Source organism: Musa acuminata, chromosome BXJ3-2 (assembly GCF_036884655.1).
Source record: "Musa acuminata AAA Group cultivar baxijiao chromosome BXJ3-2, Cavendish_Baxijiao_AAA, whole genome shotgun sequence".
In the NCBI taxonomy this organism is placed as follows: Eukaryota; Viridiplantae; Streptophyta; class Magnoliopsida; order Zingiberales; family Musaceae; genus Musa; species Musa acuminata.
This window is the reverse complement of record NC_088350.1, coordinates 19382229-19454317: the sequence shown is the minus strand read 5'-3', so window position 1 is coordinate 19454317 and position 72089 is coordinate 19382229. Positions and strand designations below refer to the sequence as shown.

Sequence of the window (72089 nt, the reverse complement as noted above, 5' to 3'; positions counted from 1 at the left end):
TGCGCCGGAGTCAAGTTCATAATCACATTGGAAGTTCGAGAGTTCGACGGAAGTTCGGACGGTCGTCGGAGGTTCTACGAGAACAGATCCGAGAAGTCCAGAAGACTTGCCAAGTGAAGCTCGTCGGAACTTGCCAAGTGGATCGTCGCAAAGTCCAGGAGTTTGCCGGAAGTCCGCAGGAGCATCACCGAGGGTTCATCGGATGATCGACGAAAGTTCGCCGGAAACTCGCCGGAAGAAGCGATTGACGCACCGAAGCAAAGCTGCAGAAATTGTCTTAGATTTAATCATAGTTAGCACGTTGATTAAGTTGGAAAATGGGAGGTGATCCCATTGGCTTAATCTTGGGGCAATTGGGCCCCTGAAAGACTGAAATTGGGCCGAATGGAACTAACCATTCGGACCCTGATTGCACCAGGAGGTGCAACCGCCTAGGCCAGGAGGTGGCACCGCCTGGGCTAAGCCTCCCAGCGAGACTGGGCGGTGCAACCTCCCCAGCCGGGAGGTGGCACCGCCTGAGCTCAGTCTTCGAGCTAGACTGGGTGGTGCAACCTCCCTGACAGAGAGGTGGCACCGCCTGAGCTCAGTCTTCGAGCAAGACTGGGCGGTGCAACCTCCCTGGCAGAGAGGTGGCACTGCCTGAGCTCGGTCTTCGAGCTCTGCCAAGCGGTGCAACCTCTCCAGTCAAGAGGTGCAACCGCCTGATCCCGGAATTCCGGGATTTGATCGTTTTGAGCTCGAAATTTGAATTGGGTTGGGGCCTATAAATACCCCACCCATTCAGCACTGAAAGGACACAGACCTACACCGAAATCTTGATCTTTTCTGTGATTCTAAGAGCTCAAAAGTGTTGTAAAGCCTTTAAGTCTCCTCCTTCTGTTCTTCAAGTTCTTGAGCTGTAAAGTGAGGAGAGAAAGGTCTGTAAAGGTTGTCTCCTGAGCCTGTCAAAAGGAGAGAAACTGTAAGAGGGCAGTTGGCCTTCGCCTATTGAAGGAAGGCCTCTAGTTGACGTCGGTGACCTCGTCGGTGGAGGAAGCCAAAAGTGGAGTAGGTCAAGACTGACCGAACCACTCTAAATCTCTGGTTTGCGTTTATTTTGAGCACTTTATCATTACTGCAAACCTCCTTCATAACTACTGCTTTCTGCGCTTCTACGAACAAGTTCTAAGTGCTGTTCTTTCAGAATCTGCATTCAGACGTAAATCGGTGTTTTCGTACATTACAGTTTACGTTTACGTTTTGATTCTGCAAAACTGTCTTCTGCGTCTTCTCGAACAAGTTTCTAAGTGCTGATCTTTCCAAATCTGTTTTCAGACGTAAAGCAGTGTTTTCGTGCAATATTTACATTGCAGTTTACGTTTACGCCTTGATTCTGCAAAACTGTCTTCTACGCTTTTACGAACGAGTTTCTAAGTTCAGATCCCTTTGAAACTGCGTCTAGACGTAAAATTATGTTTAGACGTAAAACTGTCCAAACTGTGTTTAGACGTTTTAGACGTAATCTGAGTTTAGACGTAAATCTGCGTTTAGACGTAAATCTGCGTTTAGACGTAAAACTACGTTTTAGACGTAAACTGAGTTTGGACGTAAATCTGCGTTGAGACGTAAATCTGCGTTTAAACGTAAATCTGCGTTTAGACGTAAAACTGCGTTTAGACGCAAACTACATTTAAACGTAAATTGTGTTTAGACGTAAACTACGTTTAGACGTAAACTGCACTTAATCTTAAGTTATCTCAGAATCGGCTTTTGCTTCAAAACTGATTTTTATCGAACGAACGCAGCTTTTGTTTTTAATCGCTAAAAGATTTCCGTTGCACTAATTCACCCCCCCTCTTAGTGCTCTCGATCCTAACAATAGGCCCCAACCCAGTTTGAATTTGGAGCTCAAAACTATCAATTCCCGGAATTCCGGGATCTAGCGGTTGCACCTCCTGGCTGGAGCGGTTGCACCGCCTGGCAGAGCTCGAAGACTGAGCCTCTAGGCGGTGCCACCTCCTGTCAGGGGCGGTTGCACCTCCTGCTAGAGCTTGAAGACTGAGCTCAGGCGGTGCCACCTCCTGACTGAGGCGGTTGCACCGCTCAGCCAGAGCTCGGAGACCGAGCCCAAGCGATGCCACCTCTGTCAAGGGAGGTTGCACCGCCCAGTCTCGCTCGGAGACTGAGCCCAGGCGATGCCACCTCCTGGCTGGGGCGGTTGCACCGCCCAGTCTCGCTCGAAGACTTAGCCCAGGCGGTGCCACCTCCTGGCTTGGGTGGTTCAACTGCGTGACAAAAATCAGGGTCCGAATGAGTTGATCCATTCGGCCCAATTTGGGTTTTTCAAGGGCCCAATTGCCCCAAGATTAAGTTAATGAGATCACCTCCTATTTTCAACTTAATCATTGTGCTAACTACGATTTTTCCTAAGATATTTACTGCAACATGCTCCGGTGCGTCAATCGCATCTTCCGGCGAGCTTCCGGCGAACTTCCGTCGATCATCCGATGAACCCTCGGTGATGCTCATGCGGACTTCTAGAAAATTCCTGGACTTGCGACGATCCACTTGGCGAGTTCCGACGAGCTTCTTTGGCAAGCTCATGGACTTCTCGGATTTGTTCCCGCAGAACCTCCGACAACTGTCCGAACTTCCGTCGAACTCTCGAACTCCCAACGTGATCATTGTCTTGACTCCGGCGCAACTCCTGTTGCATATCTTATTTTCATTGTAGTTAATCCTGCACACTTATCTCAACATATAGATTAGATAACAAATGACAATTGACTTCATCATCAAAATCCGAGATTCAACAATCTCCCCCTTTTTGATGATGACAATCAATTGATAATGGAGTTAACCTTAACTCCCCCTGTCTATATGTCATACTTGAGATAAGTCATTCTTGAATTCAAAACCTTTGAATTCAAGAGACATATTGATAAGTTAAAATCATTTAAACTTATCAATACTCCCATCATGATTCCCATCATGATATTTCTCTCTGAAGATGATGTCAAGGCTTGACATTCATTTTCAAATTTTACATAACAGGTTTGAATGATGGTAATAGTAGCAATTCATCATATTGTAAGATATCAACATGTAAAACTGCGAAGTAAGATTTTGATATTATTACATAATACAAACAAGGCATAATGCAAATTATAGCAATCATAGCATCAATTCATATATCTCTTGGTGATGTAAGCATGACATTAATACTCATATATTTCTCGGTAATGCAAGCATGGCATTAATACTCATATATTTCTCCCCCTTTGTCATCAACAAAAAGCATGGTAATTGTGATAGCAGGAGAACAATAAGCGAATTTTGAGCATAAGTGTTATAGTTGTTCATGCCTTTACATTTTATTTTCCAAGCATATAAAGGAAAGCATGATACATAGATTGCTTTGAATACTTCTTCCTTTTTATTTGTTATAATCTTTTTGCATGAAGGAGGAAGGCTATTTGTGATTTTACTTTGAGTGAAGTTAAAATCGATGAGAGATTAAATCATGCTTCATTTTTACAAGGATCAAGATATGTATGTGAAACAAGTCTTTACAAGTAAAAACACTATCATCCATATTTCAAGATGGAATTTATAAGCAGGAATCATTTCATCAAATCCATTTCAGAAAAATATTTTTCATAAGTGTATGAGAAAATCCGATTGTTAGGATACCAATTGTTAAGCGAATCCGAAAATAAAATTAATACTTTCATGCATTCGGACAAGACTATGCTATTGATTTTCAAATACAATCATGAAGACAAAACATGCACATAATTTCCAACATGTTATTTAGGCATGTAATGGCAATCAAGTGATTTGATTATTCAATAAAGTCTGAAAGATAATTTTAACTAGTTTATGTATTCGGACACATCAACATTCCTAATTCTCTTCTTATAAAATCAAATTGTTCTTCACTTAGAGGTTTTATAGAAATATCAACTAGTTGATGTTTAATATTATGGCAATATGACACATCAACTGCATTGGTATATCATTTTCTCAAATCATATTTATCATGGAAACCAAAACATTTAATTTCAATGTAATGTAAAATCCGACAGTGAGTAACGAGATTAAACAATGAGTGATGTTCGTAACTCTGCTCACAAACAAATACATCAGGTAACCATATCAAAGATCAAGGCACAGGGCATTGTGATGAGTAACATAAGGAGTTTACAATAACAATAGGTGATTATGTTCACATACAAGCTCATTCAGGGGGTGGAAAATTAAAGTGCCTAAATAAAGAGTCAAATTGTCGATGAATTTGCTGCAGCTCAGATAGGATTTGATCTTGTCGATGTTCAAGTCGTTCTTGTATTTGTTCAAATCGGTCCATCTGAATCCCAATATCTTCGACAGATGATGCAGTAGCTTGCTCAAATGAATGTGTTTCCTCAAAGGGACAGATCGGAGGAGATTGAGTACCCCTAAAGACTGGTGTTTCCAGTTCTGGTTCAGGTTGAGGGGGATCAGTTTTTTTAGGCATTCTAACCCAGTTACCATTTCTATAAACGCATCTTAATCGGTAAAGTAGATTTTTGTTTATTATGCTAAACCTATCTACTTTTATTACTTCTTCTTCCTGTGGTATTGGAATATCGTAGGCTTTCAGTATTCTAGTGATTATACCACCATATGGAAGCATCATGTCTTTCTTAGATAGTTCTAACATGTTTTGCTGGATAAGATAACCAAGACAGATGTCATGTCCTTTCATGATCCAATACATAGTTCCTAATTCTAATTGGCTTACTTCATTATGATGGTATTGTTTAGGGAGAATAATGCTAGTTAGGATATGATGAAGTACCTTAGTGTTTAGTGGCAGTAGATGTTCACAACTTTTAGGAACAAATGCTAAGTTAGGATTGACGAAAATTATTCCTAAAGCTTCAACATATGTTGTCCCAACAGTTTCATCATCCCATGATCCTCTAAAGTAAAGTCCTCTATTTTTTATGAGAATACCTATCATGTTGCAAATGAATTTATCCGTAATAGAGATGTGTTGTCCTAGGAGATAGGTAGACATTCTTTCTTCTTCATCTACTTATATATTGTTGTAAAACAATCTAACAAGTCTTGGATAGATGGGTTCACTAATTTGTAAAATAGGGAGTAGATCTAAGTTTGCAAACCATTGGATTGTCTCTAAGTCTCTTAGTTCATTTAAATCTACATGTTTTCCCTTATTGACACTCCTAAGTTCGAAAGAGGAAAACTTTTCAGCATGATATTTTGAATCGAAAAGGGTAAGATCAAAATCTTTCACTAATCTCCTCTTCCCTTTGCCCCTTGAGGATCTTCTAGACCCCATAACTACTGCTATTTAAGAGGATAGTAATGAGCAAGAGTAAATGAATCAAAAACATAATTTAAGGGGTTCTTAGAGAATACCTTAGTGAGATCTTCAATAGAAGGAGAGATTGTTGATCTTTTGCTTCAAAATGAGGAGTATTTGGGATGCTATGAGGGGTGAAATGGAGGTGGTGAAGCTTTGGAAGAGTAAAGAGGAGAAGGGAGTGAGTTGGGGTCGGTTCTACCGCCGGCCCTAGCTCGGGTTAAAAAGAGGCAGAATTGCGGGCGGTTGCACCGCTGGCTGGGGCGGTGCCACCGCCTGCAAGCGGTGAGCACTTGTTCTGACCGCAGTGTGATCTGATTTGAATGTTTTTGACTTGAGAAGAATTTTCATTTAGAGCAATCAACTTTACTTACATAATTACGTAAGAATTTTCATTGTAAGATAAGAAATTTTACATGATCAAGATAGATTTTGTGACGTACATACTCTAAATGTCGTGTACATGTTTGTGACAGATTGTTCAGGTTGGTAAGCCTTGCAAGTTTATGACAAACTTAGTAAGTTCATGATATAGTTGGATTTGAAAGTAACGAACGGATGAAATTAATGAGTTTGAAACTCTAGAGGATATGTGAAGTGAGAATCATGGGTTTCCAATTCTAAGAGATCAAATAGGATTGTATCTATATCACATTTGTAATTTTAACCTTCTAATCCTCTTCTGTTATTTAGGCTAGAGAGCAACACGAGTTCTTTTTGGATCTCGGGTCATGAATATCGAGAATCCAAAGAGCAGGATATTATTTCTTTCTCCCAGCTTAAAATGTTTTATGTCTTTACAAGAAAGGATGATCTTTAGGTACCCATTTGCTTTTGGGTGCCTCAAAAATAGATCTACATTGTTTATCATGTTGCATAGAATTTATCATGGTTCCTTTAGGAACCCAAATTAATTTGTTTGGACTAATTTTCTTGAATGGACAATAATGTGTTTTGTGTCCAAGTTTGCAACAAAAGTTGCATTTGTCTTGGTGTCGAACATGTAAGATGGGGCCTTTTATGAAGATGGTTGGATTTTGGTGAGGACTTCTCACAAATCCGATTTCACTTCTTTTGGGAACGTGACCCTTGTTTGCAAGGATCATATTCAAGGACTTGCTACCAACCTCGAATTTCTTCAAGGTATCCTTAAGTAGCAAGTTTTCCTTTTAGAGAGTTTCTAGATCATGGCATTTTATGCATGAACCTAAACTATCATGATATTCAACTTTTAACTTATCGAAATTACAAGTAAGACTATCATGCTCCTTTTTTAGCAATTTGTATTTTCTACTAATAATCTTGCATTCATCAAATAAGTCATGGAAGGCATTTAATAATTCATCAAATGATAAATTTGTATCTATTAAATTCGTTACCTCCTCTCCGATGGCCATTAAGGCGTAATGAGCAACTTGCTCGGTGTTGGACTCCTCTTCTTCGGACGCGCTCGAGTCATCCCATGTTGCTTTGAGCGCCTTCTTCTTTGATGTTCTCTTTTTGACTTAGGGACAATCACTCTTGTAGTGTCCCGACTTTTTGCACTCATAGCAAATAACTTGGTCCTTCTTGGGTTCAAGTTTATTTTTTGTGTCATTCTTAAACTTGTTTCTTTTAATGAATTTTTTAAATTTTCTTGTTAGAAGTGTCAAGTCATCGTCACAGTCCTCATCACTTGAGTTTTCTCTCAAGTGGTCTTCTGAAGTTCTAAGTGTCATATCCTTTCTGTTCTTTGGAATGATGTCTTCTTGCTATTCATGAGCTTTGCAAGTCATCTTGTAGGTCATTAATGACCCAATTAGTTCTTCAAGAGAGAAGTTGTTTAGATCTTTCGCTTCTTGAATAGTAGTGACTTTAGGATCCCAACTCTTAGGAAGGGATCTTAGAATCTTATTTACGAGCTCAAAATCCGAAAAAAAATTTTCGAGTCCTTTTAGACCATTGACGACATCCGTGAAACGGGTAAACATGTTGTCAATAGTCTCACTCGGTTTCATCCGGAAAAGTTCGAAAGAATGTAACAAAAGATTGATTTTTGACTCTTTCACTCTACTTGTGCCTTCGTGAGTCACTTCGAGTGTGTGCCAAATATCAAATGTGGTTTCACAAACCGAAACACGGTTGAACTCGTTTTTATCAAGCGCACAAAATAAGGCATTCATAGCCTTTCCATTAAGAGCGAAAGCCTTCTTCTCCAATTCATTCCAATCGATCATTGGAAGAGAAGACTTCAAAAATCCATTTTCGATAAGATTCCAAAGTTCAAAATCCAGAGAAATAAGAAAGATCCTCATTCGGGTCTTCCAATAGGTGTAGTCCGTCCCATTGAACATGGGTGGACGTGTAATAGAATGACCCTCTTGGTTTCCAGCGTATGTCATCTCTCTTGGGTTTTAATCTGTTTGAGAGTTAACCCCGCTCTGATACTAATTGTTAGGATCAAGAGCACTAAGAGGGGGGGGGGTGAATTAGTGCAGCGGAAAACCTTCTACGAAAAATAAAAACTGCATTCGTTCGTTAAAAGTGATTTTGGTAAGAAACCGATTCGTAAATCACTTTAACTTTTGTTTAAGCAAGATGTAGCAAAGATTTAAATGCAGTTTGCAGTTATGATTCTAATCAGATAGTAGGCGCAAACTGAAATATAATATTCATAGGAAAAAAACTGATTTATGTCTAAATGCTGATTCGTAAATCACTTATTAAGCGAGATGCAGTTTAAGAAAGGATATAAAGGCAGTTTGCAGTTATGATAGAAATCAAAACGTAAATGCAAACAGAAATATGATGATCGTATGATGAAACCGTTTTACGTCTAAAACGCCGATTCGGAAAGTGCAAAGCTTGAAACCCGATCGTATATGTGCAGAAAGCAGTAAGCTTTAGAGGAGGTTTGCAGTAAAGATAATATGCTCAAAGTAAATGCAAACCGAGATTTAGAGTGGTTCGGTCAATCTTGACCTACTCCACTTTTGACTTCCTCCACCGACTTCAATAGGCGAAGGCCAACCACCCTTTTACAGTTTCACTCCTTTTGTCGGGCTTAGGAGACAACCCTTACAGAATTTTCTCTCCTCTATTTAAATCTCAGAACTTGGAAGAAAATAGGGAGAAGAACTTTTGGCCTTTACAATAATTTTGAGCTCTAAAAATCACAGAACAAGACCAGGATTTTGGTGTATATTCAGTGCCCTTTCAGTGCTGAATGGGTGGGGTATTTATAGGCCCTAACCCAGTTTGAATTTGGAGCTCAAAACTATCAATTCCCGGAATTCTGGGATCTGGCAGTTGCACCTCCTGACTGGAGCGGTTGCACCTCCTGATTGGAGCGGTTGCACCACCTGGCAGAGCTCGAAGACTGAGCCTCTGGGCGGTGCCACCTCTTGTCAGGGGCGGTTGCACCTCCTGCCAGAGCTCGAAGACCGAGCTCAGGTGGTGCCACCTCCTGACTGAGGCGGTTGCACCGCTCAGCTAGAGCTCAAAGACCGAGCCCAGGCGGTGCCACCTCTGTCAGGGGAGGTTGCACCGCCCAGTCTCGCTCGGAGACTGAGCCCAGGCGGTGCCACCTCCTGGCTGGGGCGGTTGCACCACCCAGTCTCGCTCGAAGACTTAGCCCAGGCGGTGCCACCTCCTGGCTTGGGCGGTTCAACCGCTTGGCAGAAATCAGGGTCCGAATGGGTTGATCCATTCGGCCTAATTTGGGTTTTTCAAGGGCCCAATTGCCCCAAGATTAAGTTAATGGGATCACCTCCCATTTCCAACTTAATCATTGTGCTAACTATGATTTTTCCTAAGATATTTACTGCAACTTGCTCCGGTGCGTCAATCGCTTCTTCCGGTGAGCTTCCGGCGAACTTCCGTCGATCATCTGATGAACCCTCGGTGATGCTCCTGCGGACTTCCGAAAAACTCCTGGACTTGCGACGATCCACTTGGTGAGTTCCGACGAGCTTCTTTGGCAAGCTCATGAACTTCTCGGATTTATTCCCGTAGAATCTCCGATGACTGTCCGAACTTCCGTCGAACTCTCGAACTCCCAACGTGATCATTGTCTTGACTCCGGCGCAACTCCTGTTGCATATCTTATTTTCATTGTAGTTAATCCTACACACTTATCTCAATATATAGATTAGATAACAAATGACAATTGACTTCATCATCAAAATCCGAGATTCAACACGGGGCTCTGCCGTTTGCTTGGCTTGCCCCTAAGTTGCCGCGTTAGGCCTTCATTTATGGTGGGACGTCCTTTGGCCTCCCTGACGTGACATGGCGGGCAGGAGAATACGTGAGTGGGCTATCGCCCACTTTCGGGAGGCAAAGAGATGCTGGTTTCGGCGGGATCTCTCCTTTAAATAGGGTGCGTCCGACTTCGTTCCCATCTCTCGCTGCTGAGTCTTTTTCTTCGGGTCTCGCCATCCCCTTTCCAGTCATTCTCCTCGCCTCCAGCGTCGCCTCCCTTCCCCAAGTAGCCCCTTCATGTTTCCTGTTAAGGTCAGTAAGGATGACCTCCTCTTCTTCTTCCTCCTCTTCATCCTCCAATAGAGCTAGGGAGAGACCCCTTCCGTCGTCCCCCGTCCAGTCCTCCGATGGGGAAGCGGCACGGGCCCTTGAGGCCTTAATGTGGCCGCACGACCTCGACTCCACCATGAGCGGGTCATCGCTGAGGAGATTCCGGGAACGCTATAGTATCCCGGAGCATTATATCCTTAGCGCCCCCCAACCGGGGCAACGGGCCTACGACCCGATTCCGAAGGGTTTTGCGCTAACCCTAGACGCCCTGGAGGCGGGACTGCGCCTTCCCCTTCACCCCCTCATTATCTCTTGTATCTCTCTATGGTGAATCTTGCCATCCTAGGTGGCGTCGAACTCTTGGCGCTACCTAGTGGCGTTCTTGGGGGAATGCCACTACGCCAGTATTACCCCCACCCTCAACATTTTCCTTTCCTGCTATCATCTTTCTAAGGGGTTGGGGGGTTATTTCTTGTCATCCCAAGCGGGTTTTCGAGTCGGGGGCGCCCCTTTTAGTAACAAAGGATGGAAGGGGAGGTTTTTTTACATCAGCTGTGTGAGAGATTGGGGTTTTGGGGTCCGGTGGTCTGCAAGAGTGATCGATAACACCGCCCCGAGCCTGAGCGATGAAGAGCGCCGAAATCTGGGGAGGCTCTGGGAGGTTCTCCTTGGCTCCCAGACCATCCGAAACATGACCGAGCCTCAGTCCGACGCCTCGGGGTATGTTAATAGGGGTATGTTAATAGTGCTTGGTCCGGGTATTCCGTGGCTTGCCCTTAGTCCTAACTCTTGCCCGACTTCTTGCATAAATGATGAACCTCCGATCCCTTCTAGGCAGTCGGGCGTCACCAGCTTCTTCTCCGCACCCATCAGCTGACCCGAAGCCTGGCTCGAAGGATGCCCCGTTGGAGATTGAGGCCGGGCGTCCTCGGAAGAAGGCAAAGATCACTGCCTCCAAGGGAGCTGAGGCGGCCCTGGGACGGGTGGACCGAGCAGAGGTGGGACCTCTTCGAGACGCGGCGGGACCTAGTCTTTCATGGACTTAGCTGGTTTTTCCTAAGTCGTGCGGCTCCCTTACTTGTCCGTCTACAAAGGTCAGCCTCCCCGAAGCCTCCCATTGTCCCTTAGGACCAACAAAAGAGAAAACGAGTTAGAGTTCTCTCATAGGTTTGGTCGCCTCTGGGATTGTACCGTCTTCTCCATCAACCCTGCCGCCTACTCCACTAAGTAGCAAAGGTACAACACCGCGTACTGCCTGCTTCATTCCTTGGTTATGCACTCTTGCATGACCCGAAGTCCTTCACTTTAGGCTATCTTGATGAGAAGCTCATTGACACCGACCGATCTTACGAAGTTCCTCGGTCTCTGCCCTTCAGCCTTGTCTTGGTACTTGGAGATTGCCTCTACATGCTCCACCTCCTCGGCCCCTTACACGACCAAGCGCTCTCCCTCCATGAGAGCAAGGGATCAATGACTTTCACGGAAGTCCCGCCTCTGTGGTACCATGGCGCTGCCATGCCCATGGCCCTACTATCCGTCGCCTCGCATCTGCATCCCTTTTCTTCATGATCAGTAGATATGTCTCCGTGGCACTCCTCTAAGTCCACCTCCATTCTAACTAATGCTTGATTTTGGGTAGCTAAGTCCCTTTGGACTCGTCGTTGCTTCCTCGCCCCTTTCGACCCCCTGCTTCAACACCTCTGGTCGATGGAAAGACAGACTGTAACTCCCATGCATGGCCTCTACCATCACGTTGTAGGGTTTGCACCGATTCTGTTCTCCTTAGCTTCCTTGGTAGCAACGTTCGCTTGCTCGACCTTATCCTCTGACTTGCCGGGCTCCCTTAAGCGAATATGAGCTCTGGAGCAGTCCAACTCTCCAGCTGCTTTGATCATACCTCTGTATGATCAAGTCCCTCCCATGGGACTCACTGGTACTTGCATTCGAACTTTTCCCTTGGTGGAACCCAGCCCCCATATGCTGATGACCAAGGTTTTCCTCCGATGTAAAATTCGATGCTCGCACGAAAGACCATGGCCTTCACTCCTTGAATCCATAGCCCTTCTTGCCATCGTGTTGTTCACCGAAGTGGAGCTTCCAGTAGCTCCCGATCATACCTCCATATGATCTAGTCCCTCACGGGACTATGTCGTGTGTATCGCATTGCCACGAACTGTTCCACCACGATCCGCTGCACCATGTCGCCTCCTGGTGACATCTCCATTGCATTCTGATCCTTGTGGGATGAACTCGAATTGTGGTCCCTCCAAGTGTGGCCTTTGCCAATACCTCGCATGGTCTCTTCCACCTTTGATTTTGTTTGCTCCTTTGGCAATCGACCTTCATCCACCCACTCTTGGGTCACACCTAGATGAAGCACCACTCTAGGACAGTCCATCGCCTAGTAGCTCCCAAAGTCCCCCGACTTCGCTGCAATTAGTGCACCATTGTCTAGATCCTGGGCCTTTGCCCCTACCAGCACAATCTCCGCTACGCACCGCTTCTTGCCCAGCAACTTTGATTTGCAACACTGTGGCATATTCTTCAAGAGTACCCGCCTTTGCGTCCTCTTGCCCCCTACTAAGGCCTTCTGAACCCAACTTCACCTCCGCAAATTGAGTTACCTTAGTTCCTCCATCAAATGCTTTTCCGAGATAAGGTGCATGTGCCCAGAAGCTCCCTTCGTCTTTGGCACCATGCAAGATGAGTCCACTCCGTTAAAATGAAGGACCCATGGAACAACATGATCCTACTCTTGCCTCCGCAAGAGTTCATGTCCTTGACCTCTGTCTAAGGAAAGCACTGTGCCTCTGCTCCATGTTCCAACTTCTATGCTGGCTCCCTTTATGCAGCTTGGGTACTTCACCAAGTTACACCCAAGTTGCTCCGCTCATCGTATTTGCATTGAGTCAATGGTGGCTCTCGCGCCCACCATTCCCCTAAACGGTCGCGCGTGTGCTGACTGCCCTCAACGCAGCCCCGCTAGGTCCCCCACATTTGCATGCTAAGTGTTTCTATGAGTGCTTGTCCCGCTCTAATACCATCTATCACGGACTTAACTGGTTTTGCCTAAGTCGTGCGGCACCCTTGCGTGTCCGTCCGCAAAGGTCAACCTCCCCGAAGCCTCCCATTGTTCCTTAGGACTAACAAAAGAGAGAACGGGTTAGAGAGAATGCCTCAATTAGGATCCACAAGCAAACATCTCTGAAAAATACTTCATAGATAATACAAATTACAAACTAACTTTACAAGCACAATAAAGGGTAAAATGGTCCATTATAGGCCGAAAATCTCTCGCACATGTCCACATGACACAACCTTTATTTATAAGCCTAAAGTGGCCACCAACCCAACTAAAATGGGACTTTTAAGCCTTCAGTCGTCCCTCTATATGCTGTACAAGGCATGAACATACCAAAAGACACGAACATACATAAGCATTACATCAAATATCCTGTTTAGAAGTTTGTCCGTGACAAGTCAGGAGGCGATAGGGAAGGACCTGCGCCTTCCCTCCGTGCATGACCTGTGCCGACTACCCGCGGGCGACGACGAGCCGTTTCTGTCATGGGTGATGGGTGAGATCCCGACGGGAGAGGCAAGCGACCCCCTGGTTGCCCGTTGGGGGGGCCTGTCCCGTGGGGACAGAGTGTGGGCCCGAGGGGATTCCTCCGCCGCATTCCTCCGGGGTGCGCTTCATCCTGACATGGCTCGAGATATATATACCTTGCCCTCGGAGGCTCTACTTGGCAAGTTAGCCAAGTCCCTGACATTGGTAAGTATTGCGCCTACTATATCTAATTATACATCCGACGGTGTTCCTCCTGACCTCTCCTCTTTCTTACAGGGCCTTCACTACGCGATAGCCCTGATGGATCAGGTGCGTGACGTTGGCCGGATCATCGGGGGCCTCAGCGGGCGCAACGCCGAGCTGCGCCACCAAGTGGAGGAGGTCCGAGCCGGGGTGGGCCCGGAAGCCGTGGCGGCTGCTGAGAAGCACGCGGCAGATTCGGAGGCGGAGGTGGCTCACCTCAAATCGAAGTTCTAAACATCCGAAAGTTCGAATAAGGAGCTCCAGAAAACTTTGCGGATAGAGCGGACCGAGCTCCGTTTGATAAAGATGGAGGTGAGCACCCTCAGCAAAAAGTTGGAGGAGGTGAAGGTAGAGGCAAGAGCAGCTTCTGAGGCGCTTGCCGAGGAGGCTCACCTCCGATGTGACAAGGATAAGGAGCTGATCGAGACATATAAAAAGTCCGAGGGGTTCAAATTCGGGCTGATGCGGACGGGGCAGGTATCTTTCAAATATGGATACCGGATCGCTCTGGCCCGCTTCCGTTTCGCCACCCTGGCCTCGAGGTAGAGGAGGATCCCTTCACTTCCCATCCCGAAGATCTGGAGGTGGACATGCCCGATGACGTCCCTTTCGACAATTGCTTGGAGGCCCGAAGGAATAAAGGGTCCTGTAATTTTGTAGTTAAGGGGTCGGTCGGTCTGTAAGTCAGGGTCAAGTCTTATAGTCCCAGTTTTTCTTAAATGAAAGGAAATTTTCTTCTCTTACATATTGCCAATCTTTTGCTTTCTCACACGAAAAACTTCTTAAGGTTTTGGACGTTCCATGTCCTTGGCAAAGAACAGCCAACCATCGTCGTGAGCCAGTACGTGCCCGATCGGACAATCTCGATGACCTGATAAGGACCTTCCCATTTGGGAGTGAGTTTACCGTGCGCTCGGGTCGGGTTACTTACCACGGCCCTGCGCAGCACTAGGTTGTCCAGCCTGATAGGTTGGGGACGGACCCTTCTGTTGTAAATCCTAGCGATGGATCTTTTGTAGGAGAGGGCCTTCAGGTGTGCGTCGGCTTGCCTTTCCTCGAGCAAGTCCAGTCCGGCTCGGAGTCCGTCGGCCGATGTCCCTTCATTATAAGATTCCGTTCGTGGGGTGGTAATCTCCACCTCAGCGGGTAGGACGGCCTCGGCGTCGAACGCTAGGCTGTAAGGGGATTCCCCAGTTGCGGTTTTAGGTGTGGTCCGTAAAGACCATAAGACGCTTGGGAGCTCATCAACCCATGTGGATCTGGCTGCGAGCGTCCTTCTCCTGAGTCCGCCCAAGATGGCTCGGTTGGTCACCTCGGCCAACCCATTCGTTTGGGGGTGCGCGACCAAGCTGTACCTCAACTGTATCCCATAGGTCACGTAGAACTCTTTGAATCGGGTATTGGCGAATTGTGTCCCATTATCGGTGATGATGACTCTGGGCAGGCCGAACTGGGTAACAATGTTTCTCCACATGAATCTCTCCACCTGACGCTCCGTGATCGATGCCAGCGGTTCGACCTCGACCCATTTGGTGAAGTAGTCTATCCGGACAATAATATATCTGCGCTGCCCCGAAGCTGGGGGGAAAGGGCCGAGAAGGTCCATTCCCCACTGCGCGAAAGGCCATGCGCAGTCCATGGGCGTCAGCGGTACTGTCGGCTACCGGGGCATTGGTGTGTGCTTCTGGCATGCATCACACTTTTGCACATACGATCTCGCGTCTCGGCACATAGTGGGCCAGTAGTACCCTTGGCGAAGCACCTTGAACGCCAGGGTGCGCCCACCTTTGTGCTCACCGCAAATATCGTCGTGGACTTCAGCGAGAACCGACTGAGCCTCTTCGGGCTCCAGGCAGTGCATGAGGGGGCGTGAATACGACCTCCTGTATAACCGTCCGCCAATTTCACAGTACCAGGCTTGGGTTCGGCGCAAGCACCGAGCCGCGGCTTCGTCCTCAGGAAGCATCCCGTGAAATTTGAATTGTAACATCTCCTGCACCCATGTTATTGATGGGCCAGTGGTGGCCACCGCTACGACCGTGATGGATCGGGTGGGGAGTTCCTCCACGTCGGGCTCGCCCTCGGGACCCGATCGAGAGGCCAGTTTTGCCAATGTGTCCACCCGATCGTTCTGGCGTCTCGGCACCCTAGATAATGTGAAGCGAGAAAAGCGGGCGGCGAGAGCTCTTACCTCCGCCAAATACTTTGACATGGTTGGGTCCCGGGCCTCATACCCGCCGGTGAGCTGTTCGGCTACCAGTTGCGAGTCGGTGAGGACGTGTATGTCGCCCACTTGCATTTCGACGGCTAGCCTGAGCCCCGCTAGCAGCGCTTCATACTCTGCCTCGTTATTGGTGGCCTTGAATCTGAAGCGAAGGGAGCGCTCGAACGAGCGCCCGTCGGGGGCTTCTAGCACCAGCCCGGCCCCCGCGCCTTTTCGGCCGGATGATCCATCCATGCGGAGGAGCCACCCCGTCTTCAAGCTTTCTGGCTCCTCGGCCTCGGGCTGAGTCAGTTCGAAGATGAAGTCAGCCACCGCCTGTGATTTGATGGCGATCCTCGGGACGCACCAAATATCGAACTCACCGAGCTCTACTGACCACTTAAGGAGGCGACCTGCAAGGTCAAATTTAGACAAAACCTGCCGGAGTGGTTGGTCGGTGATTACCTCGATCAGATGAGCCTGGAAGTAGGGGTGTAGCTTCCGAGCGGAGGGTATCGCTCCTCGGGTCTGTTAAGGACATGACTAGTGTAGTAAACCGGTAGCTGCTCTCCAGAAGCCTCCTTAATCAGGACAGAACTTACTGCATGCCGAGAGGCGACCAGGTAGACAACCAGCTTTTCCCGAGGGGACACCGAGGTGAGGTGAGGGAGTGACGCCAGATGCTCCTTCACGTGGGCGAAAGCCTCCTCGCATTCTGCTATCCACGCAAAGTCCTTGGGGTCCTTCAGAGCCCGAAAGAAGGGGAAGCACCGGTCGCCCGATCGGGACATGAACCTTGACATGGCGACGAGCCTTCCGTTCAGACGCTGCAACTCCTTAATTGTCCGAGGGGCCTGCATGTCGATGATTGCCAGTGCCTTTTTGGGGTTCACATCGATTCCCCTTTCATTTATGATAAACCCGAGGAATCTGCCCGAGTTGACACCAAAGGCGCACTTGGCGAGGTTGAGTCACATGTTGTACCTTCTTAGTGTGTCGAAGGTCTCAGCTAAGTCAGACAAGTGAGTCGTAGTCGTGCGACTTTTCATAATCATATCGTCGACGTAGACTTCCATGTTTCTCCCAATCTGGTGAGCAAACATTTTGTTCATGGTCCTATGGTACGTAGCCCCTGCGTTCTTCAGCCCGAATGGCATAACCTTGTAGAAATATACCCCTTGTTCGGTGAGGAATGCGGTGTGTTGCTAATCCTCGGGTGCCATCCTGATTTGGTTGTAGCCGGAGAAGGCATCTATGAAAGAAAGGCGGGTGTGACCAGCCATTGCGTCGACCAGCTGGTCGATCTGTGGGAGGGGGTAGCAATCCTTCGGACAAGCACGATTAAGATCAGTGTAGTCAACGCACATCCTCCAGCTTCCATTGGGTTTTCTTACGAGGACTACATTGGATAACCAGCGTAGGTACTTGACCTCTTCAATGAAGCCTGCCGCCAGAAGTCGTTCTACCTCTCCTCGGACGGCCAGCTGATGTTCGGGAGCTAGACATCGCGGTTTCTGCTTCATTGGTCGTACGTCGGGGGAGATGCACAGGTGGTGCTGAGATACCTCAGGGTCGACGCCTGGCATGTCAACTGGGGACCAAGCGAAGACATCAACATTCTCCTAGAGAAGATTGATGAGCTTGGCTCGCTCCTGCTCAGGAAGCTCTCACCCGATCTTGACCGTTCGATCTGGGCGTCCCTCTTGTAGTGGCACATCCATCGTAGGCTCCATTGGCTCGGGGTGCTAGGATGACCTTTTTGCTTCTCGGGGGTCTTCAAGGGGCGGTCCATCTCTCCTCCCCTTGTGCAGAGAGACCGCAGTCAGGTAGCACCGCCTTGATTCGCGGGGGCTCCCGCTAACTTCCCTGACCCCCGCATAGGTTGGGAACTTCATGGTTCGGTGGTAGGTGGAGATAACCACTCTGAACTTATTGAGGGTGGGGCATCCCAGAATCGCATTGTAAGCGGTAGGGAGGTCGACTACCAAGAAGGTTGCCATTACCGTCTTTGTCCTCGGCACTTCCCCGAGGGTTAAGGGCAGGGTGATTGCGCCCAACGGTGAAATTGACTCGCCGGTGAACCCGGTGAGCGCTGAGCTCATAGGCTCCAGGGTATCATGGAGGAGCCCGAGCTTTTAGAAAGCTTACAGATAAAGGATGTCGGTCGAGCTTCCAATGTCGACCATGATCCTCTTTACTCGGGCGTTGGTGATCCTGGTGGTCACTACCAATGCGTCATCGTGTTCGGGCTGCTCGGCTCTCTCGGCGGGAAATGTGACCTCGGGCCCGCTCCCATAGTCCTCGGCTGCAGCAGCGCGGGCGTATGCTTTTCGCCCAGACATACTGTTTCCCCCAGATGCTGGGCCGCCCGTGATCACGTCGATCTGCCTTTTGATGGGGCCCTCAGGCCATGGGGAATGTTCTTTATCCTGCCGTAAATAGCGGCCGAGGTGTCCTCTTCGAATCAGCTCCTCGATCTGTCGCTTCAACTCGCAGCACTCCTCTGTGTCATGCCCGTTTTGCCGGTGGAAACAGCAATACCGCGTTTGGTCTGCGAGCTCTTGTGGGTTCCTCATCGGGTTGGGGGTTCGGAGCAGCCCCTTTTCCTTTATCTGGAGAAATATCTGCGTATGGGATGTTCCCAAGGCGGGGAGCGGCGACCTTGGCACAAGCGGGTCGGCCGGGTCCAACCTGCGCCTTGGTGGGCCGGGTAGCTGCCCTCGTGGTTGCTCCGTCCGAGGCCTCTTGTGTTCCTCTCACCTCCCCGACATCCAGGCTTCGGCCGCAACATACTAGTTGGCTCTCTGAAGCATTTCTGAAACTATAGTGGGGGGTCGTTCCACGAGGGACCAGAAAAATCTAGAGGGGCGGAGACCCGCCATGAATACCTGCATCAACAGGGAGGGGTGAGCATCCGACAAACCCCGGATTTCTATGGTGAATCAATTTACATAATGGGAGAGGGGTTCGTCCTCTTTCTGGTTTAGCCCAAGGAGCAGGGCGGCGGATGGCTTCGGTCGAGCCAAAGCTAGGAAGTTGAGCTTGAACTCCCTGGCGAGCTGATCGAAGGAGGCGATTCCCCCGGTCTTCAGGCCGCTGTACCACGTGCGAGCAGGCCCCCTCAAGGTTGTAGGAAACGCCCTACACATCAGAGCGTCAGAAGTTCCGTATAGCGTCATTTGAGCCCGAAAGGCGGACACATGGTCCGTCGGGTCGGTGGTGCTATCGTAAGGGTCCAAGGAGGGAAGTTGAAAGTTTGCGGGCACTAGCTGGTCCTGTATTTCAGTCGCGAACGGCGACCCATGACGTGGATCGTCCTCTAGTTCTCCCTTTGAGGTACGAACCTCCCTTTGTACTTTATCGAGTCTTTGACCAAGAAGGCCCAGTTGGGCTTGGAGGGAGTCCGTCGAGCTCGAGGATATCGTCTCCTGCTAGGGTCGATCGGTAGGGTTTCCCACTGCTTGAACTCCAGAGGGAAACACCTACGTCTGGGGTGAGCCAGGGAGTTCCGGGGTGGTTACGTGCGTAGGCGCAAATGGCTCCAATCGGTGCATAGGCTGGGCTGCCAACGGGTTTATTGATTGGGAAATGATCTAGATGATGGTCTGCACCCTTCCCGTCAAGGTTCGGACCTAGTGGGCAAGGTCTTGGAAGGCCTCGGTCGACACGGGTGAAGGGACGTTGGGAGCGCCTTCGGGCGGAAGCAGACCCGGGTCGTTGAACAAATGCCAGTAGCGTTCTGAGGTCATGACGACATCGTCTGCCAATGGCCCGTCACGCGAGGGGCGCACAGCCGGCGCCCCTGTTAGGAACGATCCCTCGGCTTGGGGCTCGTTGGTTTTAGTCTGAGGATCCCTCGACATCCGCCCTCCTTCTAGCGCTAATCTATTGTGGGAAACAACTTTGAGCCGTGGCCTCAGGGCCGACGCGGCTCGGTTCGGGCCCAGATGACGGGGGATCTTCCCGGGGAGGCCTTCGAACCCATCGAGGTGATCTGATGCGGTGGTCGGGACAGGGTCGTCGTAGCCTTCGGGGAGGAACTTCTCGTCTTCGCGTTCGGCGGGGACCTTCTGCTTCGCACCTACACAAAGGTCGAGTCGAGATGCTCGGCCCGACCACTCCGACGATTAAGTCAGATGATGGTCGTTAGGGAATCTTTTTCTCCTCTCCCCCTTTTTCCTCATGAGCGAGAGGGTTTTTATAGGGAAGTTTACTACTTTCTAAACTGTCCCCTTGTAGGGGGCAGGCTGGTAGCGTCTGACGCTGGTGTTGGCGTGAAGGATTGAGCTTGAACAATGTGTTAATGCGTCTCGATCGACATTCCGGTCTGCGTTGACCAGGTGCTGTGAGGCGTTATTTGGGACGACTGACGTCACGCGAGTCTTATCGCAGTTATTATCCTCATCAAAAGTATTTTAAATTCATTATAAACTTGATTACCTAGATGCACTTGAAATTTATCATAAATTCAAGTGTTCTAAAGTATTCTAAATCCATCATAAAATTCAAGTTATGTTTCTTATTTCTTACGTTGACCTAGTTGCACTTGAAATTGAACTAAGTTAAGCTTGATTATATAATCTATTTTAAAATTTAAATTTTTTAGTTTTTAGATAATTTTAAGAAAATTATTATAAAAACTTTTTGAGAATTCTATTGTAATATAATTCTAACAAAAATTATACTATTTTTATTTTATGATAAATTTAAGATAATTTTATATAAAAATTAATATATTTTTAATATGTATCGTAAATAAGTGTAACTCGAATATAACGGGACTTTTCTAGATAAACTATAAGGAGAAGGAGATCAGGAAGAAAGAGAGGAGAAAAGGAGTGGTAAAGCAGAAGACAAAAGAAGAGGAGAACGAGGAAAATGAGTGAGAAGAGGGGAAAGCCGGTGGGGAGGGGGAGGAGGCAACGAAGTGGGAAGAGGAGATAGTGGAGGTGCAGTACGAGGAAAAGGTCGAGTGAGAGAAGGAGGGGGGGAGAAGAATGAGCGAGGAGGAGGATTATATGGAGTGGGAGGAGACGAAGATGGAGGAAGGAAGGGGAGGAGGGTTGACAAAAACTGGTTTATTGGTATTATTAAATTAAGGATAAAATTAAATTAGTTAAAAATTTTAAAAAATAAGGATTAAATTAGTATTATTAAAAAAGAGAGCCATCCAGTAAAAATGAATAGTGGAGCATTTTTTGATAAAAAAAATAAATATTGGGGGTGCTATTAGATAAATTACTCTTTATTGATCCTATTTTATTTATTTACAACTTTTTTAACTTCAATTCCAAACAAATTTTAGATACCTCATGTTAATAATTATTAGGATGGACAAGTATTTATGAAGAATCCCATTACTTTAAATATTTAGAATTCAAAATAAAAAAATCCTTGTGGGGCAAGATTTGTTTATTATGTAAATATTTTGTCTTTTTTGAGATTTGGTGAGGGAAATATAGAGAAAAAATATATTGCATGCTTTTAGTGTTTTCTCTATAATATCTCGAGAAATTGAGAGACAGATTTACCAAGATTTATATGACAGAATTTATAAACGATGTTGGGCCTAGATTTAGTTTAATTCAAAAGAAATTTATTTATAATTGGTCCTTTCTTAAGGAATTTAGTTTTCTTCATTAACGTACGTAAGAAGTAGCTTTTTTATTTTTATGATTTACCCAACTTTACATGGCTTTTTTTAATTTATTTCTTGTATTGGTTTATTTTTCATATAAAAATTTTGATGTAGGAGAAAATTATCATAGAAAGACTAAGCATAAAATAGAAAAAAAACCTCTATTATTTATAAAGTTAAAAGTACCAATTACAAGATTTAAAACAACGAAATTAAAAGAATGTAATGAGACTAATAGGCACGTAGGGCATAGATTGTCTTTGGATAGCACCTTAATGCTCTTAGCAGTTTGCAAGATGCTATCGATTTCGATCTCTTTCTTCTCTCTTATTATTGGAATCTATTGGAAAACCTAGGACAACATCATATATGCTGTGGAAGAACAAAAAATAAAAATCTTAGATTTCGCACAGAAAAACGTTCTCATCATCATGTGAAGATTGGTGCGTAAGAACTCGCAAAAAAAAAAAAAACTACATGTATATAAAAGATGTATTACCTTGGGAGATCGTATATCCCTGAAAACTTGCATATCTGTAAGAGAGGATAAAGGAGGTCAGATGTCCTCCTCTCTAGTGGTGATCCATATAGCGGATACGGCGAAGACACTCCTCAAATCGCTACACGATCTTTCTCTCCACATGTACGACGTGATCAAGAAGGGGCCACCCCTTTTTGCTGTCCACACACCCCAAACTGAAGTTGTTGGCTCAAGAGGAGAGGGAGGGAGGAGTATAGGAGATGATAGCTAAAATATGTGTTCGTCATCGTGCGAAGATTGATGTGCAAAAATCACAGAACTTAAAACTACGTCTATGAAAGATTGTATTACCTAGGGAGATCGTATATCGCTAAATCCCTACAGATCTCTAGGACTCCTCTCTGATGGTGATCCACACAACTAGGCCTACTATTTGAGGTGGAGAGAGGGAGGAGAATAGGAGAGACAACCAAAAGGCTCTAACCTATGAATCATTAGTTCCCTCATATTCATAAAGGTCCTCTATCAACTTAACTATAATGAATCTAGCCCTATTAGGTATTGGATCTCCATTCAACTACCCAAGCCTATTAGATTAGTATATCTCTATCTAATAATCTCTCAATGGCTCTTATTGGATATCATCCATAAGATCCAATAATTCAGGAGCTTATTGGATATCCAATAAGATAGAGGCTCCAGCGGATATCTCACATCAACCTCTACTTATCGCAAAACCTACCATATGTATGTGACCCTCTAATCCAAATATCGAGCTGGCCGTGAGTTATACCTGTTAGAACTCTTTTTAGCTTAGTGAATTATTATCTCTATAATAATTCACTGGACTCATCGATTGCGGATGTACTAGGCCACTACGCCGTAGTCCCCAAACGATATAAGGAAATTCAATCCATTGGACCTATATATCCTCAGTTACTGTATATCTATAGTCCATCATCCATCTAATATCCCAGAGATCGTATATCGAGCATGGTGCTGTTAGACCCATACGGTTTCAAATTGAGTCTTACTCTAATCAGATTCTCTCGAAGAACTCTTTCTCTCTCAATCCGAATGACCCTAGCCGGGGATTTGTCTAAGTAAGAACATATGGAATATTCCTCTCATGACACCGAGAGTGGATAATCATCTATCGACACTCAATTGTCCTCGTAAAGTTAGCTACCACTCCCAATGATCGGTTGTGCTAGATCTAGAATCTCCAGACATATAAGTCTGATATTAAAGAGTGGAGTACTAATAAAGGATATCCTTAGTGTCTCAAGTCTAACGACGAGATACACCACTGGAACTACAGAATTATTATATGATAATAAGGCATCATCAATCATCTAGCATTTCGTAAGTGGATTAATCAGTGAACTCATTCTCCAATGAGCACCTGTACTATATCTCTAGTGTCTCTACACAAGTAGCTATGAGACTAACTGCATTCATCATGTAAATGAGTATACAGCACATTAGTCTGTTCGGTTATCTCGATTTCTCTCTCGAGTAATCTATGACCGAGATTATTTAGGATATATGTTTAAAGACAAATCGGTCTCATTATCGTGATCTCATCACGATACAATTTAGGATAAGTTATTAGGAGAGTTTCTCCCATCAAGGTTATCTCCTAAGAAATCCTACTTTAACATGGACTTCCTTTCTATTGGCCAATAACCATAATCAAAATCCAATCATATCTATAATATATCTTACCTAATTAAATAGGGCCACAGAATCTAATAGGCGGTGGTACCGCCCGTACCCTAAAATTTCGTGGGTTTAAATTTTGGGCTCTAAATTTGAATCCATTTGGGGCTTATAAATACCCCAGCTATTCCTACATAGATAAATAAGAAATATTAAGCAAAAATCTATTATTCTAAAGTTATAAATCTTAGAAAGTTTAGTTTCCTCATTCTAAAGCTTAGAGAGAGTTCTAAGGGATGTGTGAGAGGGATACCTTGTAAAAGAGGATTGTAAAAGGTTGTCTCCCAAACCTGTGAAAAGGAGAAGAGGGGTATAAAAGGTGGTTAGTCTTCGCCTATTGAAGGAAGACTGATAGTGGATACCGGTGGCCTCGATGGAAGAGGAATCGACGGAGTGGATGTAGGTCATGACAACCGAACCACTATAAAAATCTGGTTTGCGTTTCTCTTGAGCAATTTACTTTAACTGCAAACCATTTTACTTGCTTTACATCCACTATGCTCTTTCGTGCACTTTCAAAGTTATTACCTTTACGAAATGATTTTTCATCGGAGATGGATTTAATCGCAACGAAGTTTTGAACCGACGTAATTTTTACCGCTGCACTAATTCACCCCCTCCTCTTAGTGCCGACTCTTTTCCTAACAATTGGTATCAGAGCCATATTTTTCTCATTTGGTTTAACACCCAAAGAGAAAAGGCTCTTTTTGACTTTCAAGAGGGTCACTCTCTCATTCGCCCTCCCTTTTTCAATGGGACAGACTACACTTATTGGAAAACTCGAATGAGAGTTTTCTAATTTCTATTGATTTAAATTTATAGAATATGGTCAAAAACAGATTTCAAATGTCTTCTCTTCCAATGAACGATTAGAATGATTTGGAAAAGAAGACGTTTTCACTAAATGTTAGAGCTATGAATGCTCTATTTTGTGCCTTAGACAAAAACGAATTTAATCGGGTTTCTTTATGCGAAATAGTTTTTGATATTTGGCACATATTTGAAACCACACATGAAGGCACTAGTAGATTAAAAGTTTTGAAGATTAATCTTTTAATACATGATTTCGAATTATTTCGTATGAAACTAAGCGAAACCGTTATTGACATGTACACCCGTTTTACGGATATTGTCAATTATTTAAAAGCACTTGATAGAAGTTTTTCGGATTTTGAACTTGTAATAAGATTTTACGATTGCTTTCTAAAAATTGGGATCCGAAAGTAACCGTAATATAAGAGGCAAAAGATCTTAATAATTTTTCATTTGAATAACTTTTTGGTTCATTAATGACATATGAAATGGCGTACAATACACAAAACGAACTTGAGGACAACCTTCCAAAGAACAAGAAGGATTTCAGACTTAGAACAATTGAAGACCACTCGAGCATAAGCTCAAGTGATGGGAACTTGAACTCCTCACTATAAAATTTAAAAAATTCATGAAACAAAAATTGAAGAATAAAAATAAACTTAAAACGAACGCAACTATTTGGTGTGAACGTGAGAAGAAGGAAGCTTTTTGGGATGAATCAAGCTCATCCGAAGATGAGGAGAAAATCAACAAAGGCGAGGTGGCAAACTACACTTTAACGGTTTTCTACAATGAGGTAAACAACTCAAACGAAACTTCCTTAGTTTACTTTAAAATTACTTGATGTTCTTCATGAGTTGTTTTTAATTTATTTATTTTTAATTATATATATCTTTTTAATTACATGTTTAATGATGTAATGAAAATGTAAAAATAAAATAGGATCATGCTTATAATGCTAGTAATTTTGAAAATGATAATGAAAATTATATATTTTATGATAAAGAAATAAACTGATTAGATTTAAATCTAATGATAATTATATATTTTTCAAGAAGAAATAATTTGTATCTTGATGATTTTTCAATTTTGTTTGAAAATATATTATGTTCAATGAAACCATGCTTGATGTCTTAATAAAAATGTAATGATGATTTGAAAGCATGCTTAACGAGTTTATATTTCAAACTTATGCATGATAGTTTTTACGATCTTTTGAAAGTTCTTTTTAAGTTTTAAAAATGATACATATCTTGATTTGGCATATATGAAAAACTTGAGCATACTTATATGAAATCAATCATATGAATTGAAACACTAAAAAAAGGAAAGCTTTCTCATAGAAAAATTTCTCTACTTTATCGATTTTTCAAAAAGGAGAGATTAATGAATCTATCTATGTTTTTTTTTTATGAATCTCTTGAAAATGATTTTGATTTGATGATTTGAATATGAATGAGTTTTATCTTGATTTTTTAAGATTTATAAATTGAGATTTCTTATATTTAAGTCAAGATTTTATATGCATGAATTGAAATCTTTTTCTCATAAGTTTTTTTATGATTTACTAAAGAGAATATCTTTTTCGAAATTCATGACTTAAATTTTTTTTAAATATCTTTTATTATTTGATCTCCTAAGATTTTCTTTTGATTATTTAAGAGGAGATTTTTTAAAAGAAATCATGCCTTTTAGTATTCACATGATCTTATCTTTCATGATATGATTTTTATGCAATTTCTTGTATTCATCACCCAATTATTTTTTTTGAAGAGATGAAATGAATGTGATGAAATAAAAATATGCATGAAATACAAATGAAAAGTTATGATCATGCATGATAGGATGTAATGTAATTTAACATTTAAATACCATCATAATTTAAAATGCTATGATTTATTGCTAAATTGTTGTATTATGAATGATTGAGTATCTTGTATGATATGATGATTGATATATTGTTAGTATCATGCATAAAGTAAGGATAAAATGTAAGATTTTAAAATTATGCATGTTTTAATTTGAAACTATTATGATGCACAAACATATTGAAAAATGATTGATACTTCAACTTTGTCATGATTTAAAAATTCATGTAAAGAAAAAAAGAATTACAACATTATATTTTTTCCTTCTTTTTGACAATGACAAAGGGGAGATAGCTAGCTTACTAACTAGCTTGCACAAGTCAAGAAGATGCAAAAACTTGTTTACTTGCTTTCACATCTAAAGAGAAGATGCAAACGTACTTCATGTAGCTTGCTTCATGTAAAATATTGTATCTTGCTAGCTTATTATCTTGCATTATTCTTCAAAAATTTGCTAGCCTTCATACTTCAAAGAGAAGTAACACTTGTCAAATTGCTAGCTTGTATGTTGTAAAATAATATAAAATTTTGCTAGCTTGCACTTTTCAAAGGAGGCAAAAATAACACTTCTCAAAAGAGAAGAAAGAGCTTGCTATCTTGAAAATCACTAGCTTGTCTATCTTAAGAAGCAAAAATATAAACTTGCAAAATTTGTAATCATGCACATCTTTAAAATTAATGATGATTTAGTGATTATGCATGTTGTAAAGTGATAGAAAATGGCTAGCATACACTTTCTAAAATGATGATAAATTTTGCTAGCTTGTATGTTGTAGAATATACTATCTTACTACCTTACATATCTAAAATTTGATAGTTTGCATGTTCTAATATGATGTAGCACTTGCTAAATTTTTGCTGATAAAAATGAAGATTATGTTTGTTATGCAATGAGATGAACTTGTATTTTCAAACATTTAAAAGTTACATTTCTCCTTTTTGTTGATGACAAAGGGGGAGAATTATGATCATGTTATGCATGATGACGTGTTACAAATATTCATGATGAATATTTGCAAGGACTTGAATTCAAGGTTCTATCAATATGACATATTGATAGGGGGAGTTTGTTTAAACTCAGGGAGATTGTTTTAACTCCGTCATCAATTGGTTGTCATTATCAAAAAGGGGAAGATTGTTGAATCTCATATTTTGATGATGAAACTAATTGATAATTATTTATGATTTAATCCGTACTTTGAGTGACGTAGGATATTTCGATCAGGGAGAGACAATTAAAGCAAGAAGAATTATGTTAAGCTAAAGGAAAAAATGTCAGAAGATTGGACGTCGGGCCGGAGGATCGGTCGACATATCGATAGAAGGCTTCGGGCCATGGATTCGGGCATCAGGCTAAGAAGAGCGGATATTGCACCAAGGATATCTGAGTTACGGATGTCAACTGGTCGATTAGGCAATAGGCCGCAAGAGAGGTCTATACGTCGAAGAATCGAACAAAGCGTCGATGGACCAATGACATGTCGGACAACATGATTCATTCTTAGTAATAATTATCTAGATCAAAATATGTTTTTATGTGTGCAGGATTAACTATCATAGCAAGGCATAAAACAAAATGAAGTCCCGGAGTCAAGAACGCGATTTCGTTGGGAGTTCGAGAGTTCGTCGGAAGTCCGGACGTTCATCGGAAGTTCTATTAGAATTGATCGAGAAGTCCCGAAGCTTGCCAAAGAAGCTCGTCAGAACTCACTAAGAAGATCATCATGAAGTCCAGGAGCTTGCCGGGAGTCCGTTGGAACATTACCGAGAGATTGTCAAAAGTTCGTCGGAAGCTTGCTGGAAGAAACCTAGACTTACGGACTTTGTTTAGCTTAGTAAATGATTTAAAATTCATAGTTAGTACATAATAGGGATTAGAATTGGGCCAACCCAATTAGGGGACAATTGGGCCAAGTTTCGGCTATGTTGGGCTAAGAGAAAGACTTAAACAATGACCAAACAAATGAAACCGTCATGGCACAATCTCCAAGACTATGTCAAGCGGTGGTACCACTAGTCTGGGCAGTGGTACTACCCAGACTCAGTCTCAGAGACTGTTTGGGCGGTGGTACGACCAATGCAAGCGGTGGTACCGCCCGTACCTTGAAATTTCGGGAGTTTAAATTTTAGGCTCCAAATTTGAATCCATTTGAGGCCTATAAATACCCCAGCTATTCCTGCATGGATAAGTAAGAAATATTATGCAAAACTCTATGATTCTAAAGTTGTAAACCTTAGAAAGTTTAGTTCCATCCTCCTAAAGCTTAAAGAGAGTTCTAAGGAAGGTGTGAGAGGGATACCTTATAAAAGAGGGTTGTAAAAGGTCTTCTCCTATGAAAAGGAGAAGAGGGGTGTAAAAGGTGATTGATCTTTACCTATTGAAGGAAGATCAATAGTGGATGCCGGTGGCCTTGACGGAAGAGGAATCGACGGAGTAGATGTAGGTCACGACGACCGAACCACTATAAAAATCTAGTTTGTGTTTCTCTTGAGCAATTTACTTTAACTGTAAACTACTTTACTTGCTTTATATCCACTATATTCTTCCATGCACTTTCAAAGTTATTACCTTTACGAAATAATTTTTCGTCGGAAATGGATTTAATCGCAACGAAGTTTTGAACCGACGTAATTTTTACCGCTGCACTAATTCACACCCTCCCCCCCCCCCTCTCTCTCTCTCTTAGTGTCGACTCTTTTCCTAACACTATCTATCCTTAGTAATCATATACCTATAGTCCCTCATCTATCAATATCTCAAAGACCGTATATCAGACATAGTGCTGTCAGACCCATATAGTTTCTACTTAAGTCTCGCTCCAATTATATTCTCTCATAGAACTCTTTCTCTCTCAATCTGAATAACCATAGTTAAGGATTTGTCTAAGCAAGAACACATGATATATTCCTCTTATGATACCAAGAGTGAATGATCCTCTGTTGACACTCAATAGCCCTTATAAGGATGGCTACCACTTCTGATGACCAGCTATGCTAGATCTGGAACCTCCAAACTTATAAATTCGGTATCAAAGAGTGGAGTACTCATACAGGACATCTTTAGTGTCTCAAGTCTTAGGACCAGATACACCACTAGAATGATGGAATCACTGTTTGACAATAAGGCATTATCAACCATCTAACATTCTGTGAGCGGATTAATCAATAAACTCATTCTCCAATGAGCACCTGTACTGTATCCCTAGTGTCCCCACACGAGTAGCTATGAGACTAACTGCCTCCATCATATGGATAAGTATATAGCACACTAGTTTGTCCAGTTATCTCGATGTCCCTCTCGAGTAATCTATGACCGAGATTATTTTGGATCTGTGTTTAAAGATGAATTGGTCTCATCACGATCTCATCACGATTCGATTCCCATAGCACAAATTCATGGACATCACAATATATTCATGCAACAGACAATATAAAGTGATAAAATATTAATTAATAATAATAAATAAAAAGACTGTGTCTCAAGTCACATGTGTCATCACTCACGTGATTGGCTTGCAGGGCACCTATGACTAGCAATCTCGATGTCCCTTTCGAGTAACATATGACCAGGATTGTTTATGATCTATGTATAAAGGTGAATCAGTCTCATTATTGTGATCTCATCACGATCCGATTCCTATTGCATAGATCCATGGACATTACTATATATGTGTGTGTGCGCGCAACAAGTAATATAAAGTGATAAAATACCAAAATATAATAGGAAAAAAGAATGCGTATCATGTCACACGTGTCAGTACTTACGTGATTGGCTTAAAAGGCACGTATGACTAGTAGTTTAACATAAAGAAATATAATTAAACTCATTTTTGTCTAAAGTGCAAAATAAAGCGTTCATCGCTTTAGCATTCATAGAAAAATCTTTCTCCAAATCATTTCATTCGTTCATTGGTTTAGAAGATTTTATTTTCAATGATATTCCATAAATTAAAATCCATAGAAACAAGAAAACTCTCATTTGTGTTTTCCAATACGTGTAGTTTGTCTAATTGAACATAGGAGGACGAATGGTAGAGTGACCCTCTATATTATTAGTAAACGTTATTCTCTTGGGTATTATACCAAATGAGAAAAACTTGACTCTGATACTAACTATTAGGACCGTTTTGGCACTAATAGGGGGGGGTGAATCAGTGCTTTCGAAAAATCTCGTTGATTCAAAAATCTCATTCGATAAAGTCTGTATCGGAAAAATGAGTTTAACTTGAAAACATTGTTAAAGTAGTGAGCAAGTAAATTAGTTTGTAATATAATAATATATATAATTTAGAGTTATTGTTTATTTTTGCCCCTATTGTTTTGGCCAAGGACCTCTTAAGCCTTTATGCTTTACTCATATCTAAATAATCCCTACATTTTAAAAAATATAACATCTAAGCCCCTCTCATCAAGTTAGAGTTTACAAATATTAGAGTTTGCTTACATAGCATGCTGGCTCATAATAAATCATTAATATAATGATACAAGTAATTTAAGTTTTTTTTAAAAATGAGACCTCTATCAATAGCGGGAGGATGCATCATTATGGGAGTGACCACCATAAGCAGCACCAAGCCACTGTTGCCTAGTAGGGCATCATACATATGCAACCTCCCACACTAACGGTGAGCTCAGGAGCTTTCGGTCTTGTCTCAAGTAGATGTGCGTCGACTAGTCCAATGTTAGGCACGTAATGGTCTCCCAATCCCTCTTCCTCCTCCTAGGTATTTTTATCCCCACCGCCTCCCATTTCATCCTCTCCTGCGCTCCCACCCGTCGCGCTTATGATGTGATGATCCAGCTCCCTCACCTCCATCTCCGGCCTCTCTTACCTCTGCCTCTCCACCTTTGTCCATCGTTATGGCCTCCATCGTTTCCTCTTCAATAAGCTGGTCAGGGAGAGCGAGCGGGTGCGAGAGGGTTACATAGACCAGCTCAACCGCTCCTTAGACCAGCTCAACCGCTCCTTCAGCTTGCTCTCCGTCTTCATGATGTCGTGCTTCGCAGGGGAGGTGGCTTACAAGGTATGATGGTACTCGTCAAGATCAGAGCAAGTGTCGTTCATGGTGGTGGGCAACGTGGTGGCATGTGCTCTAGAGCTGGTGAGTGACATCCGAAAGCTCTTGAGTTCGTCGTCAACGTGGGAGAGGCTGCGTGCGTACGATGCCCTACTAGGCAGCAGTGACTCGGTGCTACTACTAGTGGTTGCTTCCATGACGATGACTCCTCCCACCATTGATGGAGGCCTCAATTAAAAAAACAAATTTAAATTATACATGTTATTATATTAATGGTTTATTATGACTCAGCATACTACGTAAGTAGACTTTAACGTTTGTTAACTCGGATATGATGAGAGGGGCTTATATAATACGTTATTGAAAATGTATTGGTTATTTTAAATATAAGTAAACTAAAAAGGCTTAAGAGGTTTATGGCTAAAACCACAGGGGTTAATATAGACTTTAATCATAAATTACATGTGTCATTATATTAATGATTTATTGTGAGTCAACATGTAACATAAGTAGACTCTAACATCTCTTAACTCAAACTTGACGAAATGAGCTTATCTGTTATGTTTTTGAAAATGTAGGGGTTATTTTAGACATGAGGAAACCATAAGGACTTAAAAAGTCCATAGTTAAAATCATAAAACTAAAATAGATCTTAACCCTTTTTAAATCACTAATAATGTATTGTAATTGATGGTGATTGAGATATTTATGAGATGATATTTATATGTTAGTTATATTTTCTCCTAAAATAAATTTTAATTTATTAAATGACATTAAGTAGTAAGTTCAAATAATAATTTGAGATGGAGATAATGAGTGTCAACAAATGAAGATAACTTTTGATGAAGTTATATCAAAACATTTGATGAAGTGATAAAAATATAACATGTTAAAAAAATATAAAATGATCTAAATTCTTTGAGTTTTTTTCCATGCTTAATGTTAACATAAGACTTTTACGATTATTTGGTCATGATGTAAGTAATATTGTATCAATGATTATATTATGTAGAAGAGAATATAATAAAAATATCAAACAGAAAAAAGTTGTGTGTGCATAGAAGAATTATAACTATTTATGATGCAAATTTTTTCATGCTGAAAAAATAATAGATATTTATAGTTTCGAAGATGTAGACAAATATAAAAAAAAATTCTATTGGTGTAAAATAGGTAGATAGAGGTCCTTCCCCATTATATAGTAATATCGTTGAATTAGTTTCAACTAAACGTGGTGTTTTGTCAGTTTATTAAAATGAGATATTATATCATGAATTATTTCATTTGGATAGTTGTGGTGTCTTCTTAGAGAGAAACAAAGTGATAAATATGATTAGAATTGACAAGTATTTTCTTGAATTATAGATTATAAATTCGATTAGAAGAAGAATTCTTTATGAAATAAGATTTATTTACTTTATAAATAGCATATGTATCTCAAAACCCTACAGAGAGTATATAGAGGAAAAATAACTTTTAATTCTTCTAGGATCTTATCTTGTAGGTTTAGTGGTATTGAAAGAAAAAAAATAATAAATCTTTATTGGAGAGTTTATAAAGGATTTTTAGCTTCGACAGGTTCATTTGATATAGTTGATTTTTTTTTTCTTATAGTGAAAATTCTAGTTTTATTAAAATTCCACTTTCGAACTATGTAAATCTTACATCAACATTTTAAATTTATGCTTTTGTATTAAAATTGGATTTTTTTTTTTTTTTGGTTTTTTTGTTGCCATTGGGTCTTCTCCCCCAACAACAAACAACCATCGTTGTGGCTATATGGAAATTCAATGTCATATCTTTTTATTTCCTTGCATATCAAAATTTCCCAACTCAACATGGGATACACATTCGTCCCTCTCTTCAGTCTCTTTGCTTTGTAGTAAAATTTTCTTACTTCCTGTCACCATAGAACTTATCATCAACGGCACTATAATAGTATATGCCTACGACTTTTGCTTGTTTAACGTAATTTCAAAAAATTACATCAAAAAAATTATATATTTACCACAATTTGACCATCCGTAACATATAGATTAATCTCATATTACAATTCAACTAACCGACGCGTACTAGAATATGAATCTATACTCTTAGTAACATATCTTTTGATTGTTTTAGCTTCAGTATCATTTTCGATGAGTATTAAGCCTTTGATATAGCAATAAATTGAGATGTCATGCCTTAATTGTTTTTCTATCTAACCCTATACCTAATTTTATTCTTATTATTTTCAAACCCTATAAATAGTCTGCATTTCTCGAAATTAACTTAGGATTCTGGACTAAAATCTGACCTTCACCATTTATCCTGAAAATATTAATAAATCTCCACTTCCTCACAAAATTAACTATAACAAGTAATGTTTCATGTGTAATATTAACTATAACAAAATTAAAAAAAAATGATATGAAAAGTTATACTAGACTATACATAAATCAAAGTTATATTCCACATGTTACTACTAGACATAAATCAAAGAGTAGTCGTTAAATATCTATTAGCTCTCAATTTTTTTATTATATAAAAAGCAAACTATCGAGTTCATAATTTATAAAACAATTTTGGCATATCTATATTTTATAAACTTAACCTTGGCATACGCTTCCATCAGCGCGTAAAAGACAGCATTGAACGAGAAGAGAACTAAGGCAAGGCTGGTGCCACTGTATGGAGGGCTCAGAGAGAGTCTAAGACCGGATACACGAGAGAATAGGCCCATGAACCAAAAAAGAATTAGCGATTCCACCACCAGAGATAGAGCTAAACAACTATAAACCAGGGGCCTAGGTACTCCTATAACATTTGGTATCATTTTGCCATGTTGGACTCTACAAAAAGATTAGCCTAATCATAGTTTTGTTCAGAAATAATGCAACTACATCTTTTGAGATTATCAAGTACTGGAACTCGATAGATTCACCACACTTATAAGCATATAACTATATTTTATGTCATAACTAGGTTAAATGCAACGTGGAAATCCACACGCCTACAGTAGTTCTGAAAGAGCAAAGAAAATGATTTATCCTAGACTGCATAGGTTTTAGTGCCTGATAAAGTCCCGTGGCATTGCATAACCCAGGCAGAGACCGCTCACGTCAAGAAAACACCACAAAATTCAAGCATATGCTGCAGCAGCTGCAACTCTCCACACAATATCATCAGATGCAACATCTCATGGGATCAAAGTCCATATCCATGGGAGCAGGACCTGGAATCCTACTTCCAGAGGGACCTCAATCTGAATAAACTGACAACCTAAGCAAAGAATATGAACAGACATTTAATGGCTAAGAATGCTGAGTCATCTGAAGAAACTCAATATACTGTAATCTGAAAGTGGCATTATAATATAGAATGCTGGGGAAACTCGGTTGGGCCTTCATAAAAAAAAAACACACACACACACTTAAAAAGGCACAAAACTCAGTAGAAAACTACAAGGGAGCACAATAACCATAACTTTTTGCCAAGGCCACCAAGAGTAGCAATGTCCCTGTACAACTAGACCAAAAGGATGGCAAAGAGAAAAGCTCCAGAAGACACCCAAGGCACTACTGCCTTTCTCCATTATTTCCAAGTTTTTTAAAACAATAACCGGTGACCTCAAGCTGATGTGTTCTTTCTTGCTGCATAAATTCGATAAGCACCAAGTCCTACAACTGCTACAGCAGCTCCAACTGCTAGGCAAGAAGCAAGGAGCCTTTAATTAATACTCAATTAAGACAACAGATTGTGTCAGTCAACAACCTGTGCTTTTAAGGCTTTAAAAGATACACAAAGTCACTATCGGTAATTCATGTAATTGCAGGCATGCATGTATACATGTAAATCATGAAGATAATCCATGTTGGTATAAATGCTGATGAAGGCAGGCATGAATGTCACTATAACGCAGGCATGCAGATAGTCAGTCAACAACCTAGGGTTATTGGTATTTTGTCTCCAACACAAATTCTGACAGTTTTTTTGTCACCATATCTTCTAATTCTCACAATGTTTTATTTTAAATCCTTACATACCATAATGCCAATCTCGTTAATGTCAGACTTATACCAAATATACATTCTATCTACTTAATAATTTTCTATATTTTCAACTACCACTTAATTTATTGTTACAGATTAGATGAATTATGAATTATCATTTTAATCATAATAGCATCCAATACTTCTAACAAAATATTCCTATGTTTAGCTATTCTAACCCTATGACCCTTGTTCTACATAGCATCCATGTTAAGATTCCATTGAGCACTACCTATATAGGTTAAGTGAGAATACATTTTATGTTTAATCTGAAAAGTTCTACACTGATAATCAACTAAAGAGAACTCTACTTTTCCTTGGGCATGAACTGACTACAAAAATACATCAACATAGGGTAGCAAAATGGCTCTATAAATAGCAACTGAGTTACAAAACAAATTGATCTGCTTTAGGACAAGATAGGCATACATATTTCAGCAAGATATTCAGTAAATGAACTTTACAAGTGCATTAAAGGAAAGATTGGAATCATTATAAAAAGAACAAGGAGTATCCAACTAATTCATATGGAGAACCAACTCTAACAAGTAAAAGTTCTTGCATGTGATATGTTATTTGAGAAAAATAAAATACAAAAGAGCATGAACAGGCTTATGCCACCGGACATATAAACACAAAATTCCAGAAAATGCAGTTTATTTTATTTAGAGGTTCCAAATAGTACCTGAGACAAACATAAGAGAACGATTAACAAGACGGCGATAATGCTTGCGGCTTTTGCCAGCTTCAGTTTCAGGAATGCTCAGATGGGGCTGTTGTGCAGCACTAACTATCCGGCAGAATACATCATTGTGATCTCTTAATTTCACACTGATGGGTATAGGTGTCTCAATCCCCATATCCTGGCTTACCTGAAGGAACAATGATAGAAAATTAGGGGCATCAGTCATAGCAAGCATATCAAAACAAATTTTAATCAGTTACACAATAGGGTCAAGGAAATAATCAACAAAGAAGATTGACTATAATGTATCTTTTTTTCTTTTTTTGAGAATGTATCAACAGTTGCAGATACATACAAAACAGAAACAGATTCATCATTAACATGGTAGCACTGAAACCTGTATAAACATACAGTAATAACTGGAGGGCCAGGCAACCCTCACTATTCATGGTAAGATCAGTTCAAATAAAGGTTAAAATATGCAAATTATCATGTAGTAAGTACTACCTAATAATTAAATACTTGAATAATCTAATTAATAAATTAAATTGGAAAATGCAAATGAGTGTCAATAAAGATTATCCACAAAAATACCCTTGTTGAATCTTGTACAGCCAAGGGATATGGATCAAGGTCATCCTTGGCAGAAATAATAAGGCAAGGAACTTCAAAGCCAGTATTTTCCCCATGAGAAGCAACTTGCACAAGCAACTCCTTTGTCCTCTTCCATGATTCTTCATCAGAACTACAACAAAGACAAGGATGATTATGTGTAATTCTAAAACTAAAAAAACCAAAACAGTACAGTTGCATGATGAACTGAAGATAATTGCATAAAATTAAGGAAACCAAAGTTATTCAGTATTTACTAAGCTTGAATCAATATATAAGAACGTCACCGAGGAAACAGGAACAAATTCAAATTTTCAAATAGTCATTGATGAAGAAGAACAATTAGAAGCTTGTTTTTATTCACTTTATTTCTACAAAATCAAAATTCAAACAAATACAAGATGAAGAACAATGTTTTTACATAGAGTGAAGCAAATCATGCCAGTTAGAAAACAAACAGTAGCAAAACAAATGTTGATACATTAAGTCAAAAAGATTGTGTTGAGTAAATAAAAGCAAAATAAGAATAAATTTTACATTTTAGAACAAACTGAATTGTATACTCTAGTATGGAGCAAGATGATTAATCTGACAAAAGGGAAATAAAGCCACAATCAAACAGCATTCCTCGAAATGCCATGTAGCAATTCAATCAAACAAACAATGACAATAGCAAAAATATGTAAAGAATGATGATAAGTTACGAGATATTATCTTCTTAAAATTTACCAAATTAAGTGTGAAACACTAAAGTGCTTCACCATGATATAAGAGTGAAAAAAATGTATGTGGCAAGAAACTGAATTTGTTTAGTAAGATTCAAGATGACTAGTCTAAAGGGAAAGAAAAGCAACAATCAAACTGTCATCCTCCAAATCAGTCATGTAGCAATTCATTTAAATGTAAAACAAAAAGTCAGTCATGAAGCAATTCATTCAAATGTAAAACAAAAAGGGGTATTATTTTCTTAAATTTTTCAACGTAAGAGTGAAAGACAAGTACTCCTATGGTATGGTTCAAACATACAAGGAAAAAGTAGTACCATCATAGCTCAACCACGATATGGAATACTTATCTTGTAGACTGGTTTCATGATTGCAATCTCCTGTTTATAACAATTTCTATTCCCAGTAAAGAAGTTACCAAGCATCAAAAGGATAAGGTTACAAGTAGGTTGAAAAAGTAGAGTGACTCCAGGATAGAAATAGTAGATAAAAGATATTTTTTCCCCCAAGAATTTCCCCACTTGTTTATTTACCAATTGAAAAGTAGAGATCTGATGCATGAAGCAAACGGCAACAGAAATATAAGTCATGGCAGAAAGCAATAAACTAAAAGTTGAATGAAATACTAATAAAAACGAAAAAGATAACAAAGTTTACTCAGCCCATAGATTGCCATGCCAATTGGCACATTTCAGCATGTATTAATAGTAAACTTGCGAGAAAGGAATCTGCAAGTTGGTCCGCTCAATTGATTCCTTAAGTTTGGAGATACAGATATCACTTTCAGTTTATGGAATTCCTCTGCACCCTCTAGAAGTCGGTCTTCATATCACCATGAAACAAGTGAGAATGGACTTACTGGAAAAGATGGTCCATGACCCAGTGTTACTCTAAATTGTATCTACATCCAAATCCGTCATAGACATGCAATGACTGTGCACCAATGTGCACTGGATTGCTGTTAGTGTTGTCATTGTTGTGCCTTGTTGCTACTAATTAATTCAGGAGAGGGGATTATGAGATCTCAATGAAAACTACAAAGTTCACAATTTCATGTACCAGTACTGGTCCAACCCATGTTCTGCTACTGTACCAGTCGTGGCTTGGACCAGTCATGTGCTGATACTGTACCAATGATTGTGCATCAATGTGCACTGGATTGCTGTCGGTGTTGCTATTGTTGTGCCTTGTTGCCACTAATTAGTTCAGGATAGGGGATCATGAGATCTCAATGAGTAAAAAGTCAAAAATTTCGTGTGCAGGCACTGGTCCGAGCCATGTGCTGGTACTGTACCAGTCATGGCTCAGACCAGTACAATAACAGTCTGCTCTGATGTACCGAGTGTTGGTTTGCCGGTACATACCGAATCCCATAAAAGCCTAAAACAGGTTGAAAGAAAAAACAGAAACTGCTCGGTACAGAGCCTGTGCCTCTCTGTACCAGGCATACCATAGTACCATAACATATCCATCTTGCAAACCTTGCCACATGTACCTCTAAACCTGAGACGAACCATTATATAAGTTAATGGTTTTGCCAATTTGGTCCAGTTCACTGCCAATTTTGATATAACTTCTTTTCTGACAAAATACCATGCTGAAAAATAATTTTTAATTGAATTTCCTGATTCAGGTTTGCATATAACCAAATTAGTTTCTCCCACAAATTAAATTGAATATGGTGCAAGTTGAACTAAGCATAATTAGACTAAATTTTTAAATATATATCTGTAATAGCCAGTAATTTCAATAGGTGCTTGGGCGAGGCGAGGCAAGGCTCGAGCGCCTCGCTTCATTTCTAGGCGGCGCGCTTGAAAGAGGCCAGGCGTCGGGCACTTTGGGCGAGCGCCCGGGTTAAACCAGGCGACCGAACTAGTGTTTTAGGTCTGGTTCGGTCTCCGGTGCTTTAGTTGGTTCAATCGAACTAACTAAAGCACCGATATCCTTCCTCTCGCGACTTCCCTAACCCTAACCCTCTTGTTCGAGTCCTTCGATTGGTGGATAATAAAAATAAGCCTGTAATGGGATATATTTATGAGGCTATGGATATAGCAAAGGAGACGATTAAAAGGTCTTTCAATGAAAATAAAGAAAAATATGAGAAAATTTTTACAATCATTAGCGAAAGATGGAATTGTCAACTTCATCGTCCCTTACATACAACAGGATATTATTTGAACCCTAAATTCTTTTATAAGATTAAATCTGTTGAGTTTGATGTAAAAATTTTGGATGGGTTATATCAATGCATTGCAAGATTAGTTTTAAACTTGAGGTGCAAGATAAGATTATTCGTGAATTATCTCTATATAAAAATGTCGAAGGTCTTTTTGGAATTCCAATGACAGTTCGATCTAGGACAACTACATCTCCAGGTATTAATAATTTGATATAATTAATTTCATCTATAGTATGTTACTATGTTATTGCTAATAATAACATAAATTTTGCAACTAAATGGTGGAGTCTATTTGGAAATTCTACCCCAAACTTACAGCAATTTGCTATCAAAGTACTTAGTTTGACATGTAGTGCTTCGGGTTGTGAGCGAAACTGGAGTGCCTTTGAGTATGTAAGGATCACTAAATATTTTTGTTTCAATTAATTTATTTATTTAGATATATATATTAATATATTTTTAAATTATATGACATAATAAATTCACTCAAAAAGAAGAAATCGGTTAGAACATCAACGATTACACGATCTTGATTACATAAAGTATAACCAAGCTTTGAAGGCTCGTCATGATTTGCAAAATAGAATTGATCCAATCTCATTATAAGATATTGATGATCCAAATAAATGGTTGGTGGGAGAAATGGGTGCCAACTTGCAAGATGTCAAAGACGAGCTTCAAGTGCTGGAAAATTATAAACATATACAAGACAGATGACAAAAAGAAAAATGAATCCAAAAGAATCAAGCTTGGCTCCTGCTATGGTTGAAAACATAGAGAATGAAACATATTTTGATGAAGAGGAAGAGGACGAATTCAATAAAGATGATTTGTATAAAAATGACAATAATATTGATTATGATGAATGACTTTGATGTAAAATTTTATTGTTTTGAATTTTGAGACTTTTTGTTAATGTGACATTGTGATTTTGTACCTTAGATTTTCTTAATTTAATAGTATATTTTTATTTAAATAATTATATTTATTAATTATATTATATTTTTTATATTTTAGCGTCTCGCTTCGCTCGAGTGAGCACCTAGCACCTCAGGTGTTTTGAGACCGTGACGCCTAACGCATTTTAAATCACTGGTAATAGCATATACTTTTAGCAAACTGCAGAACTTTTTTTTTTTTCCTCTTGTTGAGTTGTCAATTGGATATGCAACACTACTAGAACCACAAATGATAACTTTTATCAAATGATACCAGTTCCTTACTCCCCAATGATGTCAGGTGGTATGGGTCAATATACCGCACAATATTCCGATACAATACGGTCCAATTAGTCACCAAGCATGTGTGAAACCGAGATGATATACATGGTTGGGACATTTTGCAAGCTTTATAATACTAGCTGCCTTATGAAATATCCCGAAAGAATTAAGAAGAATCTTCAAATCTAACTGTTCAAGTCTTACCAACAGTGTTGTTGTTGGCTGTCCTTCCACAATCTAAGTGACTCGATGTACCGATAATAGTGCTACATGGTATCTCACAACTAGTGTCAATGCTAGTAAAAATTATCAATACCTATTCTAGTGTCAATGACTATAGCACTTATTAAACTCTTAATTGTACTATTCTAGTATGAAAGACATTATAATTTAGAATTTGCATCTTTAATGTTTCTAAGTTATTCTACAAACTTAATTTCCATTATTTCATATTTTCATAACATTAAAATAATAAGTACATATTGTTTTCCATTATTCTTCTTTATTGAACAACTGACATGCAATTACATCAGATTCTCATGTTTTTGTCTAATAATAATTAGGACAGAACCAACAATTGAGCATTTACTCAAAATTTTACCATAACATTTGGTATCTAATCTTAAAAACATAAAAAACCAGAACATAAGTTAAAATATTATTATAACAACAACAAAAAATAATATATTTAAGTCACTAACCGTAAAAAGAATTGGTCCTTAATGAGTCCAGTTTAAACCTGTGAAAGTCCGGTTCACGTCTTACCGCCCAATAAGCATTGTACCAAAACAGGATGGTCCAAGCATCAGTTCACAATCTGAATGGTAAATACCAGCTAGTACATACCAGTTTGAGTGAAATGAAGAACATTGGTACTATCTTCTTATTTAGTTAAATACTCATCAACTGTACTCCAACTTTTTTAACTGTTTATTACTTATTATTTAGTTAAAAAAATTGAAAGAATTTTTTATTACATCAAGTGGCGTATATGACACTCACACGTTTACTTTATAATGTTCATATATGTCTTTGGACTTTCTTGTGAGCATCTGCTACTAATGTACAGGTCTTGCGCTTCTTATACATATCACAGGTAATCATAACAGAATTTCTAAATTTTATGAATAATAAAAATATGCTACATCAGGCCCAAGATTATTGAACCTAGCAATGAAATAAAACGATGAATTGCAAATGAGCCCATTACAATGGTCATCATACTATCCAGTGATTGAAAAAGACGCTCGGGCGCTCGCCTAGGCGCTCGGGCGAGGCGAGGCGAGGCCCGAGCGCCTAGGTAAACCAAGGCGACCGAACCAGGATTTTAGGTCTGGTTCGGTCCTGGTTCGGTTGGTTAGTTGGTTCAATCAAACCAACTAAACCGATATAACCCTTACCCAACCCTAACCCCCTGCCGCTGCCACTCCCGATCCCGATCCCGATCTCGCTGCTCGCCGCTGTCGCTGCTCGCAAATGCTGCCTCTGTCGCCGCTCGCGCCTCCCGTTGCTCGCCACTCCTGCTCCCGCTGCCGCTGCTCGCCGCTGTCGCTGCTCACAAACGCTACCTCTATCACCGCTCGCGCCTCCCATTGCTCGCCGCTGTCGCTGCTCGCAAACGTTGTCGTTGTCGCCACTCGCGCCTCCCGCTGCTTGTCGCTCCCGCTCCCTTTCCCGCTGCCGCTGCTGCTGCCGTTGCTCGTCGCTGCCGCTGCCGCCACTGCTTCCTCGTTTCTCAGTCAGCAGGCTCAATATACAGTATACTGTTAATATCAAGTTTCTTTGAAATGATTAATTTTCAATACTATTAATAGATTTTTCTTAATTTAATAGCATATTTTTATTTAAAATTTTAAATAATTATATTTATTAATTATATTATATATTTTTATATTTTAGCGCCTCGCTTCGCTCGAGCGAGCGCCTAGCACCTCAGGCATTTTTGGACCTTGACGCCTAACGCTATTTAAATCACTAATACTATCCTTAAAAATTATGCAAATAGATATGACCGTCCACATAGCTCATGTTGGCAGAAAATCAGAAGCTATGAATAGACTGAAGTGCAAAGCATAACTCACATGACAGAACCCTCACATGTATCAGGGAGCTTGCTCACTAATAAGGTAGAAATGTGAAAAAAGGAAATAAAATGTAAAGCCAAGATAATTTGTACGAAAAACAACTATATGCATGATATGAACAAATGGTGGACTTAAATAATCAAGGCAGATTATGACGTTATGTAATGAAATTTTACAATTGATTTTTATTTGCTAGATGTCCAAAAAACACTTGAATTTATGCAACTGAAGATGCAAAAAATGTAGATAAACATTCTACATGTATGTGCAAAATATAAAGTAATGACTGGCTCAATTTATGCAACTGAAGATGCAAAAAATGTAGATAAACATTCTACCAACACGTGCTACAGATACCAAAGAACAAACACTCATTTCATCAATCAGACTGAAACTATCTTTCTAAATCTAAGTGATCAATTATTTTTGAAAAATACAAGGATATTAAGAATTCATCAGCCGAAGTTAAATGAATTCTCAAGTCTTAAGAAGGTTCACTCTGTATAATTCAAAAATTGTTGGAATGCACACTTATAAACAAATGAAAATATAAAAAGTTCATTAACTACAGCCAACAATTTAATACCTGTCATGAACAAATACAGCTATGTCGCAGGCTGCTAAAGACTCCTTATTAGAAAGGAGGTTCTTGACTTCAGTTTCTGGAATCTCTCGCATCACGAGTGTCTTTTTCTCACCCTTCATAAGCACAACACTAGAAATCAGAGATGGAAAAAAGAAACACGGAACTTGTTCTAGAAAACAAACAAGAAAATATACAGTTTCAAGATTCAGTTTGTTTTTTGCAGTTTATGGTTGTTTTTACAACCAAGTGAATTATCAGGTAGTGAAAACTGAAAAGACTATATCACTTCACAAAGAAACTATGGTTTAAAGTTTCAGCAATACTGGTCCGATAGGTGATTGCTACATAAACCAGGCAATCTCACATGGTCTGATCCAAAACAGAGCTTATTGCATGGTAAGCTTACTGTACCAACCTTATCGGGCGATAAGCTGACCAATGCAAAGCTATATTTGGTGAAAAGCCTAACGTTTGATATACTGGAACATTTTGTTTATTTTAATAAGATGTTGACAGCTGTTTCATCTTTTTTCTTTCCCCCTCCATCCGTGTAACCTCCTATTCTCCTCATCTTCTGCCAACCAGTACTAATCTGTACCGATACTCGGTAAGCTATATGGTACCAGTACTCATGGTTCGCCTTACTAGTCCATACCAGTATACCGACCAGCCATCAATATGGTATGTACCAAGTCATACCAACGTACCAACACATGGTATGATAGGGTATGCTGATATACCAGCATGTACCACCCATACCAGTCCTCTATCAGACTGGTACATACTGCTCCGTATGATACATACCACCCGTACCAAGTGATATACTGCATTACAGTGAACCTTGCTAGTACTATGCCAGTCCAGCTGCTGACTAACGTTGGCACTGGACGGAAATTTTATTCAATGAGGGAGACACAATAAGCTGTACCAGAATATAATTTAATACAAGCTCATCTAAGGGCACAAATATCATACAAACAATTCTCAATTGATGCACCATATCAGACAACTGGTCGTATTGTGAATGTGAAACAGTCTAGTAGAGAACACAGGTCTAGAAAGATAGGCAAACACATATGAAAGATGCAAACAAAGGAAGAAAATGATGAATTGGCAAGAAACTTGTAATTCTTGAGTCTCGAAAGATGTAATTTTCTAATAGCCAACCTATACAAAAATATAAGCAAAATCTATCAAGTATGAGAGACAACATATCAAACAATTGCTAAGAATGTGTAGTTAGCAGAGAACACAGGTGTGGAAGATAGGTAAATGCATGCAGAAAATGCAAATAAATGAAAATTAGAAATGTTTTGGCAAGAAACTCTAGAAAATATGCAAATTTTTAACAGCCTACCTATCAAACGATATAGTCAAGATTGTACAAAGTAAAATAAATTTTAGACAGAGATAAGCTAAGTTATTGTTCAGGTCCAAGCTAAAACCTAGACCAAATTCATTTCCAGATGGTTTCTGCTGGATCAGCAGTTCGGCTTTCAGTCTAGTTTCAGCTGAAAAGATCTAGTACTGTCATTTGGTGTAACAACATAATACAACCTCATATGCTACCAATATTTGAAAAATTGCTTGAAGTTATAACTCTACTACACATAAACACATGTCTTGTGTAAACCAGCATAAAAAATGAGCAACAGGCCAACACTAGTCTACATTAAGCCTCATATGCCACACACTAAGATCATGTTGAATCCAGGTTAGCATGAAATATGACGTGTGTCACGCCTTGCACACCACGTGGCAATCACACTCCCGACGATGTGTATGGTTTGGTATATGGGCACATACCTATTCACTGTGCTCTGTTAGAACCGTTTCGACAATAAAATGGGGAGTTGAATTAGTGCTTTTGTAAAAATTACGATGTTCTAGAAAATTTTCGTTCGATAAAGGTCGTATCAGAAAGATGTTTAACTTGAAAACATTCGTAAGAGTAATAAGCATAGTAAGCAAGTAAATCAGTTAGCAATATGAAAAAAAATCATAACAAAAATGCAAACCGATTTATAGTGGCTCGATCGTCTCAACCTGCGTCCACTCCCAATTCCTCTTCACTCGAGGCTGCCGGCTTTCACTACCGAGCTACTTTCAACAAGCGAAGATCAACTATCCTCTTATAACTATTTCTCGTTTTCACAAGTATAGGAGACAACCTTTACAAGCCTCACACCTCTCTTAGACTAAGCCCAAAACTTAAAGAAGAGGAGGACACTAGCACTTTTCAAACTTTTTCAACTTAGAATCACAACCCCTTTCTACTCCATTTCTTGCTTACCCAAGCAGGAAAGAGTGGGGTATTTATAGATCCCAAATTGCTTCAAAAATGAAGCCAAAAAAGATCTCATCCCAGGTCCTGACGGTACCATCGCCTGTCAGACTGACACTGGGCGGTACCACCGCCTGACACAGTCTTGAAGACTCTGTTTAGGCGATACCACCACCCAAGTTTCTCGGAGACGTACACTGTCTCACAGGCGATTCCACCGCCTGACCTGGTGGTACCATCGCCTGGGCCAACTATGGGTTATTGAATGGGCCTTCCACTTGGCCCAAAATAGTCCCAACTCAGGCCCAATGGGCCCCTAATTGAGTTAGCCTGGTTACACCCGAAACTAACTCAATTAAACCTAAACTACTTCGATCTAGACACAACCGATTGCAAACACAAATCCTATGTTATCTGGCATGTCATTGATTCATTCGGCACTTCGTCCGAACCTTCGGCACATTGTCCTCTCCTTCGGTGTATTGCCTGATCCTTCGGCATGTTAACTCCCGCAACATCCGATCTTGGCGCAATGTCCGATTCTTCCAGCCCGATGCTCGAACTCACGACATGAAGTCCTTCTGTCGGCACGTGGACTGATCCTTCGACCCGACGTCCAATCTTCTGATTGGCCCAACATATGATTCTTCTGCTTCAATCGATTTATCTTTCCATGATCGAAGTTAGTCCTCCGTCACTCAAACGTTAATTAGATCATAACTTCATCAATTGATTTCATCATCAAAATCCGAGATTCAACATACTCTGCTAAGTTCTTAATAATAAGCCTAAAACAAACAAAGGATCATTGCAATCTAAAATAGAATCTTGCAAAATAAATTAGAATAAAGTTCTACAACTGCAAAAAGAAAAAAGGTATCTTCCTAATATGCTTATGTTACATTGCATATGCATGGTTTAGTTTTCTTAAGACAACCACATGCATAAATTCAACTTGTATCTTAGTTGTATGTAGTCACTCTTTCATAAACAACAAATTAGAACTTTCTAGACCTAATAAATCACAAAAATAAACTTGATTTATGAAAAAATAATGATTAGGAAAAGAATTCCTAGCTTTCTACATCTGTACATAATTGATAAGTTCTGGGTATAAATGCTATTGGTTAGAATCATCAATCTTCACATATTGAGACCAAGCTAAACATTCAATATTCCATAATGTTTGAGACATGGCCTCGGTACTGTTTTGATATTAGATTGGACTGCTATTTAAGACTAAACCACCTTTAAATTTCTTTAGTATATCTTGACAACCTAGCCAACTTCAAACCAATCAAGAAAATTCTTGTTAATATAGCTAAATTTTTACTGATACCACTATTCTTGATTCATCTTTTAATGTTTCAAAAAGGATAACATGATCCCAGATTTTATTTGACAAATCCAAATTGATCAAGAACCTAAATACTAAAACATACCAAAACCTTGCCTGCAACTACGGAAAGAGGCAAAGAAATTAACATATGGTGCTTAAAAACTTGCGAACAATATAGCAACCAACCAGACCTGGAAACTTCTTATTTTTAATTGGCAATATATAAAATAAACTTCAACTAGAACAATTAAACATACATTACAAAGATTATAAAATCAGAAACAAAGGATTGATGCTTGTACAAGGCTACAAGCAATGAAGAAAATCCATTCTTTGTTAAGTTGCACTTACATTATGAAGTTCAACAACATTTGTGGCAAACCGGTCAGACATTGTGGGAGTATACTTCTCGGAGAATGTTCTGCACAAAAAATGGACAAATAAATTAAAACAAATGCCATACATATCAACTCATTTTCAAAGTGGACTTAGCTGTATGAAAGGACAGATAAGAAAAAATGGCAAAAGGCTTACCTTCCAATAAATGAATTTAACAATGTGGTCTTCCCTGCATTTCTAGGACCAAAGACAAGACACTGGAAAACATTTCTCTGGGTTTGCTGCTTTTTGCGATCTAACCTCCTTTTTCTTGTTATATGAAATGCTGATGCAGGATCACCAGTGTATCCAATGTATATCAGATTAGCCAGACTAGCTGCTGGATCTTGAAGCGTCATGAGAGCCCACTGCAATGAAGAATATTCTTCCCATTAATAGAGCATATTAGATAATAGGTGCATCAAGGATTCCCTTTTGACAACCTTTCTGAAGCCAATCAAAAGATTGGGGGAAACATAAGGTCCATCAAGGATTCCCTTTTGACAACCTTATTTTAGTAATACAACGAGAAAGTCTGAAGCCAATCAAAAGATGGGAGGAAACATCATAAAACTTTAGAAACCTTCCACCAAACAGCAGCCGAATAGAACTAATCAGATAACAAGGAAAGGCCAGATTTAGAATATGTCAAAGGCATTTAGTAATCTGCAAAAAGGTTCATCAGCTTAAATACAAAATTATATTTAGCAGTGTTGGACCTCATGAGTCCAGCGGTTGTCAACAGATTAGCAACGTCAACTTTGAACACACAGCAAACAGGATCCAGACAAATTAAGAAATAGGTGTTTCAGAAAAGTTATAAAAACACATGTGATTTAATGTCAATCAGATTAGCAACCGAACAGTGGACAGTAGTATGGTTGGACTGGCATTTAAATTTTTGCATGTAAGATCTGTTAAATTTAACAGTCACGATTTAGACAACACATACTATTAAGTTGAATAGAGTCTTCTATTCACATGTTGAGCAAAGCCAAGTTAACTCCCATCTCATAGAAGAAAAAGAAAAGTGGGGGCCTGCAGTCAGCCAGATGAAATCAATCCATTACAGTAAAACCAAATCGAGCATCAACTAAATCCTCATCTCCTCTTCTCTCTTGATCCCTCTTGACTCCTTCCAGTTGGAGAAAAGCTTCTCTTAGTTAAAAAATTCTTGAAAAACTCGATAGCAAAACCAGGATTTTAATTTGATTGCAGGAATTGCTAAACATATCAAACTAACAGAACATGCAAGAAATAGGCACCATGCTTTATATATTACTAAAAGTGTCTTCTTACAAAATAATGACCCAAAAAAATTGCTTGGTTAGTCATAAAAGAACCACCAACTATAAGCAAATATGCAAGTTTCAGTTCCCACATGAAACTTGAGCAGTTAATCTGTGGTTCCTTCATCCCATCAGGTACCTGATGCTTCCTCTGCCTACTTCTTTCCTTCCCCTTTGCAGTGCTCTCAGCAAAGGGTTTCACTGAAAAGATTGGCATCTTTGGTTTATTTTACATGTTAATCATGTTCAAAAGACAACTGGTTTTCCTAGTTGTGGTACAAAGCAGTCGAGTTGATTCACACTTTAAATTATAAATTAATACTGGGCGGTCCATAGACATCTGGTCAAACCAATATGTATTGCCATGAACAGACAGTATCCCACAATTTGGCAATCCTTGATCTTTGTGGATGCACAAATCATACAGATCATTGTTACAAATATATAATATATGTAGATGTACAATAATACATATCACCGTTACACTTATAACACAAGTAAAGAACAAGTGTACTGTATTTCTCACAAGGCTACAAAGCTGATAGAGTGGAATATATTTGTACACATGAATTTATGTAAAAAGAAAAAGTCATGTCCATAAATATGCACAACCCTTAGTTACCAAATTACTATAAAAATATACAAAACATGAGCACATGAGTGGATGTGTTTTTCATACCTAAGCATATATCCATAGGTGTTAAATATGAACAAAAAACTTACTCGATTACCTTCGAGTCAGTGACATATTTAAACGCATTTTCATATGAAATGCCAAATATGCAAAAGTGTGTAAAAAAATGATGCATAATTATTACAGAAGGACAAAGCATTAATTTTGAATCAACAATTCCTACTCTAGCCTTCACTATCTTCTGAAAAATTAATGTCATTATTCTACAGCAAACAACTACAGAGAAAGAGAAATATATCTTTTAACCTAACTAAAAGCAGGCAAAAAAATAAGTAATTAAGTACAACTTACACAGAACCTTCAAACAAGTCCATACATATCATAAACTTTCAAGTAAAAGAATCCTTGAAGTGTAGACAAAACATAAAAGTATCATGATTGGAAAGACCTCTGAAAGAAATCCTTCAAGTGACAATCCTCCTAAAACATTCTTCTCGGCAGCATCTTTGTAAGGAGCTTCAGACCAAGGGCTGTAGAAAACAGAACACACTAAAGGGAAGGAACACAAAAATATAAAAAGGAAACAACATTTGGATTAAATATAAAGGAAACAGTAGTTTGCGGCTATAAGAAAAAAAGAAGTGAATGAAGGGAAGTTCAAGCTCATAGGATGATTGTAGCATTAAAGTTTTTTTTTTCCCATCATGCCCTAGTTTCAAACAGCATGGTAGATTTCGTCGAGCAACAACGAAGCAAGAGAGATTCTATAATATTAGTACAGGATTGACTCTGCCACAATGGCTACCTTCTTGATTATCAAGGAAGCCACATCATATCTTCATGGACAAATAGCTTATTTTTTAAAACCACAAGCACCTGCTAGACCACAATTTATGTGGAATGAGTGGCATGATGAAGCAAAAGCTGGCTTAATGTAGTTTATTTCATTTACCGGTGAAGAAGCAGATGAATCTTGCACGTAATATTTGCTAAATACTTTATCCTATCTTCTCTTTATTCCTCTTTTATTCCCACCCATGCTTTCCTTGTTCTACTGTATCTACTGAACAATAAGCTGTTGTTGCTGAAAAATAGGGAGAAATCACATATACGTACAACATTTCTACAGCACATATACATTTGAGTACAAGGCTTCGTGATACAACAGCAAGAACAACAAAAACATAACATCTCAACTATCTACAGTCAGCCACATAAATATTGTCATCACTGTGCTCTGTAAAAAATCATATCCTTAATCAAATTAAGTATTTAAATTTTTATTTATAGTTTCTAGTAAGGGCTTTTAAATTCTTCCTCTACTTGTACTCATACCACTAATTGTAATTCACCAATCTAATTACACATGCAGGTCTTGTTAATCCATGTTCATATCATGATTCACAAAGCTTCACTTAGATGTTTATGAAAACAAAACATCTTCCATTTTTTTTAAAAACTCCATAGAGACACTTCAACATTCTCATCCCAGCGACACCAACTTTCAACGTAGTGATACCAACTTTCGATATAAGTTATTTCCTAACTGCTCAACACTCATATCCATAAAGCATCATCGGTCTAAATATCTTATAGATTTTTTCTTCCAATCAAAATGGTTCCCAATGATCTCATAAAACTCCTAAAAACCATTCTCTACATTAAGTTATTAACTATCCATTTTTTACTTTATGAATAATATATATGTAAATAACATCACCAATGTTGATCCCAGCGAGGATGACAAATGTGACGCAAAGCTACTTACAGCCCAATGTTTATCCAGTTTTTACTTACAACCAGTGTAAAACTACATCAGATCTCATGAACATGAATTTCAACTGATTTCAACACAATGTTGATCCCAAGCGAAGATTAAAAATGTGACGCAAAGCTACTTACATCCCAATGTTGATCCAATTTTTACTTACATCCACCATAAAACTACATCAGATCTTATGAACATGAATTTTAACTGATTTCAACACAAAGCTAGATTGTCACCAGGAAGTGACGGGAAGCACCTTCACCACCAGGTGTCAGTGGACTAGAAGGTCAGTCAGAAATGGTCCATCACATCGACGCTCGGATGTGATGCAAAGTAGGCAAGGATTCTCTCATTGCTTTGGACCAATGCGAGTAAAGAAGTTAGTTCAAGAACAAATGATTCAGTTAGCAACTTAGAATATAAGAACACTTTTAGAAAAGGGATTAGAATTATTAGACACTGATCAGAAGAATAATAAATACTATTTGTTTACAAGAGACTAAGAAGGTAGAAGAAAAATCTAGAGAGATTGATAGTATTTGATTTAACATTTAGAGAGATTGTTTACAACGCCAATGCTAATCCCAAGACCGAATAAAAATGATGGAAGGTTACGTTGGGTCATTGACAACCAACATAAAACTATGTCAGATCTTATGAACATTGATCTTAACCGATTTTAATATAGAGCTAGGTCGTCAACAGAAAATAACGCGAGGCACCTTCACAACCTAGATATCCCGAATTACAAACGATGAGCTAGGAGGTCGCCTATAAGCTGCCCATCACATCGACACCCGAATATGGTGCCTAGTAGGCAAGAGTTCTCTTATTGTTTTGGACCAATGGGAGTAAAGAGTTAGTCCAAGAACAAAGGGCTAAGTTAGCAACTTGGAATATAAGAACACTTTGAGGAAAGGGATTAGAAATGACAGACACTATGATCAAAAAAAGAATAAATATTATTTGCTTACAAAAGACTAAGTGGGTAGAGGAAAAATCTAGAGAAATTGATAGTACTAGATTTAAAATTTGGTATACAAAAAAAGTTAAAGACAAAAATAGTATAAGAATTGTTGTTGATAAGGATCTTAAGAACAATGTTATAGATGTGAAAAGATTTGAAGATAGAATTATAATTCTAAAATTTATGAAAGGACAAGATGTTTTGAATATCATTAGTGCTTATGCCCCTCAAATTTAGAGCTAGGTCGTCAACAGAAAATGACGCGAGGCACCTTCACAACCTAGGTATCCCGAATTACAAACGATGAGCTAGGAGGTCGCCTGTAAGCTACCCATCACATCGACGCCCGAATATGATGCCTAGTAGGCAAGAGTTCTCTTATTGTTTTGGACCACTGGGAGTAAAGAGTTAGTCCAAGAACAAAGGGCTAAGTTAGCAACTTGGAATATAAGAACACTTTGAGGAAAAGGATTAGAAATGACAGACACTATGATCAAAAAAAGAATAAATATTATTTGCTTACAAAAGACTAGGGACTTACGGTTTGGTTGTTGTTGTTGTATTGATAGTATTGGATTTAAGATTTAGTATACAAAAAGTTAAACATATGAATTGTTGTTGATATAGATCTTCAAAACAATGTTGTAGCAAGCGCCAAGGTCCTAAAATGCTTAAGGAGCTAAGCGCTCGCCTAGTCGCTTGACTGAGCAAAGCGAGACACTCTAAAATATCAAAATATAAAAAAATATAATATAATTGATAAATATGATTATATAAATAAAAATATGATATTAAATTAAAAAGATCTAAAGTACCAAGTCATATTATCCATCTTCTAATAACAAAAATATCAAAAGACTCAAAATAATAAAGTTTTGCATCAAATTCAATCAACATCATCATTCTCAAACGTATCATCATCTTTCTCTTCCTCTCGTCCATCTTCACCAAAATATGTTTACTCCTCTTCGACAATAACAGGAGATAAGCTCGAGACTTTTGCACTCATTTTTTCCTTCATCATTTTTCTTGTATATACATATAATTCTCCAACACCAAAGGGGTCATGCCACATCTCCTCATGTCAAGCTGTCATCTTTAAATGCACGCTCATACTCGGCATCTTGCAAGTTCGCAACCATTTCTCCCCCAACCACTCATTTAAATCATCAATGTCTTGTAATGAAATTGAATTAATATTATTTCGCAAATCATAATGAGTCTTCAATGCTTGATTATACGTTATATAAACAAGATCATGTAATCGTTAATGCTCTAATCAATTTCTTCTCTTTATGTAAATTTATCATGTCATATAATTTAAAAAAATTTAATACATATATCCAAAAAAGATTAATTGAAATAAAAATATTATGTTATCCCTACATGCTCAAAGGCACTCCAATTTCACTCACAACACACAGCACTACATGTGAAACTAAAAATTTTAATAGCCAATTGTTATAAGTTCAGAGTGGAATTTCCAAATAGACTCCATTCAATTGCAAAATTTACTTTATTATTAACAATAACATACTATTCATGAAATTAGTTATATAAACTTATTAATACCTAGGGATGTTGTCCTCAAGGTTTGTATCATTATTAGTTATATAAATTTACTTTATTATTAGTTATATAAATTTATCATATATAAAGATAATTCACGTATAATCTTATCTTGCACCTCAAGGCTTAAAATCAATCTTACAATGCACTAATATAACCCATTTACAACTGCATCAAACTGAATTGAAGTGTTCTTATAAAAGAATTTGGGTTCAAATAATATCCTGCTGCACGTAATAGACGATCAAATTAACAATTTCATCTTTCGTCAATCATTACAAGTATTTTCTTATACTTTTCTTCTCTTTCATCAAAAGACTTTTGAATTCTCCTTTGCTCTAATCATGGTCTCATAAATATATCCTATTGTAGGCTTCTTTTCATTATCTAACAACCGAATGACTCGAACAAGAAGGCCAATTACCTTTAATGTATAAACTATAAGATTCCAAAAAGACGACATTAAGATAATATCACCGGCCCTCGTACCTTCCGCTTCTTTTGCCTATTTGTTTGTCACCAATTTCTCCGAGGTAAGCATGTTTCTCAAATTATGTTTTTGACGATGCATGCTCTCTAATGTCAAAAATGAAATAGCAAATCGAGGAAACCATATCTCACCAATTCATTATTGCCGATGAATTCTCTCATCATATTCAAATCCCCAATATGATTATAAAGAAATCCATCGACAAATATTGCTCTTTCTAAGGTCTTTTTAATGTTAGGAATCTTTCTAATATCCTCCAACATTAAATCAGTATAATGTTTTGCACATGAAATCCAATATAAGTGTTATTGTTTTTGCTTTAAATAATTTACCTAAGACAAAGGATAACAAAATTGATAAGACTTAGAAGTCACATAGTTCTTTCATTCAAATTGGAGATATAAAGCAATTAAAATATTAAAAAATTCAAAAGAAATCTTACCAACTAACATATAGTTGCTAACATTATTGGTTATAACTTCAACGATATTTTATTCACCAATTTTTTCTATAAACCTGTCAAGCAACTCATATATCTTTTCTCCAAATTTCATAAAAGATAATGCATCTATTGACTTCACAAACATAGTTCTTAAAGAACAATTGATCATAAAATTAATTATATTCCTATATCTCCTATCGATCCAAGCATCTGACATAATAGAGCAACCATGCTTTACCCATGATTTTTTATGGCCCTTTAATAAGTCATTTGTTTAATCCAGCTCTTTTTTTAGTAATGGAACTCCTCTCTCCCCATCCCCCTCCCCTCTACCCCTCGCCTTCAGCACCCTCACAACTCATAATAACTTGAAGGTTTTAATCTCCCACCATATCTTTCAATATCTTCAATCATCTCTTTAAAAATGTCTAAACGACAAGTACTAAAAGGAAAGCCAACCTGATAGAAGAAGCGAGCAATGTGTTGAATTGTTCTTCTCCTTAGTTCCGTATCATAAGCATCATTTATATTTGTTTGTCTTAATTTTGCTCCTACTTGCCCTTGTTGCTATTGTGATCCTCGATACATATAAAAATCCATCAGTCCCTTTTTACCCTTCTTAACAACCATGATTTATTTTTCTTTTCTGTCATATACTCTTTTTCCACTTGGATTGATACTTACAAAATAATCTTCTTCATCATCTCTAATATGTTCAACATTATCTTCGGGTAAAATCTCACCAGATTCATTCTTTTACATCTTTTTTTCAGTCATATAAGCCAGCAGCTCTTCTTTTACATCAAGTGGACACTTCTTGCAAGTGAATACATTCTTGAAATTCCCTACTTGATACTACTTTACACGAAAAATACCACCTCTAATAGTCTTATCACAAAAGATACAAGTACCTGCATTAGTATCTTTAGGATCCTTTAGATAATTGTATTTCCAAACAGGATCCTTTCTTGACTTGTTTTAAGAATCTTCTGAATTGCTTTGCACACGTCATTAATCCTGAAACCCTAATAATAGTTCTACATAAATATAGATTAGCAATGTTAAAATCTAAATAGAGATTGCTTTGTACAGTAGTTAACAATCTATTGTTAACAATATATTATTTACTATTAACAATAGTTCGAGGGGAAGAAAAAAGTCACCAACAATGGAAAGTGAGGAAAGAGAGGGCAATGATGATAGAGAAACTTCTAGACAACGACAGTGACGGTGGAGGAAGCTACGAACGACAGCAGCAATGACGAAGGAAGTTTCAAATGACAGAAGCGATGGTGGAGGAACCGACGAATGACAGCAGCAAAAGCTACAGACGACGTCGTGGGAGGAGGAAGTTTCAACGGTGTTTGTCGATGGCGGAGAAAGCTGCAGTCCTCTTCCCTTGATGGTGGAAGGAGTTGCACATGAAAGCATCGACAATGGAAGGAACTGTGCACGAAGGCTAAGTTGTCGGACCCGTCCATCGACGATAAAGGAAGCCTCGATCCTCTACGTCGACAATGGAGGTAGTGATAGAGGAAACATCAACGACGGAAGCAGAAGCAAAAGCTGCACTAGGGTTTATGGTTATAGGTCCCATGGAGGTGTGAGGAGTGGGTTTTGTAAGTATAGTAAAAAAAAGTAGCTAGTTGGTTCAATCGAACCAACTAGCTATTGTTTAATCGAACCAGATTTAAAAGTCTACTTCGGTTGCTTCGTTTGAATCAGGCTCTCGCCCAAGGTGCCCGGCACCTGGGTTCAAGCGAGCTCCCAGGTGGTGCTTCACTAAAACGCATCACCGAGTCGAAACTTGAGGCGCTCAAGCCTCACCTCGCCTCACCCGAGTGCCTAAGCAAGCGCCTAAGCGCCTATTTAAACCACCATACTGTAGATGTGAAAAGATTTAAAGACAGAATTATAATTCTAAAATTTATCTTAGGAAAAGATGCTTTGCATGTCATAAGTACTTATGTCCCTCAAGTTGGACTAAATAATCAAATCAAAAGAGAATTTTAGGAAAATATGATATCATTCAAGTAATCTCTATAACAAGAAAACTTATAATTGTAGGAGATTTAAATTGTTATGTAGGAATAGCATACGATGAATTTAAAGGGTTGAATAGGAGCTTTGGTTATAGAGAGAAAAACGAAGAGAGTGGTGTAATTTTGGATTTTGTCGCTTCATAAGATCTCATAATTATAAATCCTCACTTTGAAGAGAATGAACATTTGATTACTTATAAATAAGAGTGGTCACAACTAGGGTCAAATAGACTTTCTCTCACAAAAAAGGTTATTAAAGTTATATGTAAAAATTATAAAGTTATACATGGCAAATGCTTGACGAATCAATATAGGTTGATGGTATTAGATATCTGTTATTGAAAATGAAAAAAGAAAAAGATAGTAAAAAAATTTATTAGGATTAGATACTACAATTTTAAAGAAGATAATGTGAGGTTTTATAAGAATAGGGTAGAAAGAGAGGCACCTTGGAACTTAGACAACGATAATATTATTTGGACTATGATGGTCAATAAGATTAAAAGCTTAACAAAAAAATATCCTTAGTAAAACTAAAGATATAGGTGTTGCCTTAAGAGAGAGTTGACCGTGGTGTGAAAAAGTATAAAAAGCACTTATTACTAAATTTCATATTTTAAAGATTAAAAAAATAAAAATGAAGAGAAATTTAAAAGACAAAAAATACTAAAAAATAGTTTAAAAGAGCTAGTAGTATGATGAGATATAAAACTTAGGATAATTTTTACAACAAATTAGGTACTAAGATGGAAAAAAAGATATATATCAAATTGCATAAGCTAAAGAAATAAAGTATAATGATTTAGATAATATTAGATGCATTAAAGATTTAGATCAAAGAATGCTTGTTAATGATAGCAAAATTAAGAAAAGATGAAAAAATAATTTTTATAAATTATTTAATGAACATTCCATAAATGACTTTGCTTTAATGTTATTGAGGCATATTTAATAATCATAGATTTGTCTATAAATTAGAGCTAGTGAAATAGAAGGCACCTTAAAAAAATAAAAATATCTAAGAATATGGACCTGATGATATCCCTGTTGAGGTTTGAAAAAGTTTAGGAGTCTAGGGAGTACCTTGATTAATTCGCTTATTTAACAAAACTATGAGATTCAGAAAGATATCTGATGAATGAAGAAATAACTTCTTAGTGTCAATTTACAAAAATAACGATGACATATAAACAAAACTACTCTAGTTAAAGTAATAAAAATCATCAATCATACTATAAATTTAGCACACCGATTGGTCCCACATTAAAAGTGGGCAATACCAAGATTGACTTATAAGAATTTGATGAGTATACTACTATCAACTTTAACTTAAGCATTTTAACTAGTGGTTTGAGTCAAAAAAAAAAGTTGATAGGTCAGGTAGCCTATCAAGCTCAAGTCGTGACATTTGGTATCAGAGCTGACCTAGTATTTAGGCATGGTGAAAGAGACTCGAGTAGGAAAAGGCTACCCATGGATGGAGTCAAAAGACTCATCATGATGTGGAGCCACCATTGAGCTATACCTCACATGCTAGGGTTTAATCTGAGCTATGGTGGGCCTTGACGAGGACATCAAGCCCTTGAGTAGGGAAAATTATAACACCCCGATTAGTCCCACATCGGAAGTGGGCAAGACTAAGATTGGCTTTTAAGGGACTGATGAATGTACTACTATCAATTTCAACTTAAGCATTTTGACCAGTGGTTTAGGTCAAACGAAATTGATGGGTCCTATCAAGCCCAGCTTGTGACAATGAAACCTTTAGAAAAAAAGTTATTGAAAGTAGGATAAGAGTTTAAATAAATGTCTCTGAAGATCAAATATCTCTGAAGATCACTAATAGATGTTATCTATTTATTAAGGTAATTAATTAAAAAGTATAGGGAGAAAAAGAAAAGTTTACATATAATTTTTATTGATTTAGAGGAAGCCTATAATAAAGTTCCTAGAGATTTATTATGGTGAAATTTAGAAAAGAATAGTGTATCAACTAATTGTATTGATGTTATCAAGGATATGCATGATAAAGTAGTGACTAGTGTTAGAACTAATAAGTAGTATGATTCAATGATTTAAAAAGGCACTCGGGCACTCGCCTAGGCGCTCGGGCGAGAGGCGAGGCGAGGCCCGAGCACCTCGCTTCATTTCCACGCGACGCGCTTTAAATAGGCACCGCCTGGGCACTGGCCCGAGCCTAGGCGTTGGGCGCTTCGGGCGAGCGCCTGGGTTAAACCAGGCAACAGAACCAACGTTTTAGGTCTGGTTCGATCTCTGATGCTTTAGTTGGTTCGATCGAACCAACTAAAGCACCGATATCAGCGCGACTTCCTCAACCCTAAACTTGCTCGTCGTTCACACTAGCGCTGTTGCTGCTCGTTGTCGTTGTCGCCGCTCACGCTGCCGCTGCCACTGTCGTCGCTCGCTGTTGCCGCTGCCACTATCGCTTTTCTCAGTCAGCACCCTCGGTCTTCCCTTACACTCTTCTCTTCTCTTTCGCTTCTCCTCTTTAGAAAGCATATTATTAACAGTATACAGTATACTGTTAACTGTATACTAGTAACAAAATTTGTATTTATTAGATTAATAATATATTATTTTGATTTTAATACTATTAATTTTTATTTATTTGAAATTATTGTTAAGTTTCAGAATAAATGACAAGTGTACAAAGCAACTCAATAGAGTCTCCAATGGCATCAAAAAAAGATCCTGCATGGAAGTATAGTTATCTAAAGGATCCGAAAGATCCTAATGTAGTGACTTGCATGTTCTGCGATAAGACTACTAGAGGTTGTATATTTCATGCAAAATAACATCTGGTAGAAAATTTCAAGAATGCAGCAGCTTGCAAAAAGTGTCCACCTGAGTTAAAAGAAGAGTTGCTGAGTTATATGAATGAAAAGAAGACGTAAATGAATGAATCTTACGGGAATTTACTAGAAGACAATGTTAAACATCTCAGGGATGAAGAAGAAGATTATTCTACAAGTATTAACCCAAGTGGGAAAAAAGTATACAACAAAAAAGAAAAAAAAGTTATGAGTACTAAGAAGGGTAAAAAAAGACCGATGGATCTATATATGTTTCAAGGATCATAGAAGCAATAAGGGCAAACAGAAGGCTCAAAATTTAGACAAACAAATATAAATGATGCTTGTGATAAAAAAAATAAGATGAAGAACAATTCAGCACATTGCTCGCTTCTTCTATCAGGCTGGTCTTCCCCTTAGTACAACTCGTTTAGACAGTTTTAAGAAAATGATTGAAGCTATTGGAATATATGGTGCAGGATTAAAACCTCCAAATTATTATGAGATGCGAGTTTCATTGTTGCAAAAAGAGTTGAATTATACAAATGACTTACTAAAGGGTCATAAAGAATCATGGGCAATACATGGTTGCTCTATTATGTCAAATGTTTGGACTGACAGGAGGCGCAGAAGTATAATTCATTTTATAGTTAACTTTTCTTTAGAGACTATATTTGTGAAGTCAATAGATGTTTCATCTTTTGTAAAATCTGGAGACAAGATATATGATTTACTTGACAAGTTCGTGGAAGAAATTGGAGAACAAAATATCGTTCAAATCATAACCGAAAATGGAAACAACTATGTATTAGCTAGTAATATTCATCTTTTGATTTTTTTAATTATTTTATCTTCAATTAAATGTATTAAACTCCTAAGTCTTATCATTTTTGTTATTATTTATCTCAGGTAAATTGCTTGAATCAAAAAGACAACACTTATATTAGACTCTATGTGCGGCACATTGTTTTGATTTAATGTTGGAGGATATTGGAAAGATCTTAGATATCAAGAAAACCTTAGAAAGGGTAATTTTTGTTATTGGATTTTTTTATAATCATATTGGGGCTTTGAATATGTTGAGAGAATTCACAGGGAACAAAGAATTAGTGAGATATGGTGTCACCCGATTTGCTACTTCATTCCTGACATTACAGAGCGTGCATCGTCAAAAACATAATCTGAGAAACATGTTTACCTCTAAGAAATGAGTGACAAGCAAATGAGCAAAAGAAGCAAAAGGCATGAGGGCTACTAATATCATCTTAATGTCATCCTTTTGGAATTATGTAGTTTATATATTAAAGGTAATGGACCCTCTTATTTGAGTCCTTCGGTTGGTGGATAATGAAAATAAGCCTGCAATGGGATATATTTATGAGGCTATGGGTAGAGTAAAGGAAACAATTAAAAGGTCTTTTAATGAAAATAAAGAAAAATATGAAGAAAAAAAAATTTACAATTATTGACGAAAGATGGAATTGTCAACTTCATCGTCCCTTACATGCAGTAGGATATTATTTGAAGCATGAATTCTTTTATAAGATTAAATCTGTTGGGTTTGATACAGAAGTTTTGGATGTGTTATATCAATGCGTTGCAAGATTAGTTTCAAGCCTTGAGGTGCAAGATAAGATTATTCGTAAATTATCTTTATATAAAAATGTCGAATGTCTTTTTGGAATTCCAATAGTCGTTCAAACCAGGACAACTACGTCTCAAGGTATTAATAATTTGATATAATTAATTTCATTTATAGTATGCCACTATGTTATTGCTAATAATAACATAAATTTTGCAGCTGAATGGTAGAGTCTATTTGAAAATTCCACCGCAAACTTACATTAATTTGCTATCAAAGTACTTAGTTTGACATGTAGTGCTTTGGGTTGTGAGCGAAACTAGAGTGTCTTTGAGCATGTAAGGATCACTAAATATTTTTGTTTTAATTTATTTATTTATTTATTTAGATAGATGTATTAATATATTTTCAAATTATATGACATGACAGATTCACTCAAAGAGAAAAAATCGGGTGGAACATCAACGATTACACGATCTTGTTTACATAAAGTATAATCGAGCTTTGAAAGCTCGTCATAAATTGCAAAATAGAATTAATTCAATCTCATTGCAAGATATTAATGATTCAAATGAGTGGTTGGTGGGAGAAATAGGTGCTAACTTGCAAGATGTCAAAGACGAGCTTGTATTTGAAGATGATAGATTGATATGGGGAGATGTGGCAAGAGCTTCAGGTGCGAGAGAATTATAAACATATACAAGACATATGATAAAAAGAAAAATGAGTGTCAAAGCATCAAGCTCGGCTCCTGCTATTATTGAAGACATAGACAATGAAACATATTTTGATGAAGAGGAAAGAGTCGAAGGACAAGAAAAAAAGGACGAATTCAATAAAGATGATTTGTGTGAAAATGACGATAATATTAACTATGATAAATGACTTTGATGTTAAATTTTATTATTTTGAATTTTGAAACTTTTTATTAATGTTACATTGTAATTTTGTATCTTAGATTTTTTTTAATTTAATAGCATATTTTTATTTAAATTTTTAAATATTTATATTTATTAATTATATTATATATTTTTATATTTTAGCGCCTCACTTCGTTCGGACGAGCGCCTAGCGCCTCGAGCATTTTTGGACCGTGGCACCTGTTGGCGCCTAGCGCTTTTTAAATCACTGGTATGTTTAGTGAATTTTTTCGATCTATATAGGATTAACATAAGGGTTCACATTAAGTCCCTACCTTTTCACATTGATTGTAGATAAATATAGTAGTTATTTGTCGATGATATTATCTTATTTGATGGGAAGTTAAATAAAATTAATTATAAACTTGAGTTGTGGAGTTAACACTTAGAAATTAAAGGTTTTAGATTAAATAGAACTAAGACTCAACATATGAGATGCAATTTTAGTATACTAGAAATAGACATAAGGATATAGTTAAGTTAGATGGGTAAGAAGTTCCATTGGGTAAAAGCTTTAAGTATGTTGAATCAATTATTCAATACAATGAAGAGATTGATAAAGATATTATTAATAAAATAAAAACAATGTGATCAAAATGACAAGGACCATTAGGAGCCTATTTGATAATCGAGTACCTTTGAGATTAAAAGAAAAAATTTATAAAACAATTATTACACTAACAATACTTTATGGCTACGAGTGTTGGACAATTACAAAAAAACATATATATAAAAAGTTTACGTTGTTGGGATGAGAATATTGAGGTGGATGTGTGGAGTTATTGGGAAAAATAGAAATAATTATTTTTATTCATGAACAAAAATATGTACATACCCTTGGCAATGTAGGTAGCTACTACTAGACAGAAAGAGGCTTGTGCCAATAAGGAAATGAGTACAAAATTATCCACTTTTAGAAAAGAATACCTTTCAGGTGCAGTCGAAAAAAGATCATCAAGTTCAGCAGGTCGTAGAGCTCCATCCTAGTAACAAAAAATATACATGATGTTAGGCTTCGTAAAGAAACATCACATCTGGTTCTCTCATCACTCCAACCATGACAAGCTAATGTTAGTGAATTGAATCAATCATATTCAACAATCAAAGGCCTAAGAAAGAAGAATCACAAAGGGCTCGTTCAACAAACCCCAATAATTTCATTTAGGAATCTAATTTAAGACCAATATATGGAACATTTGAAACTTCTAAAATTATGTTACTAGTTTTTAGATATTTGTGGAAACAAAATTTGCTAAGACATTTGTGTATTAGCACATCAACTGCATGCAAAACAAATGGTACGATTGACATATTACCTAGAACATAGATGAACATAGATAACTACCATCTAAAATAATGACCACTCCAATGTAAAGTATCTTGAATTCATGAGATGCCATGGAATCAATGTTTTAACAATGGGAAAAGGCAGCAGATCCGCTGATTTTTCTACAAGTTAAAAGACAAAAATACAAGTATTTCCAACAAAAGGACTGTATCGGATAAGAATTTTGAGAAGAAAACAATGATAAGACTTAGCCAAGCCTTCTTTGTGATACCTATCAAAATAAGTAAATAAGAAGAGGATCAAAGTCTAATTTCTATTAACATTGTTGGTGTTAATAGAAAGGCCATAGCCCCATGTCTTAGAAATATGCAAAATTATTTGGTGAGTGATAAAAGTGGCACCTGGTAATCAGAAGTTCCTGAATAAAATTCTAAAAGAATAAGGTAGGCTAGCAACCAGTTGAGTTTGACAAAAACAGTTAAAGAACTCAAAGAGAGGAATGATATACATATCATAATTATTTTCAACAGGTTGCTGCTTTGCCACCTGGATGACCAGGGTTCAAATCACGGAAACAACCTCTCTCTATATTTAAAGTAAGATTGCATAGATTAGCCCTCCCAAAACCCCACATATTTTCAACAGGTTGAAATGGAACTAATTTATATCATATTTGCCTCCTTGAAAATATTATCTTATTCCTGTTAGCATAAGCCTAGTCTTGAATTAATTTAACTTTACGAATTGTTGTAAATTATCATAAGGTAAACAAGAGTTCCAAAATCTTCATACTTCAGTAACAAAATTCTTAGCCTAACCCCAGCTCCTCACAAATTAGCATGACACTATAAGACCTCTAACAGTATACTGACAATAACAGTAGCTCATGATCTCAGATTTCTTTTTTTTCTGAAGTGCCTAAAATTAAAGTTTATTCAATAAAAAAATGCTTGAAGAAAATGTAATAAAGTAAATTAATCAGATAAAGAGACAGAACCATGGGTATCTTATCTATATTCTAAGAAGGCAAGCCAAGAGCAGAATTACAAGGAAACTTTCTACTATTGAATAAATCCGTTGAAACTTATGACAGATACAACTGACCAACAAGAGAGCCACAAATACCACTGTTTAGAACAAAATTACTGAAGGTAGAAATCTAGAGACAAAAGGATAAACTTAAATATCATGTAATTATGTGATAAAAAGCAAGAACAAATATATACATATATGTTATATTGTGTATACCACTTTGGCAAAAATTAAATTAACAACAAAACTTAATACCAAATAGAAGCGAGTAAGTGATTCGTACACTGTCAATGTCAAACATGAGGAAGACTCCCTTCAAAAAGTCCACAGATTCATTTGTCAGCTCTACAGTCTAAAAAAAGGGAGGGTGAATTAACAATTAGATAATTTATAATGAAACCCATGCAAACTTTACTAGAAGTGTGAACTTGGTATTGGAAAATCATCCATTTCTGCACAAATTTAATTCCAAGAATATTACAACTAGTTACAGTTAGTGGGCTGCTTAATCGATAACAGGTTGGTCAGCTTGGAACCTACTGACAAAGAAAAAATATACAAAATATCTAGCTTGATCTTGTCCATTATATAGCATGATATTTCCAAATGTCATTAACAAGAAAATCTTTCTGATAAATGCAATAACTATAACATATATGATGTAGCAGTAAAATTCATAAACAATGAAGCATGATCAAAACATAAGATAGCTCCCGAGGCTAGTATATTTCAGCAGTTGTGAACTCAGTTCAATTAAATAATGACTCACTATTATTTTGGTTTCAGTAACTTCAAGATTGGCTGCACTTTCACTGTGATATTGTAAGCGAGTTTGAAATACAAATTAAAGCATGCACATAAAACAGAATAGGGTCAGCACCTTCAATTCTAATCTGAGGGGTTAGAAAGTGAACATAAAATGCATGTTTTAAGTTCAAGTTTTGATAAAATTTGACAGTGCCACAAAAGTCAAGAGTACCTGATCTGAAGCACGCTTAAAAGTTGTTGGAAGAAGATCATCTCTGAGTTTAATATCATTATCATAACCAAATTTCCTTAACACCGTCCAAGTTGTTTCTAGACGACCTTTTTCTATAAATAGAGCATGTAGAAAAAGGAATCCAGTTAATGTAAGCCCATGGTCATTAACACCTTCAGGCAACTTCTCTTGGACAACCTTCTTGACACCTGCAATCTCAGTTTGCTGGAGAGGAGCATTAAAGCATCTAACCTGACAACATTCACATTAAGTTAAGACCATTTCTCCCCTACTTAAGGTATTTGAAATACATGATTTGTCTTACAAACAAGAAACTAAATAAAGGACCTGGAAATCATTCAACTCAGAATCGCTGAGAGCACCATCTCTATCATGGTCGCATAGGATAAAGATCCGTTTCAAGGCCCTAACACAACGAGGCTTCAATGATTGTGTCTCCTGATCAAAGAGCGGGGCAGTTGGATGAAGCACAGCTTTCTGAGCATAATAAAATACTTCTTGGACCTGGAAAAAAAAACATTCTCAAACTCCATGACATGATTTCCCAACAATATCACAAAGCCACCTCATTTATTTAAACAGTAAGTAGAGATCATCAAAAGAGTGTCAAAGACTTGGGGTAGAGCAGTGTTCGAAAAAATTGGCCTTCGCATCTGCATCTGCAGTCATGTGAGGACATCATAGAATTCCCATGCAACTAATATGTGGCTTTATCACATGATTGCATGTTTGTTTATAATTCTTTTTATTACTGTTACTTCCGCGCTGAAACATGATCAACGATAATCTTAACCACAAACATTCATCGATCTTTTACAACTCAACATTTATAAGCTTCCTAAATGAGTATAAATATCATTCCAACAGTCACTGATTTAGAAGCATTACATATATTGACCAACTTACTAGTTAAATTTTCATATATACATATACATGTACGTTCATTTGTAATTAATTATATAGTATGCTGAATTTTTCCTAGCAACTCAAATGTGCTGCAATATGCAGCTGCACACATCCAGCTGCATGCCTTATATGTACAATGTGGTACTTTAAGCACCCTCGTACTTAAATCATCTTTAAGAACCTAGGAAGTTCACCAAGCAAACAGCGAGGCATTCCACTGTCAAGCTCTCTAAAGCTGAAGAATGATGCTCAACTTATCAGATGCAGCAGCAGCTGATCTATCAGAAGCTATCAAGAGGCATACACAGATAACACAAATAGCACATTCATGAAATACTGGTAGGGCACAATGTGATATGCGATAGACAAACCCCTAGAAGCAAGGCTTGCACTGATCACAAAAAAGAAACTCCTTAGCTCATCAACCCATCTTCTGTCACAAAGAAGTATTAACATATAAGTGAATAAACTAGCCCGAAATAACACCTGGATCTGCCTGAGGGCAGAACATTCGATACAAGTCTCAATCTCCCGATACTGCTGCATGATGGGCGACATCACCTGCTCCAAGCTCACCTGCTGCTCGTCCCGCAGATCCAGCTTGCACCCCACTACGATGACCGGCACCTTCACCTGCCCAGCCCAAAATACAAAGGAAAAACAGAGAAATCACTTACTGCTACAACTCAAGACCGATCAAAGCTTATGAGCTACAGAAGGAATGTAAATACGAGAGAACCTCCAATCGGCGTAACTCAGGAAGCCAATAGGTGCTGAGTCGGTCAAGGGTGGACGGGCGGTCACAAGCGTACGTCAAGACGATGGCGTCCGCAGCCTTGCACTCGGCAATCAGTTTCGCCTTATTCTCCGGCCTGAGTCAGATCAACGTCGCAAGATCAAGAAAAGATCAAAACAACAACGAAAGATAAGATTAAGAAGGAACACAAGTACCTGGAGGAGGTGTCGATGATGGTGAGGGGGACGCGATCGGGGTAGTAGTCGGCAGGGAGGCGGGTGGGGGGCATGACATGAGGGACGTTCTCCGGGAAGGACTCGGTGGCTACGGCAACGATGAGGCTGGACTTGCCCGTGCCCCCCTCCCCCATCACCGCCACCCGCACGCTCGTCCGGCCAAGGAAGCTCCCTCCTGCTGCTACCGCCGCGCTACCCGCCATTATGATTTTGCCACCACCGGCTTCTTCCTCTCTTCCTTCCTCACTCTTCCTCTCTCTCTTCTATCTACTTCTTGTTCTCCGCAGCGAAAGGAGGGAAGCGGCGGAGGAAAGAGGACGAGCGTATATAAACGGCCGAAGTGGGTGGATGCCCTAATTAACCAGGCGAAGACGCCTGGAAGGGAAGCATGGCAAGCCAAAGCGGACAGACGAAATGGCACCGGACCGTATTCCAATCGGATTCGGATCTGTTGGAAAATCCAGATCCGCGCAGTTATTCAATTTAGCGAAGGAGATTAGCTATTTAGAGTTATCCAATAAGTTTACTATTTAGAGTTAATTTTTTTTACTGTTCACAATCTCTTACTATCTGTAACCTCTTAAAAAATATTTTACTATTTATAATCTTTTTAATTTTACTTTTTATCTTTTTTTATATAGGTAAGGCGGTCTGTTAGGCGTGAGAAAATATTAAAATTAAGTTATAAATTGAGAATATATATATATTTATAAAAGATAACTTATTAATATTTAAAATTATTAACATGAGATTGATTATAAATATCAATAAAAAAGGGGTTGTACGTATTAATCTTCTTATCAGAATCCAACACGAAGACGATCAATGAAAATTGACTTGAAGACCCTTTAAAATAAATAACAAAAAATATTTATATGGTAATTTAAGTAATATGAACGATACAAAATTCACACTGATATTTTAAATATGAATTTTTTTTATAACTATGAAAATTATTGATTTGATTTGTGTTTGATAACTATGAAAATTAATCTCATTTTTTATAATTTAATTTTATTAGGGAAAGCTTTGAAGCTATTCATGGAAAAAAGATTTTAGCTGCTTTTTTATAATTAAACAATCAAATTACAATATTTATTTACAATATGGGCTAATGTACAATTATAATACGACTATGTAATATTTATAAAACACAACTTAAATCATATCAATTAAGTTTGTTCAACTAAACATTATCTATATGTGCTATACTAAAAGAAATAAATTTAAAACAAAGGAATATTTATAAGAAAATTTCCAAGTATTAATGATCAAATTTGAGACCAGATTTCCTTTTATCGTAACCAAAGACTATAAATTCTTGATAATCTAATCTGATCCAATTTAATCAAACTTTATCTTGTTCGTCGTAATTGATAGTATCGTTTCGTTGGGGCGATGTTCGACAATTAACATCAGATTTATCAGTCTTATTTCTTCTACATGTTATTTTTTTAATATCCATGCCAAATAAGTATTGTTAAAAAATAATGGATCTTCTTAGTTTCTTTAGAGACGTAAGTGGGCGGTAGATATCGAATTACATCTTGCACTCAAATGGAGAACCTCAAATTGACATTGTGATAAACTTAAAGAGATCGCTTGCTGTCTTCAGATTTTATTTTTGTTTTCTCGAATGGTTCTTAACCTATATCACCATTTATGGGTAGTCAGTCAATGGATCAGGTCAAAAGCTAAAGATCCAATTGTATATCTTTGAAAATATCAACTAGTTTAGTCGATAAAATCTTTGTCTCCTCCCTCCTCTTCTCATCTATTTTTAACTCTTTATTGTTATTTTTATGTGTACGCGATTTGGGTGAATGATCATCGTCGTTGTGGCCGTCTCTAATTCGTCTTTCCAAAATTTAATGATCTGTCTATCTAATCCTTAGATTGCTTAGCTATACTTATTTAGGACTCTCTCTCCCCTCTTTCGTTATCTTAAATCTAAACCCATTTAGGTCATTTTCTCGAAGAACAGAACAAGAAATAACATGTCATGCAGTTTTGGATAGCTGACCTAGAAAGTTACTCTAGGCTTGCATGCATGGTTCCATATTTAGGGCACTTCCTTATCAATTTGGTGTTGTCAATTCCAAAATAATGTTGGATAAGATGTTACTATTATTATTTGTATTGTATTTTATTTTATTTATTTTCAATTAAAACAGAAGGAAAAAATAATAACGAAAAATGACAATTTATTCTGAACAAGAATCTAATATTATAATAGTACGTTTCCATTGAGTATGTTTGATGGTTTTGGTTACCTGATCACTGGAATCATTGATGCCACATCAGGAAGACTACTACTGCTTGAAACCAAAGCAAAACAAAACAAAACAGTTGAAGATATGTGCAGCCCAAAGGCTTGTGGGCAATTCACCGAAGCTATGGATCCATATGGGCATATCGTTGGATCGGATGCAGCATGCCCTTCTCAAGCAAAGTGGCCCCCTTATTTGCTTTGACTTGAAGATGATCCTTCTTTTGTTGATTATATATATAATAATAATAACAACAATCTTCCTCATACATTCTTTTTAATATTTCTGCATTCTTTTCAGCATTGGAAAAGTAAATGAATGATCCGACCCAAGAAATTGTTCCATTCGGACTCTTTTATTGCTCTCTAGCAGTATAATCCATCTTCCGTTCCGATTATATATTATGTTGACTAATCCTAGTATCAGATCTCATATATCATTCCGTTATATGTTATTGGAGGGACAGAAATACCTTGAAAATAATATATATATATATATATATCTTTGGTGTTAACCTAAATCGAAGCTCTGAATTCCTTTCATATTCTCTTACATGGACGGTGAGAGACTCCTCTTTCAACGAGTATCTTTTTATACATCTTAATTTATTATTATTAATAATTATTAATTATACATATATATATATATGTATATATAATATATTATAGTGATGATACGATGGTTGGAGATGATATGAAGCTGACAGCCAATGATTCTCAATCATTGTAGGCGTCATTTCTTGGGACCATTTGCTCTCCACTGATGAGAACAAAATATATCTTTGAGCCACATGCATAATAATAATAATAATATTATTATTATTATTATTATTATTATTATTATTATATCTCTATTTATTCTATTCAATTGCTAGAGGAGTTATTTTTTATAATTATAAAAATCACACCGATCAATCGATCACGTAAAAAAAATCAAGAACCAAACCATCGATCTACTGTCGAAAAGATTGACTGTCGTGAAAGGTACGAAATGCTTTCTAAAGACATTTCGATCTTCTTAATCATGAAGATCAAACAGAATAAAATTTGTTTATGTGTATTGTTATCTATTTTTATATTTTTAATATAAAATATGATTTACTATTCGATCAATTGACTCATCGATTCAATCAACAGCCAAGTGACTTGAGACTTGATTGGACCATTTGATTTTGATAATTATATCCTTTTCGATTTATTCAAAAATTGATCAATGATATTAAATTATTTTTATCTGACCAGAATACAAGTAATCCTATTTGCACAAAAGGTAGCACCTTCATAATTTAAGGGGGAAAAATTACCTATATGAAAAATGCGAAACTGATTTCTTGTGGGGGCGGTATGAACACTAGAAAAATCCAAATTTTAAAATCTTAAAAAAAAAAATTTAAGTTTCTTCAATAAGTATTACATTCAACAACATACAAGATACTCGTACATGAACTCAAAATTAAGATATATTAGCCACGTAACAATGCAGAAATTTACTTATATGAGCTTTTCTAAATTGGTTTTTCTCTTTAAGAACACAACAAATACTAGAAAATCCAAATTTTATATTTTTTTCATAATTTCCTTCCATAAGTATAGCATTCGACTCAAAACTAAGATCTATTAATTGCAAGATAATACGCTAATCAAACGGATGTTTCGATGGAGACCGAACACTATGAACTTTACCTTTGATCGGAATCGAACCAAGAACATATGCACCGGCTTGGAATATTTCAATGGTCAATGAGCTCAGTCTATGATGGAATAATTCATGTGACTATCAATTTGGAATCGTTTATAAATCGAAACCAGCTGCAAGATGCAATTGACTTTGTCAAAAAGGTTTGACTAGATTGAATGCAACGAGCAAACAATGAAAGGCAAAGGCATCTGATACAAAAGCTTGCCTCATCCAAATAGAATATTCTGAAAACAACGTTGACCCAAGCCATATGCAAAGTGAAACCATACCAATCTATGATAAGAATATATATCTTGATCCTATACTTTTGAACATACACAAAGAGACTTTGTAGACAATGAAAATTCTAGAATTCTTCTCCATGGAATCATTGGCTACTTTCTGTGAAGGCCAAGTTTAGTCCTGACCATGATTCTATTGTAGTTTTCGACTACTAGTGTGCTTTAGGAGGTCTCCGAGAAGAGTATCAACCATCTAACCTAATTGACTCTTTGCATGTGTTATAAGTCACCTACAACAGTTCAATTTGACACCATGGTTATCACGAGTTGATTTAGCATATGCACGAGCTTGAATCATCTCTAAGGTCTATCGAAAAATATGCCATAGAGGATTGCATCAATTCACAAAAGGAAATTATGCGGGCCAAGCATTTGAGCACATTCGAGAATTTTTCTTTTTTTAATTAGGAAGAGAAGAGTCAATGAATAGACTGAATCTTGTGTAGATAATCCAATATACAAGGCTCCTATCAATGTCAGTGAAGCAAAAGACAAAACTGAACAAAATTCAAAATGAAGGATATAAAGAAAGAGGTAGGCAAGAAGGATAAATATTAGGTTGTTAATATGGTTAATGC

At 38.2% G+C, this 72089-nt stretch overlaps 4 protein-coding genes across 5 annotated transcripts; all 4 read right to left on the bottom strand.

Annotated features, from left to right (window-relative positions):
- Positions 1-15339: 15339 nt before the first annotated feature.
- Positions 15340-16994, bottom strand: LOC135630771 (uncharacterized). Its single transcript, XM_065137940.1, has 3 exons — positions 16867-16994; positions 16485-16812; positions 15340-16410 (listed from the first exon to the last, which is right to left on the bottom strand). The coding sequence occupies exons 1-3, from the start codon at positions 16992-16994 to the stop codon at positions 15340-15342; spliced, it is 1527 nt and encodes a 508-aa protein (XP_064994012.1).
- Positions 16995-17627: 633 nt separating this feature from the next.
- LOC135630770 (uncharacterized) lies at positions 17628-17984 on the bottom strand. The gene has a single exon (XM_065137938.1). It carries the CDS (start codon positions 17982-17984, stop codon positions 17628-17630), a length of 357 nt encoding a protein of 118 aa, XP_064994010.1.
- Positions 17985-18026: 42 nt separating this feature from the next.
- LOC135630769 (uncharacterized) lies at positions 18027-18458 on the bottom strand. Its single transcript, XM_065137937.1, has one exon. The coding sequence runs from the start codon at positions 18456-18458 to the stop codon at positions 18027-18029; it is 432 nt and encodes a 143-aa protein (XP_064994009.1).
- Positions 18459-34752: 16294 nt separating this feature from the next.
- Positions 34753-67646, bottom strand: LOC135631825 (mitochondrial Rho GTPase 1-like). Of its 2 annotated transcripts, none has more exons than XM_065139794.1 (14): positions 67242-67646; positions 67030-67162; positions 66777-66923; positions 65712-65888; positions 65364-65615; positions 64668-64736; positions 62992-63047; positions 49920-50001; positions 47705-47916; positions 47522-47591; positions 43548-43660; positions 36736-36886; positions 36142-36328; positions 34753-35111 (listed from the first exon to the last, which is right to left on the bottom strand). In XM_065139794.1, the coding sequence occupies exons 1-14, from the start codon at positions 67463-67465 to the stop codon at positions 35035-35037; spliced, it is 1950 nt and encodes a 649-aa protein (XP_064995866.1). In that variant the 5' UTR covers positions 67466-67646; the 3' UTR covers positions 34753-35034. The 2 variants fall into 2 exon arrangements, with proteins under 2 accessions (XP_064995866.1, XP_064995867.1); XM_065139795.1 differs by having other exon boundaries at positions 34753-35108; positions 67242-67645.
- Positions 67647-72089: the final 4443 nt, after the last annotated feature.

What these genes read in the sequence shown, in the direction of transcription:
- LOC135630771 (XM_065137940.1), bottom strand. Translation starts at nt 16,994, where the DNA reads ATGAACAAAATGTTTGCTCACCAGATTGGGAGAAACATGGAAGTCTAC. An exon ending in ACCTTCGACACACTAAGAAG is followed by an intron (nt 16,813 to 16,866) that starts GTACAACATGTG and finishes CAACTCGGGCAG; the next exon opens with ATTCCTCGGGTTTATCATAA. An exon ending in TGGTCGCCTCTCGGCATGCA is followed by an intron (nt 16,411 to 16,484) that starts GTAAGTTCTGTC and finishes TGTCCTTAACAG; the next exon opens with ACCCGAGGAGCGATACCCTC.
- LOC135630770 (XM_065137938.1), bottom strand. Translation starts at nt 17,984, where the DNA reads ATGAGCTCAGCGCTCACCGGGTTCACCGGCGAGTCAATTTCACCGTTG.
- LOC135630769 (XM_065137937.1), bottom strand. Translation starts at nt 18,458, where the DNA reads ATGAGGAACCCACAAGAGCTCGCAGACCAAACGCGGTATTGCTGTTTC.
- LOC135631825 (XM_065139794.1), bottom strand. Translation starts at nt 67,465, where the DNA reads ATGGCGGGTAGCGCGGCGGTAGCAGCAGGAGGGAGCTTCCTTGGCCGG. An exon ending in ATGTTGTTGAACTTCATAAT is followed by an intron (nt 43,661 to 47,521) that starts GTAAGTGCAACT and finishes GTGCTTATGAAG; the next exon opens with GGTGAGAAAAAGACACTCGT. An exon ending in CTGTACAAGATTCAACAAGG is followed by an intron (nt 36,329 to 36,735) that starts GTATTTTTGTGG and finishes TTGTTCCTTCAG; the next exon opens with GTAAGCCAGGATATGGGGAT.